Consider the following 72,089-nt stretch of genomic DNA (forward strand, 5'->3'; position numbering starts at 1 on the left):
TTTGTTTAGGTTGTGTGAGCATTAATTATTACAATGATACCGTGTGTTAATTATTACAACAATATTGGACTTTATTGTGTTTAAAGTATAAAATTTGAGCTAATTGTGAGATAGAGTTATTAGTTTAGGTGAGGGAGAAAAGCTTTATAGTTCTGTTTATTTATCTTTATTGTTTTGTTTAAGGCTAAGTGTTTCAAGCCTCAATTTTTATCAAAAAACCAAAAAAAAAAATTGAGTGGTGAAAGTGAAAAAATTTTCTAGAATAAAATAAAAAAAAATTATTTCCCAAAAAATGTTTTTATCTTTATTTACGAAAATTCATTTTTTTAGAAATTGGACCAAGTTCATTCAATGCATCAACAAACTTATTCCAATTCCTAATATAAATTTATTTACTTTTTTTAATACTTCTCATCACTATTCTTGCTATAATGTCTAGAATATTATTATCAATTCATTATGATGGTAAAATTGTGTTTGTTTAGCTCTACGCAACTGATTTTTATATACTTGCCAAATAAAGTAAGAGAAGTGATGATGTTAAAAAATTTTATAGTACACACAATTGGTCAACAACATACGAAGAGAGTGAGAAAAATTTATTACAGATATCCAATGGAGGTGGACGGCACTTTAATTTATAAAAGGTATTTTATTTTTTTGTCGTTTTTTTAATATTATTTTTTTTAGGTAAACATCACTTCTAATAATTTTTCATTTGACCAAGGTATCAAATACGTGATCACAAAGACATATGACTAATCAAGGGTTGGCACAATTATTTTCCAAACTCTATCTGTTGAATTTATTTGTGTTTCTGGTTGATATGTGTGCAGGGACTTCTTCGAAAGTGGGTGATGAAAATCCATCATTTGTGACAGTCAGAACAAACATTAAAAGGTTGACGGTTGATTTGAACATGCCACCCAAGGGGAGTCAAATCCTAAGGATTATAATGATGGTGTGTTAAAAGCGGATTATGAAAGCCGTGATGATTCTGCAGTCAGAAATCCAATAATGGATCATTATCAAGCTCACCCTATGTATGATGATGAAGATGTAGATGCTGAACTGGTGGACATACTTGAGGAGGAAGATGAAGAGCTAAACAACTTCACGTGTCACAGGTTGTATTAACACAACCTACTATTTCCAAACCGTATGATCATCCTACTTACTATTTCACATTGAACCTTAATGCAATGAATGTAGATTGGTCTTTTGATCAGGGAGGGCCCGTGGATGATCCAACGCATGAGTTTGAGATTGCACAGCAGTTTGGAAACAAAGAAAAAGTCGTGATAATAGTAAAGATGTATAGCATCAAGAGGACTGTGGAGTATAAGATATTAGAGACTAACCAGTTGAAGTATGTTGTACAATGCGTGTACTCAATTTAGGTCGGAATGTCAATGGAACATATTTAACTTTCCTGTTAACACTTATCACATACCTGATAATAGACAGTGGTAGAGCTTTTTAAGAAAAATTTTGAGGAGACAAAAAATTTAACATAAAAATTACATAAAAATATTTATATTAAAATAAAATTTATAAATATAATTATTCTTTAAATTTGATACTAATATGATAATACATAAATAATTTTACAAATAAAAATATAAAATAGTTTATAATGGTGCTCTTTGAGTTTTGAGTGACTTGAAATCTTTAATAATTGAATTAAAACTAAACTTTTCAGCAATTTATTTCTCAATGTAAATAATCAAACTATCCGTGAAAAAGTTGTCCTTCATTTTATTTCTTAATCTTTTTTTCGTTATTTTCATTGCTGAAAATGATCGCTCTTAGTAGCTGTAGAAACTAGAAGAGTTAATATCAAACGAATTAATCTATCAATCAAGAAATACACTTTTGATTTTTTTTTGTTTCTTCTAAACATCTACACAATTTATGAATAGTTGATAGATTCTTCATTTCTGATGTTGACAAGCATCAAGAATAAAATGTTAAAGCTGAAAAGGCAAATTAATCTTAGCAATCTTAGCAATGTCAAAACTTTTGTAAGCATCCTTAGGCATGAGAGTAGAGTTTAGACTTAGTAAATCCATTGCTTGATCATTGAATCTGCTATTTAACTCTTGTAATTTCGGAAGCATTTTGATCGGGTCCATCCTATATTTGCTGGTGAGCCCAGGAACGTTAGACTAGCTTTATGCTCTGACTGGTTTGCACCAAATTCTAATTTCGGTAATGCATACTCTTATTGGCCTGTAGTCATGATACCTTATAACCTGAGTCCCGAAATGTGCATGAAGGACTCATACATGTTCTTAACTTACATCATACCTGGTCCTAGTCATCCAAAGGCCAAAATAGTTGTCTTCTTGCAACCCTTAGTGGACGAGTTACAGGAGTTTTGGATCCATGGCATACAAATATATAAATTTTGATGAAGAAAAACTTTAAACTACAGATAGCGTTGATGTGGACCATTAACGACTTTTCTATATATGACATGTTTTTAGGTTGGTCCACCCAGGACAAAATGGCATGTCCCAATTGTTTGGAGGATACAAGGGCATTTTGGTTGATGAATGGCGATAAGAATTCGTAGTTTGATTTCCATCGAGGATTTCTCAACATGGATCATCCTTTTCGACACAACAAGGACTCGTTCAAAAAGAATAAAATTGAACAAGAAGAGGCACCTGTGAGGTTGGGTGATAGGCAAGTTTGGCAGAGTGTCAGAAGAATCCCACGGATCGTTGATAATGGGGTAGGTATAAGACCTCCGGAATATGGTTGGGAGCATAATTAGACTAAATAGAGTATATTTTGGGAGTTGCCTTATTGGAAAGACAACTTAGTTCGACATTGTCTTGATGTGATGCACATTAACAAAAACGTGTTTGGTAACATCATGCACATAGTAATAGACGATGAGTGAACAAAGGACAATGCTAAGACTAGGTTAGACTTGATGGACATTTGCAGGTGGCCTGATATGAACTTAAAGAGACTTGATAATGGGCATTGAGCTAAACCAAAGGCGGTGTTCGCTTTAACAAAGGAGCAGAAACAAAATGTTTGTAAGTAGATTAGAGGATTAAGGTTTTCTGATGATTATGCCTCTAATTTGGGCAGGTGTGCAAACGTATCACAAGGCAGGCTTGTTGGGTTAAAGAGTCATGATTGTTATATCTTCATGGAGTCCTTTCTTTTTGTCGCGTTCAGAGAACTTCCAACTAACATCTGGAAACCTCTCACAGAAATAACTGAATTCTTCAGGGAGTTATGTGCTATGAAACTTAGCATTAATAACCTCGTAGTCATGGACAAGAACATTTTCATCATACTTTGTAAGCTAGAGAGGATATTTCCTCCATCATTTTTTGACTTTATGGAACATTTAGCAGTCCACCTACCGTACAAAGTAATACTATGTGGGCTGATCCAATTTTGGTAGATATACCCATTTGTGAAGATGATTGGTTCATTCAAGCGCACCGTGAAAAACAAAGCTCGAATTGAGAGGGTAGCATCTCCGAAGCATTCCTAGCTAAGGAAACTTTTGCATTTTGCTCATTCTATTTTCAGTCTCATGTTGAGTCACGTAGAACAACGGTTATAAGGAACGATGAGAGAGGAGAATCTTTGTCAAGTGGAACAACATATTCAATCTTTTTGTCGGAAAGAGCTGCAATGGGTACGGGCAGTGACTACTGGTTAGAGTAGAAGGAAATCGACGCTGCACATTTACCTCATTAAACAATTTTTCATGTTGGTTCAGAGAATACGTCAGTGTACAGCTAACTGATAGAACAGATTCAGAACTAGTTGCACTTAATTGAGGCCCGATGAATAAGGCCACTAGTTATCCGATATACAATGTTAATGGATATCGATTCCATACTTTACAGTGGTCGATTGGAAAGAAAATAGATAACACCAGAGTTTGGGTTTGTGGGGATTCATGCGGGGTCATTATGATTGGTTTGGTGTGTTGTACAACATAATTGAATTACAATATTTCTGTCACACTACGTACAAGGTGTGCATGTTTAAATGTGAATGGTATGATCCAAGTTTACGACAAGGAAGACGAACGTACAAGGACTACAATATCACTGAAGTTAATGTAACTAGGAAATATAGGCACTATGATCATTTTATACTTCCTCAAAATGCACCACAGATATACGATTTGCCTTATTCTGGTTCATGCAAGTCTAGTTAGGTGGTTATGGTTAAGACTAAGCCAAGAGACCGCATCGAGTCTAATGATAGGATAAAGGGTCAGGAACCTTACCAGATTGAGGACCTAACTCCTTCGAAAATGGTGGTTGATACCGATGAGCCAATCGCTCTTAGGTCTGCTATTATGGATGATGACATTATTAACCTTAGACTAGATGCCGACACACTTCCACCAGAAGATGACAATCTTCAAGAAGAAGATAGGGTCGATGGCGACGAAGAAGAGGAAGACGAGTTCGATGATAATCAGGAAACTACCTCGGAAGAGGAGGATGGTGAACCAGAGGAAGAAGATGATGAATCTGATTAGGGTTAATGTAAACATAGTTCTGTAATATGTATTTCTTTAAGAAACTTTGCGTATTTGTAATATTTTTTGTGAATGTAAACACAGTTATGTAAATGTAATATAGTTAGCATTGTTTCTGATATTTCAGTTACCATCATTTCGTATTTGTAATTTATATTTTTCGTACTTCATATTAGGTTTAAATCACTATTTCAATTGTTAATTATCAGGGTATATTAGAGATGGACAAAAAAAGATAATTAATAAAAATAAAAATGCTACCGTCGATAACAACCTAGTCAAAATTAAAAAAAATTAAAAATATTTTCGTCGACATTACCGTCGGCTTAATCCACTGGTAATATGGCGGGGGAGACGGATAATATGCCGCCAATATTATCGTCAGAAAATTTTTGATGGTAACACCGAATATATTCCATTTTCATGCTAATTATATTCCTCACTAAATTTGACGGTAATTACCGTCAGATAAAAAAATTCTGTCGATAAATATTGACCGACGAAGTTTATACCGTCTAATTTCGCTTGATGATAAGTTAATTACTATCGAATTTTTTTCATTTTTCTGATAATAAATCCGACAGTATTTAATGTTCTTTTATAGTGTTGGAACTGTGTTTGCTATGGTGGGTTATTTCTCTATGAAAATCACTATTATTGGTGTGCCATTCGGAGGCTTTTCAACAATTCTTTGTACGAGAATGATTATGCTTCTATGAACATTTTAGGTTATATCATCAATTGAAAAAGGTGATGAAAAAATAGAAATTAGGGGTGAATTAGAATTATAATTATGGTTAGAAATTAGAGTCAGGAAAAATAAATAAAAATTTTGGATAATTTTTTAATAAAGGCAAAGAAAATTTAGTCTTTAAATAAAATTATTAATATTAAATTTATTTTTTATGAGTATAACGTTAAACTTTTTTTTTGCTTTATATTCAGAATATTTATAGGTAAAAATAATAATTTACTTGCTCTAAAACTAAATATGCATACACTAACACGGACATGTGATATGATATGACATAGAATATGCAAACACATGAATTTTAAAATTTTATAAGATACAAAAATATATCACATATATAAAATTATAATGATATTTTGATATTTAAAGTATTTAAAGTATTTTTATGTTTTAATAAATAATAGTAGATACTTTAAGAATATATATTAAGAATAAAGTTCGACACATTTATACGTGTGTTGATCGGAAAAATATTTTTGATAACAGTGAGTTGAATCAAAATGAGTTGAGTATGGTTTCTCGAGAAGGTGCGCTTGTAAGTCCGAAGTTGGAGGTAATCGGTGCTGATGTGGATTTATATTGTTTTGTTGATCGAGTAAGTCAAATCGAGTAGGAGACTCGATTCGAAGAATTGAGTAAGGCTTTCGAAAGAGCTGATCGATCTAGTTGTAGAAGTGGGAAGTTAATGCCTTTTATTGCACGAGGAGATCATGGAGAATATCTACAATTATGCGGCAGGAACGGTTACCAAGAGAGACTGCGCTTCAAAATTTGAAATGCCATATTTAATTATAATTAATTATAAATTAATGAGCAGTTATGTAAGATTAGCCTATAAATACTAGAAAATCTTAGTGAATAAGGGTTGGAACTTTTACTCAGAAAAAACACTTTAGCACTCTCACATCCCAGCGAATCCCTGAGTTTGCGATTGAGTTACATTTTCTGTAGGGTTCCTTCCATCTTCTTTCTTTCATTTTATTTTTCCTGTAAACTTAACATTTCAATTAATTTTACTTACCAAGTGTTCTTTACTTTCTTTAATCAATTTATCCTTCTGCCTTTTAAGTCTTTTATGTTAAAGTCCTTGGATCAAATCGAAGGCATTTTATTGTTTTCTTTTAATTTCACTGCAAACCTTTCTATTTGTTATCTATTTGTTTTTCGAAACTTCAATTTTTAAGTCTTAATTATTAATTTACAGATTTACTATATTTTTATTTTCAAATTTGGTCTAATCGAAGACGCTTTTGATGCGCTTCTAGAAAATTGGTACTCGCACAGAGGAGTAGGTTTCGCTCCCAAATCATTAGATATCGAACCACCATCGATTTGCTAAAAATCGACAAAACAACGTGATGATATTTAAGTATGTCTAAAAAATTTTTTTAATTAAGATACAATTAGATACAATAAACATGTGTCAGATAAATATAAAAAAATATCACGGAAAAAGTTTAGGGGCAGCAACTTTGTTAAATTCTGGCCAGTATGTAACGAGCAAAGAAAAGTGAGTCATTGGATGAAATCTCACACCAATCTCATACCATTAAAACTATCATTGATGCTTATTTGATAGCTACAAATCACAAAAGTTGCTGGTCCCCTAGCATTCCTCAAATATCACATCCAAAAGAGGAAGTCTAGGAGCCAACACTTTTATTAAAATTTGGTCAGCACTTAATCAGCAAAAGAAAAGTGAGTAATCCTACACTATTGGATGAAATCTCACACTATTAAAAATATCAATGATGACTAATTAATAACTATAAATCGTAGAACTTACTAGCCCCCTAACACTCTTCTATCCAAAATATATCTAATACCAGAGGCAGAACTACTCATATATAAAAGGGGATCGTAGCCCCTCTAAATTTTAACTTTTTTTTATAAATTATATGTAAATTTTGGTTTTTTTTTTTAATTTTAATTTTAATATTTTTATATTAAAAAATTAAACTTCGATTTCTCTCTAAATTTATCCTAGTTTCGTTTCTGTCTAATACACAAATTCATTATCTCAAACGAAATGTCCATACTTTATAGTGAAAAATTAATTGCGGTCAATTATAAACATTATTTAGAAAGTGTGAATAAATTATACCTGAACTCATAATGAAACAATTCTCTAACTTGATACTGACAAATAAAGTCAACTATAATCTAATTTTTATCTAGCTCGATCAACGCCGGTCCAACTTAAATCTGATAGCGTTATCAAAACGATTACTATATTGTATCGTTATACTAGTAAATCGTTATAAATAATGACAATAATAATGGCCATCATGTTTTATTATGTAAATTTCCTGATTTTCCAAGTAACGCAAGTGCATGTTAATAATTAGGATTAGTAGTTAGTAAATTGTACTGTTGTACGATACATTTACCTAATTAATGGTGGATCTTTCATGCGAATGTCTAATACATCACATTCACGACCCATTCATAATAATTTCCATAAAGTTTTCGTTGCGTGAAATAATATAACTCAATATTCAATATTTAGAGATAATTAATGAGATAGAGAGAGCCAGGCAGCCAGCGTAGTAAACCCGTGATCAGGCGGCAAACAAAGTTGTCACGTGGCACAACAAAACCCGGGATATATGTACTATTTTTTTTTTTTTTTTGAAAATTCAGGTAATTTTTTTTTTGGTGACAAATTCAGGTACATTTAATTTTACGTAAAGTTGGTAGTTAAGAGTCGTTAAAATAATTTAAATAATTTGACTAAATTTCTATTTAACGGTTCTCAATTATTAATTTCACGTGAAATTGACTACAAATGAATTTTTTTTTATTTTTTTTTCCAATTCTCTTCAAAATATTTAAACTTTTGGAGAGTATAAGAGACAATGCTCATTCTGAACAATCTAAATAATATATTAAAAAAATATTAAATTAATTCTAAAAATCATATTTTTTAATTTAAATAAATAAAATTAGGCAATATAATTTCTTTTCAACAGACGGTGATATCACTAGGGATGGTAAAATGGGTCGAGCCTGTCGGGTCGATCCGCTAAATCTGCTAAAAAATGCGGGTCAGGCTAGGATTTGGAGCCTGCCAAATTAAAAAAATTCGCCAAACCCACACCGCCAAATTGGCGGGTTTTGGCGGGGCAGGGCGGGACGGTCCGCCGGGACAAAAATTTTTATTTTTCTTTTTTTTTATTAAATAAAAGAGTGATTACTATTATAAAACTAATAATTATAAAATTTTTAAACACTTTTTTTTCATTTTTTGTTTTTATTCTTCTTTTAGTTATTAATTTTATTTATTTTATTTTACAATTTCGTATATATGCTCAAATTATGTGACTTATTTTTTAAAATAAAGATGATTCTATTAACAAATATTATTTTAAACAATTTTATTGAAGTTAAAAATAAAAAAAAAACATAGTAAAAAAATTATATTATAATTTGACTATTCTTTATTTGTATTTGATTTTTTAATTATTATTTTTTGGTTAATTTTAATGAATTTTATTTTTCAAAAAAAAAAAAAAAGAGTCAAACGGGCTAGCCCACCAACCCACCAATCCGCCATAAAGCGGGGCGGGCTAGCATTTTGAACCCATTTTAGTTAGCGAGACGGGCCGGTTTGCCCCATTTATGGGACGGGCCTAGGCGGGACGGGGCGGGTTGTGGCGGACCGGCCCACTTTGCCACCCCTAGATATCACGTCCTTATTTTATTTTAGTCCTCTTTTCCTTCCGCCACTCACACTTCAGTCCGAAATCCCTTCCCTTCTACCGTTCAAATTCTACGCACCTTTCACTCTGTCGCTCATCCTGACGCGCCTCTCACTCACTCAGGCTCGGACCTACATAAAAAATGAGGAGACACTTGTTTCCATTAAAATTTTAATTTTTTTAAAAAATTATATCTATATATAATATGTCTCCATTTTAAATTTTAAATGATCTCACTACAAATAAATTAAATTTAATTATTTAAAATTTTAAACTCAATTTTTTATCTCTCCAGCAATTTAACTATTAATTAATCTATTTAAATTTAGTCTTTTTCGATTCTCAAGTCACAATCGTCAATCTTTTATTCTCTTAAATTTTCTTAGTTTTTTTTTAAATTACTATCAATATTGAAGTGAAAAGCAAATAAAATAATAAGACACCAAAATTTTTATTATTTATTGATTTTAGATTTTTAAACTTCTTTTTTTATTTTCTATCTAGTGGTCATCTTCTATTTATCAAAAGGTAAATTATAATTTTCTATATTTTTTTATATAGTTCTCCATGATTTTATGATAGCGTTTGGATGAAGAGAGACAGAGACTGAGATTGAGAGATAGAGACTAAAATAAATCTCAGTATTATATTTGGTGTAAAGTGGAAGACAGAGACTGAAATAAGAATGAAACTCTAATTTAATTTGCACAAAGGTAAAATTGAAATTAAATAATTGAAATTTGGGTATTTTAAGTATAAAATGTTATTAAAGTTTCAGTTTCCGTCCTAAAAAATTTCAGTCCTTTGTGTCCTCCCCTTTTTGGAGGTATTAAAAACTAAAATTTTGGGGACATAGACTAAAATTCTAGTACCAGTCTTCGGGTCAACAAATATGATACTGAGTTCCAGTCTCTCAGTCTCTGTCCCAATATCTCAAAACAAACGCTATCTATGTATCTTCTAATTTTATTATTTCTCTTTTTGATATTTTTAATTATAAATTTTAATTCAATTAATTATAGTTTAGGTATTAATCTAATTTTTTATTCTCTTTATGATTTTATATATTTTATTTTATTATCAATTTATTAATTTTTATTATTTATTTTTTATCTTTTGTTCCATTATATGTAATTATATTGCATATAAATTTTTAAAGTGAATTGATCAATTTATTAATTTAAAATATATTATTTATTTTAGAAATAATAATAAAAAATATTTTAATTATAATAAATAATTACACAGATGCATAAAATTTTTAATTTGACATTATATCAATATTATTTAAAAAATATATAAAAAATTTAATTATTTTAAAAAGAAAGAAAGAAAAAAATTGTAAATTAAGTTTTTATTATTTTATATAAACATACTTTTCATATACAGCTTTAATTTTTGTTAGTATTTATATACAATTTTAGTTTCAAATTATAAATATTAGTGTATTATTAGGTGCTAATGTGTCAAGTGATTCAGTCTTTTACTATTAAATGTGTATAAAAATAAATGAAAGTAAAATTAATTAGAATAACAAGTTATTTATAATTTAATTAAAATATTTTAAGTTCAAGTTTTAGAAATAAATTTTTTTATAAAGTATATATAATGAATAGTATTTTAAGAATGAAAATATTTACTAACTCATTTTAATTTTATTTCTTTATTATATTTTTAGTATAATTAATAATATTAAATAAAATTTATTTTAGTATATATATATTTGCCCCCTCCTAAAATTTTTTGGGTCCGTCACGGTACCCACCTCCACACCCGCAGTGCACCTTCACCGATTGTTAAAGCTGTCTCGCGTTCAATACTCATCACGTTGATGTTGCAGGAATCAAGGCACGTGATCGCACTACATCCCTGTTATTGTGTTGCCGCTGTCTCTGTACAACCTTGTACCACTGCTATTTTCTCGTGCCACTCTTCCCTAGAGGCGTTGCTGTGGTGCCACGTCACCTTCTCATAGAGTTGCTGCTGTGTCTTGCCGGTTTATGTAAACTCCGTAAAATTAGCAAATAATTAATCAATAAATTAATTTTTATAAAAGAAATTAGAAATGTAAAATTTATAGTAAAATAAGATAGAGCTAATTAAAATAAGAATTTTGACACTAATTTCAAAAAATTTAGCCCAAAATTAGGTCCAACGGGCCGACTCGGACGAACCAAACCCAAAATGAGCCCAGGCCCAATTCAACCATTAGCCTTTAAGGAACACAGCTCCCCTTTCTTCCTTCAACCTCATTCATGCTGGAAACATTCAAGGAAGGGGGAAGAACTAGTGACAACCCCAAACCCTTACTTCTATGTTCAAACTCAAATAACTTTTGATTTAGAGCTCCAATTACCGCACCGTTTGTAGCCACGCGTCCGCAGTGACGAGCTCTACAAAGCCCAGAACATTGTAAAGTAAGGAAGCCATATTTTCTTCCTCAATTTCCTCATTTTCATTTTCGAAATTCATGAGCCATGATATTAAAAATTATTCAATTCCAGTGTTTAGGCTCGAATTAGCTCGAGGAAAACATTCAATCTTGCTTTCTTGGTGCTTGTGTAAGGTGAGAATTCTAGAACCTTTGCTAATTCCTTAATTAAGTATGTTAGATATTGAATTTTGGGAATGTATGTGTTACATATGGTGAATTAGGTTTGTGTATAAGTAAATTGGAGCTTGATTGTGTACATTGGTGGCTTGGTGGAGTTTGGGTACCATTACTTTGGGGATTTTGGATTCTTGGAGCTGTGTTTGGTGCCTCTTTGGTGGTGTTTCGGATTATACATAAAAATTGGCCAAGGTATGGTTTAGGTTTCTCGTATTTAATATATAATGTTCTATGAAAACTTAAGCTAGATGACCATAGGATATGAATGAATGCACGTGTATGTTAAATTATTTAGTGCCCTGAGAATAATTGTGAACTAAGTTGGGAGTTGATTGTTGTTTGATATTGGGGATGAGGTATAGAATGTTGGATGATGCTTTAATGATGATGGGTAAGGTGTTAAAATTGAATATGTATATATGATGAATGCTTGTTTGTTCTGGTAATCGTATGTTGATTGATGAGTTGGTGATAAATGAGGAATTTAGGTTGAGATTGTGTACTGAGGAATTTGGTGCCGTGTTGGTGTGTTTTGGTATATTGCTTGTTGTGTGTAGGTGCAGAAGTTTGATTTTGAGGTTGGTTGTAACGAAATTGAGGTTTGAAGGTCTTTTTATGAAAAATGGATTTATGGCCGAACTTCGGTGAGCTATAACTCGACTTTCGGATCCTCAAATGGTTTTAAACTTATTTTATTTAAAAATTGGGTCCGTAAAGTTTATTCTGTTTGAAAAACGGAAGAAAAATGATTTAAAACGAAAAAGTTATGCTCGCCAGAAGTTTAGTACTCAAATGTGAAATTCTGCAGGTTCTTAGCAAAATTTTTGATAAACCGTACGCTTACGCATATGCGAACCACCCTTACGCGACCATGCGGTTCTGCTTGACACGCATGCATACGCGTAAAGGGGGATGCGTACACGAAATGGGTCAAGATATACGCCCACGCGTACGCGTAACCCAAGTTACTTGCGTGCACGCAACTCATCGTACGCGACCAGACGATTCTGCATGGTTTGCACGCGTACCTGAGATGAGGTATGCGTATGGGTCTTGGTCCAAATGTGTACCCACACATACGCGTGGCCCACGCGTACGCGTGACTCCTATTTCAGTAAAAATGTATTTTTGGGTTTTAAAGCTCAAATTTCAACCTCAACCTCTATTTTCATCCTTTTAACCTTATATCATAGTAATGGGTCTAGTGATGAATTGAAGCTAGGAAATGGAGGTAACTTAGAGATGAAGAAAGTTTGAGAAGTGATGATTTAGGTATGAGGAAGTAGGGTGCAACAGTATATGTATATATACTTCTTGAATCATGAAACTCGCTAAAGAAAAGAATGAATGTTGCATCTGAATACTCTTTCTCGAAAGTGCGACTCCAGGAGTTGGTGGAAGGTGAGGATTCTCTTCTTTGTTCCTCCTGGTATTGTAAAATTGCCCCCAGCAAGATGGTAGGAGGTTAGGATCCTCTTCTTTGTTCCTCCTGGGCATATGAGAACGTACCTCCTGGGTAGACACAAGGGTTGTGGTTTCGCCCCCACTTACTCCGGGTTATGGTGAGTTATGTATAAAAGTGAAATTATATGATGAGTAAGTAATGAATGATTATGAAATGTTATTGAATGAATATGGAATGATTATCTGAGATACGCGTTTTCCTGGATAAAGTACCGTGGCTTGCCACCACGTGTTCTAGGTTGAGACTCGATACTCTATTGACCCTACGTCGTAAGGGTGATCGGGCACGTATAAATTCCCAGGAATGATAATCCCCATTGAGTAAAATGAATGTATGAATTATGAATAAAAAGAGAAAAAGTTATGCATTGACTCATGGTGATGCGCGACGAAGGACAATCCAGGGTTTAGCAGCCGAACCTGTCGGGTTGTCTTGATAACCAACATATGAGACTCATGAGCCATAGGACAGGCATACATCATATGCATATTGTTTGAATTGCTCGCTTGTATATTAATTGGGATTGCCTAAGTGATTATTTGTTATATTTGCTATCTGCATTACTTGTATTCTACATGTGTTTGCCATTTTCTGCTTGTTTGTCTCTGTAATTTCACTAGAGATGGAGGAACGGAGGAAAGATGGAGATATTTAAGATTCTAGTTCAGTTTTATTTAGATTTAAGGAATTATTTTAGTTTAGAAAGGCTTAGAGAACCACCCTAATTCATGGATTCTGTTTTAGTTCTTTAAGGTTTATAATCTGAGTGTCGGCGTTCTAGGATTACCTCTGGCATTCCCAGTACCTTATATCTTATGTGCGTGGTACCTTTACCATGCCGAGAACCTCCGGTTCTCATTCCATAATGTGTTGTTGTTTTCAGATGTAGGTCGAGAGGCACCTCACTAAGCGTCTGAAGCTTCTGCAGTGAAGTGGTTTCTTTTAAGGTTTCACTTGATCTTTTGATATATATATATATATATATATATATATATATATATATATATATTCTCCTCTTATATACTTGTTTATCTTGCCCCTCCTAGAGGATTATGGAGAACTAGGATTTTGTCTATGTATTTTGGATTTTGGGATATGTATATTCTGTATGTAAATATTCTCCGGCCAACCTTAGCTTCGCAGGCTGAGTTAGGAGCTTGTTATTTTGTATTCTTGACCCTCTATTCCTACTTTCTATTTATTTATGCCTTTGAACCTTAGTTTATTCACACGCATATAATCACGTTTCCTAAGCGTTGTGATTTTTATTTTACGAATTTTGTTTTATCCGTTTTTCAAGGCTCCTCGTATACTGTATCCTTTTCAATATTATTGTATATATATTTTCATTTTTAGAGGTCGTAGTGCCTCGCCACCTCTGTTTTACATCCTAGGTATAAAGCTCTATGTGGTAGGCTGTTACATTATGGTACCAGAGCAGTTCGTTCCTATAGAGCCTGAGGGACTGACTGACTATACTTCTAGGCATACTCTGGGTGTCTATACATGCTAATTAGGATATCTAACTGATATATGTGGCAAGAATGTTCATGAGCATGCATTTGGGACTTTGAATCACTTGATATCACTTGTTTGTTGTGAATAGGAACCAAATGATGTCTCGTAGGCGCGGACGTGGGCATAATCGAGCTCGGAGATGGAGAGGTAATGAGGTAACCATACCGGTAGATAGTTTGACCGACTTCGTGACTGCAATGACAAGTGCTGCTGCTGCCATTGGTGCTGTTGCAGCTCTGACCAGTCGAGCAATGGATAGGATGGAACTATAAGCTAGGATTGGCAACGATGGTGGTAATGAAATTGAAGGCAGAAATAATGTCCCGAGTACAGTGGTACCAGTGGAAATAGTGAATTATCCGGAGCAAGTTAACACGGGACCAGCAACATTAGAGAGCTCAAGGAGGACCAAGGTGATAAGGAGTGACTGCCGGAAACCTTTCATAAAGGAAAAGGGAAAGAAGACGAAAATGACACCTAGGAGCCAAAGTTTCAAGATGTGTCGTTCTGTCACATCACGTTCTCAGCGCCGGAACAATGACCGAAGGAACGATAACCATTAAAGGCAGGATTCAGAAGAGCAGATTAGTACCCAACCGGAAGACTTAAGGTGTCCAAGATGCAAGAAGTATCATCCAAACAGAGCGTGCAGGGCCGGACTAGGCGTATGTCACAAGTGCGGGAGACCAGGACATATGTCTTGGAATTGTCCATACAGAGAGGGTCAGGATGTAGCTGAATCTGATTCTTATACCTGAGGTAATTGTAAACTAGCAGTTGAATTTCTAACTTTCTTGTATCATTAATATGTAATATCCATTCGTGATGCATGTGACAAGCATTGATAATCGTGAAATTCAAGTCGATGATTAGTCGAAGACTATTAGTTGTTGAGACAGAGTGATATTTTGTTAACTTAGAGGAATGGCTAGGTTCTTGAAGGATAAGAATCAGAGTGACGCATCGAAAGCAGGCTGGATTATATCTAAGGAATCAGAAGTGCTGAGAGCTATGCAGAGTTATTGTTCAAAATCCAGTGACAGTGAGCCGCAAGGGTAAGGAATGGGACGGACTCAACTTTTAGTTGTTAATTGTTTAAGAGACAAGTAAAGATGGAGTCAAATCCTTATACGAGAGATTTTTCGAGACGATTCTTGAAGGTGTACTAGAACTTCCACCTCAGAGAGAATGTGAGTTTGCGATAGAGTTAGTATCGGAAGCCGGATCAGTATTGATTGCACCACAAGCGAAGGCACCATTCTAATCGGTAAAACTTAGGATTAAATTGAAGGGAGTACTAGAAGAGGGAATTGTCTGACCAACTATTTCTCAGTGGGAAGCACTAGTTATGCTGGAGAAGAAGAAAGAGAATGGCATAGGAAGACTTTATGCGAGAAGGAGTGTGCCAACGGATCTTCGTAATTCAACCTGATCTTTCTTTCTTTTGAAACCTGAATTGAAACTCTATCTAGAGTTCTTCTTAAATAACTTGATCATCTTTCCAGTTTTACTCCTTACGCGCATGAATCTTGATACTTCCAGGATGAGCTTGAGCTTGTCTTGGTATAATCACATAAATCTTAGATCTTGGGAGCTCGCCATGAGTATAGTTTCTCTTATTCGCAAATCGTGTTCTTCAAAATCAGCTGAGACTTCTTCGACTCTATACACTCTATTTTTTCTACCAAAGGTTCTTGATTTGAACTCTTTTCTTGAGATGCACCTAGATTCCTCTTCTTGTGCATTCCAATATTTCGATACAACTCTGTTTGGCTATATACAAGGTTTTTTTTTCTGATTTCTCACGAATATCGTTCGTATTGTTCATTCGTCTTTCGAGCTTAATGTCTTTTTGAAAATCAACTCGAGCCTATATTAGTATCACGTATGAATCCTAGTTGTAACCATCGAGACGTTGATTCCTTTGAGCAAGACTTTTGGACGCAGAAGGTGAAACACGTAAGTGTGTACCATCAAAAGGAGTTTTGGAGCTTTAAATTTTTGCCAACCATAATGCCTATGAGTATGTTAACTGCTAGAATGTACCGTCTGTATGGATGCTTGAATGCGAAGCAAGCTTTCAAATCTCGAGAGAAGGATTAACCTCAGTGCCAGTAGTCATGATAACCAAACTTAATTAACTACTCGGAATTATTGCGATGCATTATCAAAGGGTTTAGGATGTGCACGAATACAACATCGTGAAGTGGTGATGGACGCCCTGAGTAAGAAGCTTTTGAGGAATGCTTGGATATAAATTTTGGAGGTAGGAATGCTAGATAAGTTGAAACTCTAAGTTGGATATTAAGTGTGTAGCTGAAGGAGTCAAGCTAAATCTATTGCAGTCTTAAAACATGGCAAAGACGAGATACAGGAAGCGTGAGGAGACGATAGAGAGTTATCGAGGATGTCGAAGTCTGGTAAACAAATGGAAAATCAAGAAGAGATCGAGGGAAATAAAGAATGAGACTGGGAGGAATGAAGAAACGGATTCGAAAGTACAAGAAGAGATTAGTATGCCTAATGCAGAAAGTGGGAACGTAAGCCATTGTCCGAAGCCATCAAGAACGGATTTTGATTCAACCGAGGACTGCTAAAATGTATCACAATTTTGATAAGATAGGGTTGAGAGGCCCGAAGCAATGGATAATGTGGTGACGCATGCGACTGAATATCTGACACGTTCGAAGATAAGGAGCTACCAAGAATCATCAGAGATGTGGTAACCATGGAAGGGTTCACAATGAAAGTACAAAAAGATTGCTATTGATTATGAAAGGGGTTATCGAAAACTAGGATAGGAAGTAATGCTGTTAGGTGATTGTGGGTCAGTTAACCCAAACCCATTCCACCCATCAGAGCAAACTATTTATCAGGAATATTGACAAGACTATACATTGAAAAGAAGGTAAAGTTTCACAGTACGCTAAAGGCCTATGTGTCAATCTAAAATTAGAGCATCAAACATCTTAGCGTTAGTTCCCGAATTCGATAGCCGATACCCATCACATATCTCACGTCTCACAGTCTCAGGAGTACACTTCTTATGCTAATCATATGACAGAATCTGAACCAATGCAACTGAGAGAGGACCTAACGCTTCAAGTAACTTCAGTTAGAATTGATAAAATGATACCAGTACTAAGCGGCTACACAGAGGAGGAGTTTCGTTAGCAAAGGATGCTGAGAGTAGAGCTGGAATTAAGGAACACACTTGGGAACTCGAACCAGATATGCAGAAGGACTATCCACACCTCTTTTCAGGTAACTGAATCTGAATTTTGAGGGCAAAATTCTTAATTAGGTGCGTAGGATGTAAACCGCATAAAATTAGCAAATAATTAATCAATAAATTAATTTTTATCAAAAAAATTAGAAATATAAATTTTATAGTAAAATAAGATAGATCTAATTAAAATAAGAATTTTGACACTAATTTCAAAGAATTTGGCCCAAAATTGGGCCGAACCGGGCCCAAAATGGGCTCAAGGCCCAATTCAGCCCATTAGCCTTTAAGGAACATAGCTCCCCTTTCTTCCTTCAACCTCATTCACGCTGGAAACATTCAAGGAAGGGGGAAGAACTAGTGACAACCCCAAACCCTCACTTCCATGTTCAAACTCAAATAACTTTTGATCTAGAGCTCCGATTGTTGCACCGTTTGAGGCCATGCATCTGCAGTGACGAGCTCTACAAATTACAGAACATTGTAAGGTAAGGAAGTAATATTTTCTTCCTCAATTTCCTCATTTTTAGTTTTAAAATTCATGAGCCATGACGTTGAAAATTGTTCAATTCCAGTGTTTAGGCTCGAATTAGCTTGAGAAAAATGTTCAATCTTGCTTCCTTCGTGCTTGTGTAAAGTGAGAATTCTAGAACTTTAGTAATTCCTTAATTGAGTATGTTAGCTATTGAATTTTGGGTATGTATGTGTGACATACGGTGAATTAGGTGTGGGTATAAGTAAAATGGAGCTTGATTGTGTACATTGGTGGCTTGGTGGAGTTTGGATGCCATTATTTTGGAGATTTTGAATCCTTGGAGCTGTGTTTGGTGCCTCTTTGGTGGTGTTTCAGATTATACGTGGAAATTGGCTAACGTATGGTTTAGGGTTCTCGTATTTAATATATAATGTTCTGTGAAAACTTAGGTTAGATGATCATAGGATAGGAATGAATGCACATGTATGTTAAATTGTTTAGTGCCCTGAGAATAATTGTGAACTAAGTTGGGAGTTAATTCTTGTTTGATATTGAGGATGAGGTATAGAATGTTGGATGATGCTTTAATAATGATGGGTAAGGTGTTAAAATTGAATATGTATATATGATGAATGCTGGTTTGTGTTGGTAATAGTATGTCAATTGATGAGTTGGTGATAAATGAGGAATTTATGTTGAGATTGTGTACTGAGGAATTTGGTGCTGTGTTGGTATGTTTCGGTATATTGTTGGTTATGTGTAGGTGTAGAAGTTTGATTTTGAGGTTAGTTGTAATGAAATTGAAGTTTGAAGGTTTTTTATGAGAAAAAAATTTTTGGCCAAACTTCGGCAAGCCATAACTCGGCTTCTGGATCTCCAAATGGTTTCAAACATATTTTATAAAAAAATTGGGTCCGTGAAGTTTATGTCGTTCGAAGAACGGAAGAAAAATAATTTAAAACAAAAAAAAGTTAAGCCCGTCGGAAGTTTAGTACTCAAATGTGAAATTATGCAAGTTTCAGAGTTAGCAAAACTTTTGATAAAACGTATGCCCACGCGTACGCGTGTCCTGGGATTTTTGCGTATGCAAACCATCCTTATGCGACCATGCGGTTCTGTTTGACACGCATGCGTACGCGTAAAGGGGGATGCGTACATGAAATGGGCCAAGATGTACGTCCACGCGTACGCGTGGCTCACGTGTACGCGTGACTCGGGTTGCTTGCATACGCGAAACTTCTCGTTCGCGACCAGACGATTCTTCCTGGTTCGCACGCGTACGTGAGATGAGGTATGCGTACGCGTCTTGGTCTAAATGTGTACCCACGCATACGCGTGGCCCATGCGTACGCGTGACCCCTGTTTCAGTAAAAATGTGTTTTTGTGTTTTAAAGCTCAAATTTCAACCTCTAAACCTCTATTTTCATCCTTTTAACCTTATATCATAGTAATGGGTCTAGTGATGAGTTGAAGCTGGGAAATAGAGGTAACTTAGAGATGAAAAAAGTTTGAGAAGTGATGATTTAGGTATGAGGAAGTAGGGTGCAACAGTATATGTATATATATACTTCTTGAATTATGAAACTGGCTAAAGAAAAGAATGAATGTTGCATCTGAATACTCTTTCTCGAAAGTGCTACTCCAGGAGTTGGTGGAAGGTGAGGACCCCCTTCTTTGTTCCTCCTGGTATTGTAAAATTGCCCCCAGCGAGATGGTAGGAGGTTAGGATCCCTTTCTTTGTTCCTCCTGGGCATATGAGAACGTACCTCCTGGGTAGATAGAAGGGTTGTCATTTCGCCCCACTTGCTCTAAGTTGGTTAGTATAGTGGTTCCCCGGGTAGACACAAGGGTTGTAGTTTTGTCCCCACTTGCTCCGGGTTATGGTGAGTTATGTATAAAAGTGCAATTATATGATGAGTAAGTAATGAATGATTATGAAATGTTAATGAATGAATATGGAATGATTATCTGAGATACGAATTTTCCTGGGTAAAGTACTGTGGCTTGCCACCACGTGTTCCAAGGTGATCGGGCACGTATAAATTCCCAGGAATGGTAACCCCCATTAAGTAAAATGAATGTATGAATTATGAATAAATAGATAAAAAGTTATGCATAGACTCATGGGGATGCGCGACGGGAGACAGTCCAGGGGTTGTCAGCCAGACTTGTCAGGTTGGCTTGATAACGACAGATGAGACTCATCAGCCATAGGACAGGCATGTATCATATGCATATTATTTGAATTGCTTGCTTGTGCATTAATTGGGATTGCCTAAGTGATTATAACATGCTATTTGTTATATTTTCTATTTGCATTACTTGTATTCTACCTGTGTTTGCCATTATCTGCTTGTTTGTCTCTGTAATTTCACTAGAGATGGAGGAATAGAGGAAAGACGGAGATATTTAGGATTCTAGTTTAGTTTTAGTTAGATTTAAGGAATTATTTTAGTTTAGAAAGGCTTAGAGAACCACCCCGATTCATGGATTCTGTTTTAGTTCTTTAAGGTTTATAATCTGAGTGTCGGCGTTCTAGGATTGCCTCTGGCATTCCCAAGACCTTATATCTTATGTGCGTGGCACCTTTACCATGATGAGAACCTCCGGATCTCATTTCATACTGTGTTGTTGTTTTCAGATGCAGGTCGAGAGGCACCTCACTAGGCGTCTGGAGCTTCTACAGCGAAGTGGTTTCTTTTGGGGTTTCATTTAATCTTTTGATATATGTATATATAGATTCTTCTCTTATATACTTGTTTATCTTACTCCTCCTAGAGGATTATGGAGAACTAGGATTTTGTCTACGTATTTTGGATTTTGAGATATGTATATTCTGTATGTAAATATTCTCCGGCCAGCCTTAGCTTCGCAGGCTGAGTTAGGAGCTTGTTATTTAGTATTCTTGACCCTCTATTCCTACTTTCTATTTATTTATGCCTTTGAATCTTAGTTTCTTTACACGCAAGTAATCACGTTTTCTGAGCGTTGCGCTTTTTATATTATGAATTTTGTTTAATTTGTTTTTCAAGACTCCTCGTATACCGTATCCTTTTTAATATATATATATATATATATATATATATATATATATATATATATATATATATATATATTCATTTTTAGAGGTCGTAGCGCCTCGCCACCTCTGTTATACATCCTAGGTGTAAAGCTCTGTGTGGTAGGGTGTTGCAGTTTGTCGTTCCAAGGCGTTGTAATTCCCGGTAAAAGCCGCTGGAGAGTGAACCATCGTGGAGCCACCATTACATTCATCCTATTGTCTAGTTCGTCGTTGCCGGTTGCTGCCACATGAGTGTTACCATCGCACGCGCTCTCCATGCGCCACTGCTGCTGTCTCGCATTCAACGGGCGGCGCTACTGTGATCTCGTTGTCGTACTCCTTCTGCCGTCAAGGTTCTTCTTTTCCTCCTCTTCCTTTGGATGTGACTTTTGTTTTGCGAAAGTTTCTTTTAAGTTTGATGGATATATCTTTTTATTAGATGAATGTTTCTTCTTCTTCTTTCACTTTTTCGAATATTATTTTTGTTTTGCGAATGTTTCTTTTAAGTTCGATGGATGTTTCTTTTTATTAGATGGATGTTTCTTTGTTTCGTGGATGTTTCTTTTTATTAGGTGATTTTTTTTTGTGGTAAAAATTTTGAAAGGTTAAATTATAAATGTAAAAAGTAAAAATAGAATTGAGATGAATAATTAGAGGTAAATTTTATTTTCATATTTAGTAGACCTGAAATGCAATCCAGCTATTATTCACGTTATTTATACTCCATTATTTATCTAACAAAATTATTAAATTTTTATATAAATATCATTTAACCTTTTAAATTATACGAAAAAAAAGGTACAAATTTTATTCTAAGTATCAAATTGATTATACATTATTTGATTTAAATTTATATGAGAACATTTGAGTATCAGTAATGATATATAATTAAATGGAAAAATTATTTTAAAGGATCGTTAGGAAGATTTAATTATTAAAAAGGATCTTTAATACCAAAATTAATAAGAAGGACCAAATCTTTTTATAATAAGGAGATAAATCTTTTTATAAAAAGTCCTCTTGTCATGAAGGGTGCCCTTGAAGCTTAGCCCATACTGCTGAATAAGCAAATCCACCTTCCACTCCTCCATGATTTCATAGTCCCCTTTGGTGTAGCGTGGATAGTGAAGAGGCACTTGAAATTCTGAACCCACCTTCCACTCCTCCATGATTTCATAGTCACCTTTGGTGTAGCGTGGATAGTGAAGAGGCAATTGAAATTCTGAACAAGTAGTAAGATACTCTTGTTGGGTCAATCCTTCTTCAGCAGTTTTGTCAATAGGGTAGTACTCCAAAATATGGCAAGCTAGGTGAACAAGCCATCTAAGAGCTATTTAGACAATGTAATTTTAGAGACAGTAGTGCTCCAAATTTTGTTTTAGGTAAATCTTGCAAAATATATATATATATATATATGTGCACTGTGCACAACAATAGTGTAGACATGAAAAATTTCGAAAAAAATTAATAAAAAAATATTAAAATATTTGAATATTCATTCATACTTTTACTAATAATTGAATGGTAGACATTTATTATTTGATTATTTTTTATTTATTTTTTGTTTTTGCGATCTTTAGCTAACGAGAAAAAAAGACAAAAGATCATGAAAATAAAAAAATAAATAAATAATAAAATTACTAAAATTTTAGAAAAAAAATTGTTAATATAAAAATTATAAAAAATAAATAAATAAATAGTTAAGAATTAATATTTTAATAATTAAATCTTCCTAACGATCTTTTAGAGTAATTTTTTTAAATTAATTAACTAATTAATCTCAAGTGAATATTCATACATATCTATATAACGTTGAGAATCAAACAACATATATTAAAGATTATAAAAAATAATTAAGGATATATTTATCTCCTTATAAAAAGATTTGATTCTTCTTCTTAAATATTATAAAAAGATTTGGTCCTTCTTACTAATTTTAGTATTAAAGGTCCTTTTTAATAATTAAATCTTCTTAACGGTCCTTTAGAATAATTTTTCCTAATTAAATTATTTTAATAATTAATTTAATAGCTTATTATCATAATAAAAATCAGTTAAAAAATGACACATAAAAAATAGTTAAATTTTATTAAAAAATAACTTATTTTATTTATAATTTTTTTTGGCAATTTAATAAATTTATTTAAAACTAAAATTTTTATATAAAAAAAGAAACAAAACCCCTTTTCATTTTCTTTTGAATTATTAGTCATTTGACGTACAAATAAATAATTAAAAAAAATTGTAAATAATCGTCGAACTTAAAAAATGAAAATATATTATTTTTTAAGCAAATTTAAAAAACCTATATCAAACTTTGATATCTAAAACATTTTCAGAATATCATCTCATATTTTATACATTTTATCATATAAAGATAATCTTTGAGGTTAATGTTTTATTATTGTTTTGAGAATTTTTTTTTTCAAAAACAAATTCTTTATGTGGTTAAAGTATTCTTTTTTTTTTTTTTCCTTTTTCCGAACACAACCTTGTCGCTTTCATTCATTAAATTGTGAGATTTTTTATTTAAATAAATTTAAAAAAAATTTTATTTGTTGAAATAAATAATTTTAAAAATTATTATAGAAATACGTAAAATTATTTATTTCGTTTACAGGGATAAGTTTATATGTCTCTCTTTTATACTGTAAACGAGATAAGATAGTATGCAAAATACGTGTATATCTCGTTTACCGTGCAAATTTATCTCGTCTACACTGTAAACGAGATAAGACTAGGTAACACACTATATATAGATGTCATTTACAGCGAAGTTTTGGGTCCTATTTCGAACATTTTCACTACTTTCTCTTCTCTTCTACCCCTTTCTGACCATATTATCGAGTAAGACGAAGATGGCGTGCGCAGATGCACATGATCCAGACATCAATAAGTTAAACGCGACTTGGCACTACATCGGGGCAGCCGATTTTGCGGTTAGTTTTCTTATCTTGACGTTTATGTTATCCCATATACATATAGACACAGTTAGGATACTTGCCAAGAACTAGAATACAATTTGTATCGTTAGCAACGTGTTACTGATAGGGGATAATTCTAGGAATGTGGTTCTCATTTTTTTGTAGTTAAGGTTTTAACTACATAATTATTAATTTAGATGTTAAATACTTTGATAGATTTTTCCAACCGTTGAAGTTAGTTTATTGGTTACACGTTTCTTAAGTTTTAATTTAGTTATTAACTATTCAACTAAAATTTATTTTTTAAGTGAACTATGTAATTTTGTATTTACCTAAATTAAATTATTAAGTTAAAATTTAATAATTAGATTATTAATTACTTTAGTGAATGTCTTTGTGGCACCGGACATCAGTTCCACTACCATGACCACCAGCACCCATGATGTATTTGTGTATTTTATGTAGATTATGATGTTATTAACTGTATCTTACGTAGTATTATATTTTCTTAAGGTTTCATGATATTTCGATATTTCGTATGAATATTTTATGTACTTTATGTTGACCTTATCTTACCTAGTATTTTGTATAAGTATTTTGTATAAGTGTTGTGTCGATAATTCATTACAGAAAGTGCGATGTAAACACAGAATACAAGGGTTTGAAGTGATAGTTTTGTCGAACTACACCCTACAGGATAGGGATGCTGACGGATGAGTTGGACTGTATCAACAGAAGGTTGACCTTGCAAATGAGGCTGCTGTCTAACTGTCGATGGTCTTAGGACATGGTGGATGCTAAACATGTATGCGCTCCACCAACTCTCCAGGCCTCCCTAACAAAATAAAACATTCATGGTTGAAAACTACACTAGATATAGCAATCATGAATGAGTAAATACGCCACAATTAAACTTGACCTCACTAGTATCCGAAGTTCTGTCGGAAGACTACATAGAGACTCCAAAGACATCCAGTTGCAGCTTGGCAGTAATGAACATGGTACTTCAATTGATTCCATTCGACCATTCGATACTCAGCACTTCTGCGGATGCTGTAGTTCTTCACACCCTGCATTATTGCATCTCTATTTTTGACTCTGTGGTTGACATAAAACTCCACTCTATCGTCTAGGTTGTAATCGTCTTTCCCGGTGCTTGGAAAAGGAGTTTTCTCATGCATCGCGTCCAGATCTAATGCATGATAGTGACTTGGTACATCTGATAGCGTCGGAATCGGGTGGGGAGAGGCAACACATAGTGCACCGCTACCTTGGCTGGCGTCTCTGGTACAAACTCCTGCTTATCATCATCTTCAAACGAATCACTATCGTTGCTATCCACAACGTACTCTTCAACGGAGTCTTCATCACCGACGTCCATGTATTCCACTGGGCTAGCAACATGAATCGGTGGTAGTGCGAGAGGTGGGTCATCCTACACAAAGGTCGAGTGGGCGGATCCACTGCCACCAACGTCACTAACCTCGGCGGAAAGTTCCATCACTTGTTCCACCATGATTCTGCTATGGATGTCAAACATGAATCGCACATGCTCGTCGCCCTGGAGGCGATACAGGTGAAACCAAAAAACTCCATGACCCAATGGTGCTAGCAACCTATACCCCATCCTTCTGATCGCTTTTCTCCCTAAACCACCAAGGTTGCTCAATATCAGACTCTTCAACTCGGACAACAAACTTACGTGTCAAGTGCGGAACAGTAACGGAGTATCACACTCAAATATCACCCCATTGTCACTGTTTCTCATATGACAATTGGGGTACACAGACAACCACATATCTGCTACTATTAGACATTTTTGCCTATTTTTGGGAAGAAAAATGGAGGAGAAGAAGCTATGAAATGTAAGTCGAGAATGCCAAGAGTTGCACACCTTTTTATAGCTGTTAGAAGTTTATCTTACTGTATTTCGTTTATACTGTAAACGAGATATACACGTATCACGCGCATTGTCTTATCTCGTTTACAGTGTAAACGAGATAAGTAATCTTACGTAATTTCGTAATAATTTTTAAAATTATTTATTTCAACAAATAAAATAATTTTTAATTTATTTAAATAAAAAATCTTTAAATTGTGTCTTTGAATGAAAAATATAAATAGAATAAATATAGAACTTTATTTGGTTGTAAAAGTAACAAGGAAATGCAAAATATTTTTTTAATTTTATATTTTCTACAAGTTTAGAGTTTAGAGATTAAAATGTGTACTTTATCTCTGTATTTCGATTATTACGTTTATATATACAATTGGATGTATAAAAAAAAATAAAAAATTAATAATATATTATCCTTTTATATATTATTCTTTGTAGAAAGAGTTTTGCTTGTACAGGCGAATAAATGATATTAGAATTACTAGTACGTACACTTAAATTAATAAAAATTTTAAGATTTATGAAAAAAGAAAAAAAAGATTTATTTTAAACCTATCTTAACTTATTTTTAAAATTTTATAAATGACAATGATTTATATATGTGCTTTTAAGAATTAATTTAATTCTGTATAAAATGATAACATGTGGTATGATATTTTATATTATTGATATGATATATCAATCAATTATTTTATAACATGTGTCATTAATTTATTATCTTATCATATCATATGATATCTAAAATTAAAACATAGAATTCTTTTAAAATTAAATTAATTTATTTTATAATATTTTAGAGATTATTTTTAGAATAAACTATTAAATTGATTAAAAAAATTTTCAAATAAAATACTTCCGTCCTTAATGAGGATAAAAGCACAAAAGATCACAAAACTTAGCCTTCAAGTTACTGACTACTTGTATAGAAGCCAAGTTAGTTATTCTGTTAAGATTGTAACAACTTTGTAATAGTTTTTTCCTCCTTTTCTTGTATCCTCTCTTTACTATATATAGTTGTGTCTAATGTAGTGCAATAATAATAAGAACTATTCAGTCTTTGCTTTTATTACTCTTTCTCTGTTTTCATGCTTTACATTCATTGCACTGATTCTCTCATGGTATTATAGAGCCATTCGATCTATGGTGTAATCATCTCTATTCAATCCAATACTTCTTCTTCTTTATCCATTCTTGATAAACTAACAAATGATAATCATTAAAGATGACAACAACCACTACAAAAAAAAGACATAAAATAGTATTAATATTACGGCGATTTTGTAAAACTGTTGTAATATCTGGATATTATGACATTTTTTATTATTGTCATAATTGAATTGCATTTAATGGTGGTTTTTGTTAATTCTGATAGTTTTAAAATGCCATTATCACTGCTATATAAAAAAAAGTTAACCCTAATCAAATTCTCATTTTCCATTGAAACACAAAGGTTGAATCGTTGCCACAGTGATTTTTTCTGTGACGATCTCCTTTGACCAATCTCCTCCGACAATGACATCCTTTAACCGATCTCCTCCGGCGATGACCTCCTCCAACGACGATCTCATTCAGCGACATCTTCCTCAGCGCTGATCTTCTCTGGTGACCTCTCCTCCAATGACAATCTCCTCCTGCGACGGTCTCCTCCGGCAACATCTCCTATTGCGATGATCTCCTCTGGTGGCATTCTCCTATGCCGGCAATCTCGCCCATCTAGTTACTGTGCTCTGAGATTCTCCTCCCACAAGCTCGCGAGGTAGGTTTTTTTCCTCTTTTTCTTTGTTCTCTTGAAAATATTTTACTCTAATTCCTTCGATCTCTTGAATTATTGATCCAAAATTTCAGAATACATGACAAATTTTGCGAAATGGCAACTACAACTACTAAAACTATAGGAGCTAAGGTTTCTGAAGAAGGGATCGTTGAAACATTTCATAATAATGATGATGAAATCATGATTTAATGATAAAGTAAAATTAAATTGAAAAGTAGTAACTCTAGGAATTCTTTTGTGGCTTGAACTTTGGATTAATGTTTCTTTTTGTAATTGATTTTGATTGACATCTGATAGGAACATATAGGCTTAACAAACTGAGCAGTTTTTCATATGTATGAAACCTTTGAATAAATGTGCAGATCAAGTGAAGAGTTGAAATCACAAGACATAGAGGAATCATCCTTAGGATATTCTAAATGCGTTTAACTAACTGCGGTTTCATTTCTACCTTTCAAGGTATGATTTTGCTAATTATCATTCTCTTCTAGCTTTTATCTGAATAAAACTACGCTTTGGATTACCGTTTAGAAGTTACCAATCAATTGCTTTACTTTTTGCCGATACCGTACTCTTTTAGATGATGAACGCTAGTTACATGTTAGTTACAGCACGCACATGAATTTAGTAGCGTTGATTTGGTTTGCAATTTTTCATGAACCTCGGTGGATTAATTGGCAGGCGAGTGGTGCTATCAAGAATTGTATGGACTCGATTCATGTGAAGTTAGTTGTGTTCATATATTAGTCTTCTTTAACAGGGCAACCTGAATTGGGATGGCTATTGTTCTTGTGGACGTGGAAAATTAAAAAATTGTGATGTGTTAATTTCTTTCATTCATATGTTCATGATCAAGCAAAATATATTTTCATGACAACACAACAAGGTAGGAATTGAGCACATCGAATATCAATACACGTTTTAGGAACAAAAGCAAGTGAAACGAATAAAGTTTCTCAATCTCAATTCTTTCACAGGAAAATAAAGGTTTAAATTCCATCTATTGAATTGAGCAAGTCAAATTGAAATATAGCTATTTACTTGCTGTTGATATACAGAGTTTATGTGCCTTCAGTTCTTCTATTGGAGCACTATTATGATTCTCCATTAGTGTTATCTTTGTTCACCTTATAGGCCCTATGGTTAGCTCTTGCAACCTTTTATTTTTTAAAAATCAAATGCACAGTTTTTTCTTGTCTTTTGTGCACTTCGTCACTTATATTGTATTATGATCTTTCTTCATAGGGAGTGTTTGGTTTGATGACTATCCCATTTGGACTTCTAATCTTGCTTGGTTTTCTACTTGACAAACCCCATACGCATGACTTTTCCTACAGACAGGTAAAACATATTTCTATGTCTAAACTTCATTGCAAAAGTAACTTTGAGTCTTTAGTTTTCAATCATTGATTGACAAGTTTAATTTTAATCAATAGGCTTGCTTCAGGAGCTCGGGTTATAATTGAATCTAAACCATCTTGCCACACAGCATCTAGCTCTTAAAACCTTTTATTTTAGAGGTTAGGCCACTAGTAAATACAATATATATAGGTATAGGTATATAGGTACACATGAAATTTGTAAATCTAAAAAATGAAGACATGTTGTGACATATAATAGTGTAAGAACTCAGAGTCTGGTATCATATAGTATTGTTACATTGTATAAGATTTTTTCACAAATTTAAGAATAGGTGGATTTTGTTGAGGTTTTGTCATAAATTTGTGATTGTGAACCAGTTCATTTGTCTGATAAATTTTCAGTTAGTTAGCAAGGAACTCGAAGAATTCTTGAGGCTTGAAAAAAAAAAGGTATGCAAATTATTATAGAATTCTTCCGTCGACACTTCTCTCTGGTGGGACTTATTCACTCTCTTCTTCACTCAGCTCGAAAACTTATCCCCCTCCTCAGATCTTCCACCAAATTTGGTACAACTTCATATATATATATATATATATATATATATATATATATATATCTCCCTCTCTCTCCAGTTTGCATGTATAAATTTGTGCTTTTACCTCAATTATTCATTCTGCCTTTTTTTGGTATAATTTAGGTAAAGAAATTGAAGGAAAACCATTCGTGGTTCGTTGATTTGCTCTTGCGCTTCAAGCCACCAAGTCAGAAGCCAAAGGAAGCTTTGAACTCGAAGAAGCTGAAAATTGGATTTCACAAGCTCACAGTTAAACCTGAGCTCAAAGATAAAGCTCTTCAGATTAACTCCTACTTGGTGAGTTGCTTTCTTGCTTGCTTATGTTATCATCATTGCGTTATAGTTTTGGTTTCGATTATTAGTTATGATATGGAGTATCTGAATTGCTTATAGGCAAGTTCAATTATTTTTTGGAATTGTAACTTTGAAACATCATGGCAAGTAATGCTGTTCTGACTTCTAAGATTTCGGTGCTGCTGGATGGACAAGTTTTTGGTGTTTCCTAATGCACCTCTGTTTTTTGTTTTAGCTACTAGATGAGGTTCAATCATACATACTTATAGAAAGGTCCATTAAAAATAACAGTGTGGCTCCTAGTTTGATGTTTTCAGAGTTTCTTCACATGGTTAGTGTCATTTAGTCCCCTACCTACCATCCTTTATAACATAGATGTAGTTAGATGCTGACTTTGACAGTGGCCAATTGTTGCGCAATTAACTTTATTAAATTGTGTGAAGTCATAAGCGGAAGGATTCTCTAAAATTACTTTTTTGTTTGGCTATTGTGTAATAATTGATTTTTTTTTATCATGGTTGTTGTTGTTTTATAAACTGAAGATACCAGGTTCGGTTTCCCACAGTAGCCATTTTGGAATTATTTTTAAAGACTAGCATATATGACATGATTTAACTGATTGAATCAAACCAGTTCGCTCGTACTCAACCTTGTCGGATTTAATATCTATAGTAATATATAAGTATCAATATGGAAAATAATAGAGTGTTGAGAAGAATTGGTGATGACAAAACCCAATTCCTAAATGTATTGATAGAATTAGGGGTGTTCATGGGCCGGGTGAAACCGGGTTTGATGTGACCCAGACCCGACCCGAAAATATATACCGGACCTATTTGTTAGACTCGAACCCGGCCCTAAACCCGATGAAACCTACACACTTTCGGGCCACGATTATACCGGGTAAAAATCGGATGAAAACCGGGCCGTTAGCATTACCTTTTTATAAGTTAGCATGTGAAAATATCCAAATGTCTAAGACTCCAACCATTATTTGACATGGTAAAATTCACTTAGAAAAATATAATAAGAACCAACCCTTCCCTAAAATTAAAGCATAACCACAATCAGTACTAATATTATCTAATAACACTAAATATTTAAATCAATACAAATAACACAATATTATGCATTAGTCTAAAGTCTTATGCATTTTAAATATAAAGCATTAACTATAGTCTTATAATGACTAATAACACAAAATATTAAGATTTACAGTACTTAAATTTCACATAAGAATAGCCATCATCCATCACTAATAACACAAAATATTAATTGTGTATGATGACCGGGCCACCGGACCGAGTTCGGATGACCCGAGCTATGGCCCGGACCTGACTCGAAATAATGATCGGGTCTATCTTTGAGACCCTTACCCGAACCTAGACCCGATGAAATCACACCAAATTAGCCCCTAAAAAGTTCAGGACTAGGCCGAGTCTTCGGACCGGGCCATGAACACCCCTAGATAGAATAATAGAATATGTAACCATAGGAAGATTATAAATAGGAGCAGATAAAGAATCTAAATTTGTCAATTAGTTCAACTACCAGAGTGAATAATTACTACTATTTGTACTTTTCATTTCAAGCAGATGGCAAAATTTTGGTGGAAGATATTTTGAAATTGAGCAGCCAGAAAGAAGATTCACAGGAAGAAACAAGATCATGATATTATGTTATTCTTACTTTCAAGGTATTAGCCAAGCAAGTTACCTCGTTTTATAGATGAGATGTATGTGACACACTGCTAGAAATTGGAGCCAATCTAAATGAAGACATTTAGAATTAAAAAATTATGCTATAGTTGATACTTTATTTGTATTGGAGTTATTACTTTTAATTTTCAATACTAAAAAAATTATATATTATGTTTACTACTTTATTTATGAATTACGTAATATTTTATTTATGGATTATGATTTTTTGCTATTGTGAAATTTTAAACAAAAATTATTTGTTTAACACGGTAAAAACGACGGTTAAAACTACTTTTCTAAACGATAAAAATGTCACTTTTATCCAGTAAAAATGGTGGCTTGTAACTGCCATTTTAAACAACATGAAATGTCATTTTAATAGGTAAAAAAAACGGTTTCAAACACCATTTTAACCAATAAAAATGCCACTATCCGGGTAAAAACGGCGGTTCAAAATATCGTTTTAACCAACTAAAAATGCCGTTTTAACTTGGTAAAAACGGCGGTTTTAAATGCCATTTTAACCAACCAAAAACGCCACTCTGCTAAGGTAAAAATGCTAGTTCATAAATATCATTTTAACCAACCAAAAAATGTCATTTTGTTTGGAAATAATGGCGGTTTGAACCGCTATTTTAACCTATCCAAAAACTGCCATTTTAACCCAGGGAATTGTTGCAATTTTTTTAAAACCGCCGTAATAACTAGAATGGCGCCCAGAATTACGTCACTTTCTAAAATCGTCATTCCTGGTAATAATGACGGTTCAAACCACCGTAAATACCCAAAAATACCGCCGTTTTAACTAGAATTTATTGTAGTAAACTCGCGTTATATGTAATTAATGCAAATGATTTGGGAGATCATATCATTAAAGATAAGATCCCTCCTCAATTTGAATCTGAAGAATCCAAAGCTGCAGGCAGAAAATCATCAACTTACAAGGTATGGAAACTCAAAAATCATGCTTTAATGGCTTGACTTCTTACAGCAATTGATGAATCATTCAAGAATCGTATGCTTGATTGTAAATTTGTTTATCAAGTTTGGGAGATCATTCAAGATTATTTTTCTCAAATCTGTTAAAAACAAGGGTCTTTGAGCTGCTAATTATCTTCAACAAATTCTTAAGATTGTTTATTCTTTTGCTAGAATTGGATATACCTTGTCTCTTAATGATCACAATTCAGCTATTACCGATGGCCATTTTGAGGATTATGCAATGTTCATATCTTCAGTAATGACAAAATCTGAAAACGTCTCTCTTATTGAGGCTGAATCTTTGCTTTAATTTTATCCCATGAGAATATGTTTGATCATTTCTAAAAAAATGAGCTTAGTCCTTTGGTTCAAGCAAATTATGCACAGAGAACACAATTTGGAAGGGAAAATTTTCGTGGAAACTCAAATTCTAGAAGAGGCAAAGGTGCAAGATTATTTAGAAGTGAACGTTCTTCTTCTCAAGATAATCGCCCTCTCTGCCAAGTCTGTTCTAAACGTGGACACATTGTTCTAAATTTCTTTCATCAATTTGATTAAGTATACTAATCAACCACATTCAATTCGATAGTATCTCAGGCTTCTATACTACCTCCTCCTCCATCATACCATACACTACATGCCTATCTCACTACACCATCTTTAGTTTCTGATCCTGCATAGTTTCTTGACACCAGTGGCCGGTGCTAGTCACTATGTCACATCTGATTCCAACAATTTTTTGACATTCAATGAGTATGCTAGACCTGATCAGATTGTGTTAGGTAATGGACAAGGTATTGACATAACTCGTATTGGCAAATTTTTTCTTGTTTCTTTAGATACAAAAAAGAATATCTCTTAGATTAACTCTTGCATTCACCAAAAATCACACAAAATTTGGTAAGCGTGCAGTGATTTGCACAAGACAATAATTGCTATTTCCAATTTCATGCTGTCAAGTGGTGTTATTTGTTAGAATACTTATCAGGTTCTACTTCAAGGAGCACCTAAGAGTAAAATTTATGCTTTCAAGAATGTTACAATTTCTAATTCTGATTTGCTTGTTGATTCTAATATAGTTAGATGCTTTAATGCTTCTTGTACTAATAATTACCATCTATGGAACAAATGGTTAGGACATCCAAATTCTAAAATTGTTATGATGGTTATGCAAAATTGTAATATTCCAACTCCACCTTTATAATCAATAAAAGAACCTTTGTGTGAATCTTATTGTTTAGTAAAGATGCATTATTTTTCCTTTCAATTAGATGTTTTTAGTTTCATGCACCATTAGATATGATCTATATTGACATTTGAGGTTCTTCACCAATTTCTTCTTTTCATAGATTTCACTATTATATTTCCTTCGTAAATGCCTTTACATATTTCACTTCAATTTTTTTGTTAACAACCAAATCATAAGCTCTTCAAGCTTTTATACAATTTAAGAACCAAATAGAAAACCATACTGGAAGAAAAATTAAAACTGTGCAGTCATGGCAGAGAATTTTTGTCAAAAACCTCCACTCAGTTCTTGGCAACACATGGAATATCTCATCACTTCTCTTGTTCCTACCCATTAACAAAATGGGAGGCCAGACTACAAACATCGCCATATCACAGAAATTGGTATGACAATATTTGCAAATGTATCAATTCCTCTTTTACACCGGGATGATGTCTTCCTTTTTGTAGTCTATCTAATCAATAGATTACCTTTTATACACATTGGCCATCATTCTCTATATGAGTTATTCCATAATCATTCTCCACACTACAATTTTTTGAAGATATTTGAATGTGCATGCTATCCATGCATGAAACCATACCATTTTCATAAATTTGATTATAAGTCAACACCTTCTATTGGTCTTGATAATGCATCCAATCACATGGGGTACAAGTGTCTTACCTCATCTGATTAGAGAGTAATATTTAGGCATATTATTTTTGATGAATAAAGATTTTTATATAATAAACTCTTTCATTCAAAATCTGCTTCACCTTCACCCTCTGATAAATTGTCCTTTCCTTATACTTCTTTTATCATTTTCTTTCATCTTTTACCCTCTACTTCTTTTTCTAATTATGTTTTTTCTGCTATCTCTCCCAACATTAATCAAAATCAAACTCCACAATCCTCCTCCCATTCTAAATTCCAATTCTTCTATACCACCAACTTCATCTCAGCAACAAGATTCACTATCTTCTACTCTCACTACCTCCTCTCCACTACTTCCTCATCTTCTATATCCCTAAGTTTTGATTTGTTTCAATTTTGCCATCAAATTTTCAATTTGCATCAATTTTATCCTTATTGTTAATTTTTTATAATTAATATTTTTCTTTCCAATTATACCCCTCAATCCCCATCGTCATCATCTCTCTCTCTCTCTCTCTCTCCATCCTCACCATCATCTCCACCAGCATCATCATCGAGCAACCACTATCAACCTCCTTCTCCATCATCATTGGCCATACCCCTTTTTTTTTTCTCCTTCTTTCTCCTCCGACTCTCCATCACCACCATCTCCATCGGGCTCCATTCTTGACGATGACCAATCTTTTTCTTCTTCTTTACACAATTCCAGCACCACTGAAGCCATCTCTCTCCTCCTTTGAAGCACTACCAAATATTCGTATCCAAGAACAATATTTATATCACAATCAACTCCAAAATTTTTTAAGATAATCCAAAGACCTAGCCAATAAACACAAAAAATACATCTCAAACTACATCAAAATCAACCCAAGATTTCATCCACTCCCATTTCGAGACTTTGAACTATCTCTTCACAAACAAAACATAATAGTATCAATAACAACAATAACAATTATATATCTGCAATAGACATATTTCAGATTCACATCCTATATTGAGTTTTCAGGAAACTAAAAAATAAAAAAATTGCATACCCCTAACTTCTGAGAAACCTCCGCTGCTGCGTGGTGTCACAAATACCCAACAATGACACCAAGCTCACTCTCTTAATCCGCAAAGGCTGTCCCTTTCTCGTTAGCTGCCACCGCCTTCTTCTCGCCCTCTTCGGCTCCCTACAATTGTTGCCGCCGCCGCTGCCGATAGTGGTTGCTCGATTTTGACGGTGGTAGAGATAATGGTGAGGACGGAGAGAGAGAGATGATGATGATGGTGGTCGAGATGATGGTGAGGACAGAGATGATGATGCTGGTGGAGAGAGAGTGGTGCCGTAAATACCCAACTCCCATTAGTTGTCGCCGCCTTCTTCTCGCCCTCTTCGGCTCCCTGCAGTTGCCGCCACCGTTGCCGATAGTGGTTACTCGATGATTATGGAGAGAGAGAGAGAGAGAGAGAGAGAGAGAGAGATATGATGATGATGATGATGATGATGATGATGATAGATTGATGGGGATATGAGGGGGTATAACTAGAAAGAAAAATATTAATTATCAAAAAATTAACAATAAGGATAGCAAATCAAAAATTTGATGGACAAAATTGAAACATATAAAAACTTAGGAATATTTTTGAAACTTTTAGCAAACATTAAGGACAAAAAGTATAATTTACCCTTTAATTAAAGACTTTATTATATTAACCCTTTAATATAATAACAATAACAAATTATTTGACACATAATTGATTGGATTGTAGTCATACTACTTATTCTCAACAATATCTAGGCATATTATTTTTTATGAATCTAGATTTTCATACAATGAACTCTTTCATTCAAAATCTGCTTCACCTCCACCTTCTTATAAATTGTCTTTTCCTCATACTTCTTTTATCATTTTCTTTCATCTCTCTTCCCTCTACTCCCTTTTCTAATTCTATTTTACCTGCTTTCTCTCCCAACATCAATCAAAATCAAACTCCACAACCCTCCTCTCATTCTAAATTCCAATTTTTCTATACCACTAATTTCATCTCAGCAAAAAGATTTACCACCTTTTATTCTCACTACCTCCTCTCCACACCCAATTACACAAAGATAATATTTCTATTATTCTATATTTGGAATTTAAATTCAATTTGGAGACATACCACCATCACTCTCTACAACTAATCTACATCCTGTGCAGACTAATACAAAGTTAAAAATTTAAAAATAAAAAATCTTACATACCGTAACATCTTTAATTTTGGATTTAGTAATCCCTACATCCTTTTATCAAGCATTATCATGTCCGCATTGATTTCAAGCCATGGTTAAAGAGTTAAATGCTCTCTAAAAGACAAAGACCTGGACTCTAACTACTCTTGTTCCGAATCAAAAAATCATTGGTTGTAGGTGGATTTATGCTATTAAGAGGCATCCAAATGGTAATATTTTAAAATATAAAAACCTCGCTTTGTTGCAGAGGGTAATCATCAGATTGAAAGAGTTGATTATAACCAAGTTTTTGGACTTATAATTAAGCATGCAACTATTAGAATCATTTTAACTCTTACATTGTATTTTGGTTGATATATAAGGCACTTCGATTTCAATAATGTATTTTTAAATGGGTAATTAAGTGAAGGTGAAGTCTATGGTGTAGATGCCAAAAGACATCTATACATATAGAAATAGCGTGTTTTGGTTTTATGAGTGATATTTGGTGTCTGCAACTTATGCTGTCTTTCATACTGTGCAGTAAAAATACTGCAATCTTTAGAATTTGTCTATTTAAATGTAACATTAATTATGTTATTAAAATTTTAATGAAATTCAAATTTTAGCATTGTTCTGAAAATCGGACCGGACTGGCCGGTTTGACCAGATTAACCAGAAATCGGTCATCTGGCCAGTTCGGTTGACCCCCAAAATTTTTCTGCAAAAAACCGGTTAAACCGGTGGTTAACCGGTAGACCGGATGAACCGAGCAGGTTTTTTGAAGTTCCGGTTTTTTAAAATAGCCCAAAATGGCGTCGTTTTGTGACGCCAAAAAAAAAAAAAAAAAACAAAACCCACGACCCACTAACCTAACCCACCCCCAAATCATTCAGCACTCAGTTGTCACGACACGCCTCCCTCAACCCTACTTTCCTTTTCCTCCAACGAGCAGAGGGACTCCACCATCCACACCACAATCGACGCTGGCAGTAAGCCAGTGACCACCAGCGGTTGCCACCCTCGTGGTTTGAAGCGTCTAGCATCATCGTCGTTTGGTCTTTAGAAGAACACACATGACACACCCCACAACACCGCTGTTAGCAGTGTCGTCGTCTTAAACTCTGAACACTGAAGCTTTTGGTGTCCCCGTCGTCGGCTTGTCGTCAACATCGTGGTCGACTAGTCGGGCATCTGTTCTGCTGCCGTAAATCGCAGTGAGTTCTTGGGTTTTTCAATTAGTTGTTTTTATTTGGTTTTAATTAGCTGTATGAATTGCTGGTTGCTGTAGTGAGGAATTTAGTTCAGATTTAAGTTCAGTTAATTTTTTTATTTTGTTAATTATATGAATTGATGGCTTGATGCAGAGTTCTTATTCTTCTTTTCAATTTTTTTATTTTGTTAATTATATGAACTAATTGTTATGTAATTCTGAATTTTACTGAATATAAATTTGATATAAGTTCAATTTTGGAACTCTGGATTTTGAATTTTGCTGAGTATAATTTTTTATTTTGAATGCTGGATGAATTGATATAATCTTCTGGGTTCTGAATTGTTATCATTTTGAATTTCGCTATAATTGTTGGATGTAATTTGTAATTTGGATTTTTAGATTTTGGATTTGGATTCGCTTCTGAAGCCATGACAAATCCCTCGCCCAATTTAATCAATCATGGCATTCACGGACATGTTCCTGCATTGAAGTATTTTTTCTTTTGTTAATCTCTCTGTATGTTGTGTTCTCTTTGGTTAGATAAAGTCACTCTTGGTATGGAAATGTAGTTTAGAGGGTTTTATTTTTATTGGTATCATTTGTTTCTAAATAATGGAGAGACACTGTCTTAATTATTATGAATGTATTATCTCTATTAGTGTGTTTTTACTGAGCATCTTAATGTATCCAGTGTTAGTATTTTTAAGAAAACTGTTAATGTCTAATTTTGAGGTATAACACCTTTTAGTCTCATGTTGAGGTATAACTTCAAAATTATTTTTATATTAAAATTTTTAGATTTAAAAATTATTAAATTTAAATATTAAAAATTATATATTAAATTTTTAATAATTTTATTTACATTTAATTAAATCGGTTGAATTCCGGTTGAACACCGATCGAATCACTGAATCAGTGAACCAATTACCTCATCGGTTTATTGACCGGTCCGGTTCTCGCAACCTTGAATTTTAGTATACATTGGGCCAAATAGAATCTTTTTTAAACGATGGAATATTTTATTCGACTCAATGCTGAAATTCCGAATCCTATTGCTATACAAATATATATTTATTAATTTGGTGAGTAATTAAAATATATGATTTATATAGTTTGAACTTTTTAAGTTTTACAAAATATATATAGTTTGTAAATATCCTTTTATTTTACTTTTACAAGGTAAAAATTAATTTTATTGAAGGTTAAAATATATTTGGTAATTTAATCAATATTTATATATTAACTAATATTTACATTATTATTATTATACAATTTTATTAGTATTCAATTATAAAGAATTAAGAGTATATTACTTTAGGATAAAGCTCAAATTTAAAATGCGATAAAATATTTAATTGTTAAACATATATTTTGTAATAGATTTATTGATACAGAACAGAACTCAAAATAAACAAAAGACAAGAATTGAAATTGAATAAAAAGATATATTAAAATTGAAATAGAAAACAAAGGATAAATATAAAACCCAATCTAATAACTAAATAAACAAAATCAAAATACATTAAATTAAATTGAACATTCAAAAAATATAAACTAATAACTTTTAAATAATACTTGAACTTTTTATGTTATAAATATTTAAAGCGTATCTGATTTTAATATAATTTTTTGTAAATATGATTAGAAAAATAAAATTTTTTACCTTTAAAATTTAGTAACTTTATGACCATTTTATATTTCTTGAAAGGAAAGGAGTCATGACATTATAAAGTCTATTTTTATAATCAGAAAAATAATTGTTAGATAAGTAAATTTGATAAAGAAACCAAATAATATGTTACATCATTTTATTTTGCACTTTATACTATTACTGTGCATAGTTAGAAAAAAGAAAAACAGAGAAAGCTATGCTTATTTATTAGCCCAACTGAAAATTGTTCAATTTTTTATTCGGTCTATTATTATGTGACAAAAAAAATGAATATCATTAAAATTTAACAATATAATTAACATTATATTTAAATAGACAAAAGCTAAAAATTACAGTATTTTTATTGCACATCATAAAAGAGAACACTAATAGTAGATATCAAATCTCATTAATCCCAAAAAAAAAACGCCAAATATTACTTAGAAAAGTAAAACACATTACTTCTATATGTGTAGATGTCTTTTGGCATCTACACCATAGACTTCAACTTAACACTTTGTTTGGATTGAGGATGAAAAATGAGAGGAAAGAAAATAGAAAGAAAGAAAATGAAAGAAAAAGTTTATTTTTTTTATGTTGTTTGGATGAAGAGAAAATGAATGGAAAGAAAATAGAAGAAAATTTTTCTTTTGTTTGGATAGAAGAAAAAATAAGAAGAGAGAAAATCATAACCAAGTGAAATTACCTTAATACATTTTCTTATATTATATATAAATTATCTTATACCAATGTACTTAAATTATTTTTCTAATAAAAAAAAGTAATTGCAATTACATTTCAAAATTTTAACCTGTTATCTTTATTAACAATAATGTTTTTTTGAATTTATCCTTTTATGTTGTTTTTTAATGTCATAAATAAAAATATATATCATTCTTTTTAAATATATACAAATATAACAAAACGCAAAAACAAGTAACAATGACCAGGAAGATAGGTGTTCTCTTCTTTTGGAAAGATTAAAATTAGAGATTTTAATTTCTGTAATTGAAAGGATAAATTTATCTTTTTACTCATAATTTCCTTTCTATTTCAGTTTTCTGCCCAACTTTAACGTAAAAACTTTTAAGTGGATCCTATACATACTTTTCTATTTTCTCTTCATTTTTCCTTTTGATCCAAAAGAAGGAAAACTAAATTTTTTATCCGTTTTCTTTCCTATTTTCTTTTCTTCCAACTTTATCTCATCCAAATAAACTGTAAGTGAATTAATTTTGATGTAACAACCGGCTAAATTTAGTGAAGAAAATCTAGATCAAATTTGCAAATTAAATAAGAATTTGTATGGATTAAAATAAGGATCATATGCTTGGTTCTTAAAATTAGTATCTGTTTCATCTTCTTTTGGTTTTCAGAATCAGACCTCTCTTTGTTTTTTAAGAACAATGGTAAGTTTCAACTTTAAATTTTAGTGTACGCAGATATTAGAAATTATTTTTAATATAGAAATAGAGATAGTATTTTAGTTAAATATTGACATTTGAAGTGTATTATATTATTGTAGAAATTATTCAACACGTACTTCACATATTAGTCAAGATGTTGCCACATATTCAACATGTCCCTCGCGTATTGGTCAGGATATTGCCACGTGTCCAACATACCCTCACGTGTTGACTTCTTACCTACAAAATTCACCTACCTTAATTACATTAAATAATCTCATTTCTAACAAAAACACCAATATTTTTTTTATATAAAAAAAAAATCAACCGCTACCTAGATGACATATTGATCAAAGGTAAAGACCTTCTTGCTATTCAAAATATGATTACTGTTCCGTCTTTACTTTCATCTCTTTGTTTTCAGACAATTGATTCTCAGTCCTTAATAAATTTTTATTTTTTTAAAATTTTTGAGAATTATTTCTATCAAATAGATTTATTTATCTCTTATTTTAAAAAGGGATTAATTTATCTTAAAATATATTTTTTGAGATTTAATTGTCTTATAATAAAATTTGTTTTTAATTTTTTTTATCCAACACTTAGTTGAAAATTTGATTAAAAGCGACTCAAAAATCATTTGATTTAATCGAAAAAAATTCTTGAATATTTTTAAAAAATAAAAATATCTACTTTAAAATTTGTTAGTGACTCATGAGAATGTTTACTATTGTTATTAACCGATATTATCAATTAATAACCATCGTCAATCGTTTGTTGATTATCTTTCGACTTATCTATTTATTTATTTTTGGATTTTTTTTAAAAGAATAGAAGTGAGTGAGGCATGCCCTCTTCAAAATGTTGTTGAAGGACTACCAATGAAAAGGCATGAATCTCCGCTGTCCCTGCCATGCCTGACTCTTCTGAAAAACACTGACGACAACAAAACGTGAACAACAACAATATCAACATATTATCAACTACTCCCCCTGCCACGTTCATTCTGCGTTCCCTCTTTCACATAGCTAAAAAAGAAAGGAAGAAAAAAAAAAAAATTAAAATAGTAACAAACTCTTCCCGTCTTCCGGTCTTCCCCGTTCCACTTTCTCCCTAAACACCATTCACGTCCTCCTTTTCTTCTCTGGCTCGGCCACGGAGAGAACCAGACCGGTTCGGTTCGACTCGTCAGAAGGGGGATCCGGCTTTCTCCGCAGTTGACAATACGTAACGGCCTAACGGAAAACGGAAAAACTAAACAAACTATTTGCTTTTCTTTTCTCCTCGGGTGATGAGATGAGAGGGAGCTACTTTTTCAACCGTTGGATTGAGCAGAGGGTCCGCCTGCTCGCGATCTCAGCCGTTAAATCGTTCAAGATCAAGCTCCTCCTCTTCTTCTGCGTCGGGCTTACGCTAATCGCGTTTTCCACAAGTGCTTCCAGCTTCTTCCTTTGGAATAATCAAGCACCTGCTCCCTATTATGGCCCTGATTTCAGGTTCTAACTACAATACGCTTTTTTCCTTTTGATTACTTAATCCTATTTGTTAAATATGTTAATTGCTTAATATATGCTTGTTTTTTATTTTTATTTTTTTTTCAATTCAGGCCAACTTAATTGGAGAAATAAATTAAAATAAGAATAAAAATTGCTATGTTTATTGGTGAGAAATCTGTTTTTTATGAAAGTTTTTAAGTTTAATAATGAACGTGTAGAGTGTTAAAGTAACAATTATAGGCTTTCCTTAGAGGTTCTTAGCTTCCATAAAAATGTAAACAGATTCTACATTAAACGACCACTGAGGAACTTGTATTTTAGTACTTTGTTTGTTTCACAAGAGAGAGATCCATGTTAGATTCAAGTTCAAGCTGCTGGACGAAAAGCTATAGAAAATGACAAAAAGTTTTTTGTTTTTTTTTTTAAATTATGTTGAACATTTCTTATTTCTTATTAAACAACATCTAGCTTAACAGCTGCACTAATTCCATAAAAACGATTTCTTTTCAAGATAGTGAGTGGAAATGAACAGCTTTTATCTATGAGGTAGTACTTGATTGGATACCAGAAATCAAAATCATCTTAGGATTGGTGTTTTCATGTTGAACTTATTTTCTTAACTGGTGTTCTGAGATTATGCTGCTTGTAAACGTCAGCAAAGTGAATTTTAAGGCTTTTGTGTTGTGTTTTTGTTCAAAGGAAAGGGTACTCAATAGTGATGAACACATGGAAGAGATATGATCTTCTAAAGCAGTCCATCAAGCATTACTCATCGTGTCCTCGCCTTGATTCAGTGCATATTGTGTGGAGCGAACCAGATCCACCTTCGGATTCTCTTCTGAAATATCTATACCACGTGGTGAAGTCCGTGCCTAAAGATGGGCACCAAGTCAAATTGAAGTTTGACATCAACAAGGAGGATAGCTTGAACAACAGGTTCAAGGAAATTAAAGATCTAGAGTCCGATGCTGTCTTCTCAATTGATGATGATGTCATATTCCCTTGCTCTTCTGTGGAGTTTGCATTTGATGTTTGGCAAAGTGCACCTGATACAATGGTGGGGTTTGTACCTCGTGTCCATTGGGTTGATTACTCGGTATGGTTTATCTAACTTCACCCAATTCAAAATGTTTTTGATGATTTTGTTTCACTATATTTCTTTCTGTGCTTATACTTTTGTTGACCAACGACCAAGCCCATCCTCTTTTTATTGGAATTTTCATGCATTATTTCTTGTTCGTTGTTTTGCTCTTCATCGTTTGGAGTCTAATATGCAGTTTTTCAAACACACAGGAAGCAGTCTTTTGAAACATAAAGTGAAGCTCCATTCCAAATTTTTGCATGCCTATTAATTGCCATCAAGAGAGGCATAGTTTTTAAATCTTTAGTTAAGATATTCGAGCCTCACAAACTGAGGACTTTTTATATTGTTACTAGCGGCAATCTAATTCTAAGGGATGGGAAAGCTAATTAGCTGGACTTTAGTCAGAGAAGAAGGGATTTCATCACTCTATCTTATGTCCATCCTTGTAAAACCTGGTAGTTTTGTTTGTTGCACCTATAAACTTGACGTGAGCTTAAGATTAGTTGAAGGTTAATTCATAATTCTGCAGTTCCTTACACATTTACTTTATTAATATTTCTATGTAAAATATTAAAAACATCTTAAGCTAATCTTCTAGTTATTGAATGTGCTTGCAGAAAGGTGGCGGCTCCAAATTTAAATATGGTGGATGGTGGTCCGTGTGGTGGACGGGTACATACAGCATGGTGCTCTCCAAGGCAGCATTTTTTCACAAAAAGTACTTCATTCTCTACACAAATCAAATGCCAACGTCACTTAAAGAATATATAACTAAGAACAGGTTGTTCTTTTCAGCTAATCAATCATTCACTGCTTTCTTGTTTATGAAGTTTAAACATTCCATATTGTCGATTCCAACTTCTTTTAATGTTTTCTTAATACCCAGGAACTGTGAAGATATTGCAATGTCTTTCCTTGTTGCAAACGCAACTGGTGCACCCCCCATATGGGTTAAAGGTAATTGTTGAATACCTGAATGCATTTTATGCTTTTAATTAAAAAATACCAAATAATAATTACGTAGGAATTGGATAATTTATTTTATTTTTCCTTTTGCTTATTTTGTTCACATGGAAAGTTCCTTTCCCACACTAGCTCAATGTATATAATTCCCTTGTTCCAAGTGATTTGTCATTTAGCTAAAATTAGCCCATTTGCTTTAGGGAGTAATACTCATTGATTGCTAAAGCTACTTGTAATTCCTACCTTTGTCATGTTTATTTGGAGGTTGTTTCCATGTGTCTTGCATAACATGATAAAATGGTTTTTGATCTTGTCTGAATAAGAACAGATCTATACCCTTAAGCACTGCTAAACGGATGAAGCTGTGATGACTAGTAAAGGTTTTAAGTATAACTCACCTTGACTAACTGCACCTTCTTATCCTTGTCTCTTACTTCAAAGCTCTATCATATATTTCAACAATTTACAGTATTGATTCCTTTTTTGTCCTTTCTATCAAAGAATTCTGCAATGCACGGTTAGCCGTGGTAGTGCAACTTGCTTTGAAAGCAATGAAATTGCTTGTGTTTTGTTATCAATTGACATTTTTTATTCTCACTCAAGTCCTTCTGCTCAAGTACATTTCTGGGTTAATATGTACAATCTTCCGTTTCTTTTTATTTGTTACTGTCACTTACGATGTACCAAAAGGTGACAGTGACAAATACGAAAGAAGCGGAAAGAGTACCTGGTCGCCATGCTCCATCTAAGCCTTGTTTTAATGTTGTCCCTGATTCCAATGATCGTAACGCGTAGTGAACATTACTAATGCCCCTCTTGAACCATATTGTTTATACCACCTTAGTACACAAGTTTGTTAACTTAATCATTCTTTGTTACAGGAAAGATATTTGAGATTGGATCAACTGGAATCAGCAGTTTGGGAGGTCACAGTGAAAAAAGAAGTGAATGCGTCAACAGGTTTGCTTCTGTGTTTGGAAGGATGCCATTGGTGTCTACCTCAGTGAAGGCTGTTGATAGTCGCAATATTTGGTTTTGGTGAAGCTAGATTTTCATGTTATAGTTTTTATAGAAATTTCAATGTTAGCTAGTTGGGTTACTTGATTTCACTGTAGTTACAGAGCTGTATAATATTGTGAATCTTGCACACAATTCATGCACTTAGTAAGGATAGTTAGCAGATTCCTTAGATTGATTTCTTGTATTATTGTCTGTAATACAAGCACAACAGCATGGTGCTTTTCGTTCCGAAAGCAAAATATTATGAATTTGATTGTAAAATATAGAGGGGTATTACACCCTTAGCAAAAGATACTTCTCTTTTATATTTTTTGGTCGGGTTACTGTTCATCCTTGGAGCAAGGAGAAGTGAGCAATTTCATGTCATAGGTCTCATACACAAGTAAGAGGGAAGTAATTCTAGTCATATTTTCTAACTCGTAACAATATATCTTGTTTCATGGCTGGTTATGCTACTGTGAGGAAGAAAATTTTTTCCTCACTTGCTGAAATGTCATGGTTGTAGTGGAAGAGGACGCGTGTTGTGTTGGTTTCAATATAACCAGACAGCTGCTGTTGCATTTGCAAAGGTGCCAGAAACCATCGTTGTGGCTAATTAGGGTGACTTAGTGTGTATTTGAATTATCGTTTGTAAACAGAAATTTGTATAAAATTGATTTTGTAAATTTGATTTTGATGAAAAATAAGTTTGTATTAATATGATTTATGTTTGGCAATCTTTATATTAAAATAGATTATAGTAAAATAAATATTATTTGAATTATAATACTTAAAATCACTTTCAAATAAAAAATTATTAAAAAAAATATCAATTTAAATAAATGTTGTTTGAATTATAATCCTCAAAAGTCAAAACTAGTCTCTGCTTATTATTTTTTTGTTTTTTACGATATGTATCGTTTGATAGATCACGGATTAGTCTGTCACACAATAATGTAGTAATATGTATGCGTTCGTAAATAAAAAAAAAAAAAAAACTAATATATATGCTTTAATCTACATAAAAGCATGTTAAAAAAAATCCACATAAAAGGAGTTTAAAATAATATAAAAAGTAAAACGGTGCCTTCAACGTGTCGCACCCTATGCATAGGGTTTGGGTTTTTTATTCAAATACTTTTATTTAAAGGATTTTATCAAACGATTATCAATGATATACTACAAAATTTATTTTATTTTGGGTCTCACTAAATTAATTTAATAATTATTTTAAAATTTAATCTTTTAGACTTCTTTTTTTAACTTACAAAAATATTCTTAGTTTAAATTTAAAGACTTTAACAAACTTCTTATATATAGAAGTGTACATTGCCGCTTTATGATTCAAAGAAAAAAAAATTCGAAAGACTAAAATTTAAAAAATAACTATTATATCTATATACAAAAATATTTCACGTTCATGTAATTTTCCTAAGTCAACCAAATTTTTTTATGTTTATGTGTCTCTTACCTATTAATGTAAAGCTTTTTCTTCAATGTATAGCTTCTTTTTCTCAATGTAAACCTGCTCTTCATTCTTCTATTCCAACGCAGAGCTTCTCTTCCTCAATGTAAAGCTTCTTTTCGTTTGTCTGTTCTCTGATTTCTCTAATTTTTTTTTTCGTTTTCTTCTTCTTCTTTTTTCAACGTAAAAAATTGTATTTTTTTTGTTTTCTTCTTCGATCTGCATTGTATTTTATATTCGTCGTTTTCAAATTTCAGATTCAGATTTTAATAGCATATAAATACAATGAATGATTCAAATTCAAATTAATTGAATGAGAGCGATTTTGATTATTCTTCTGAATCGAATCAAGCGGATGAAGTTTGGATTATTCAATTTTGAATTGAATGGAATGGAATGCAATCGCTAAATCTAGCTGTTTATGAACACAATTTTCTGTTCATTTGGAATTGTACATTGGTTTCGTTTTCAAATGATTTTTGATTCATTCTAGACGCAAGTGTTTTGAATTTCAATTTATATAATGGACAATGTTCGGTTCATTTGGTATTATACAATAGTTTTGCTTTGATAATATTTTCGATTTATTTTTTAATTATTTTGAATTGAGTGCAATGGAATGCAATTGAATAAAGTGATAATGAATAGATTGCAGGAGTTTATGAATTTATAGAATGCACATGTTTCGGTCCATTGGTTATTACAGAATGCACATGTTATGACAATATTTTCGGTTCATTTTACAGTCCAGGTGTGTTGTTGATGAACAATTTGTCCCAAAGATTGGGATGACTTTCAAGACACTGAAAGAAGTTGGAAAATTCTACAAAGATTATTCCAAATTTGTTAGTTTTTCTACAAAAATAAGAAACACCACTCGAAAGAGAGATGAGATTAAGAATCAACTAATTACATGTAGTTGAGAAGGGAAGTCGAAATCCAAGATATCTCCAACTCTGAAGACAAACCCCTCAACTGGAATAAACTTTTCAGCCAGGATATATGTACATACATTGAAGGACGTCGGTCTTTGGATAATTTCTAAAGTTGTTCTGAATCATTCACACCCTTGCTCTCCAGATCGTACAGAGATGCTTAAACAACACAAGGACCTAAGCATGTTTGTATGTCGTACCACTGAAAACAATGAGAAAGCAAGAATCGGACCGAGTAAAACATATCAGTCATTCGTAACTGCAGCGGATAATCATCGCGAACTAAGTTTTATCGAAAAAGATGTGAGAAATTACATTACAAGAGAAATATAGAATGTTTCTAAACAAGATGATTCAAAGAATTTGGCAAATACTTATTAAGAATGAAAGAAAAGAATCAAAATTTCTTTTTCGAGCTTAACCTTGAAAGTAATCACTCTATCAAAAATGCATTTTGGGCCGATGCAAGAAACAGGGCTGCATACGAGTATTTTGGAGATGTTGTTTATAACGACCTGCATTTTCGAAAAATCTAAATATAAATAAATTATAATTTATTTTATTAATTGAAGCTCCTTATTTTTAGAAACTAATTTACTAAAAATAATTAAATTGATTTTATGATTATTAAGGTTTAAATTAATTATAATTTATATATAATTTTTTATTATAATGAGATATTTCGAGAAAGAATAAAATTATTATTATTATTATTATTATTATTATTATTATTATTATTATTATTATTATTATTATTATTATTATTATTATTACCCTCTTTGATTAAAATAAAATTTAGTTAATATTATTATTAAGTTCAAAATCTGCCCGTACGAGTAAATATCGGTACTTTTTGGTGAACTTAGTTTTGCTAATGTTTCATCGTATATCTTTTATTATTATGTTACTAATGTCATTTATATTAGTAACTCATACATATTTATCCCTATATATATATATATATATATATATATATATATATATATATATATTATTACTTGTGTTTTAATATATCCAACTTTCATACTTATTCGTTTAAGATATCTATAACTTAAATCACTAACTCAGCAGCCCTAATATGCGACACATGCCCCCAGGGACGGATCCAAGTGCGGTGGTGTGGGGGCAAGCGCCCCCACTATAATTTAAATTTTTTTTGAGTATTATATGATAATAATATTTATTTACCCCATTAAATTATTAAATTTGACCCCATAATAATTTTTTATTCAACTTTTGGTACTTAATCGTCAATTTAAAAATTTTATATTAAATATTCATTAGAATGATCAATTCTCATATTTAAACGAAATTAGTGTTTTTTTTAAATCAACTCAAAAGAATCTTATTTATCTTCTTTTCAAATTAGCTTTAATTTTTGCGTAGCAACTATATTAATTGAAAGAACTTTTTTAACTATAAATATCAATAAGAGTCGGCTTCTAATTGTGTTGGGAAGTGAATTTTTAAATAATTGTTTAGTAATATATGGAAAGAGAGAAATTTTGATAGTAGTGTTAAGAGAAAAATTATTTAATTTTTTAAAAATATAAAACCTAAAAGAATAGAATTTTAAATTATATATTATTATTTAAATTACTATTTTAGTGTTTTAATTTGTATATTAGATATTTTGAAGGCTAATCATATTTTACAATAATAAATATAATCATAACAGTAATCATGCTATATGTACATAAAAAATAATTATCTGTATAAAATATATATTAAAATATAAAATACACATTGAAAATAAGTTAAACAATATATGTATTTATATATAGATATATAGTGGTTAATAAATAATTTAATATTTAATTTTTTATATACACATATTATTTTTATTATAAAAATTATTATCATGTAATATAAATTTTGTCCCCACTACCAAAATTTTTTGGATCCGTCACTGCATGCCCCCTCCTTAGCACACATAATCCTCATTTAGCACCATTAATCATCATTCTCCCATGCATGACCGAACATCCTTGGAAAGAAAAGAGAGGGAAAGGGACCGTGAGTGAGAGAGAGAATCCATGGCACCTCCGAGCTTCCGAGCTTGATTTTTTGAGATCCGTAACTCCAATAAAAAATCTAATCCGATTATAGTGTTTGTATCTTCCTCCTCTTCACGTTGACGTCACTTTTGTTTGAGAGAAGTCACCGGAGGGAGCCGCTGAACCTTCCATAACTGCAGCTGTGAGGAGCATCGCCATCGAGTTGCTGCGAGAAGAGTCAGACGAGAGAGAGAGAGAGGACGTCATGGAGAAGAGGAAAAGGTGTGGTGGTTTCCTTCACTACTGTTGCAACCACCGGAGCCTTCAGGAGTCGTTGTCGTTGTTGTTTGAGGCTGATTAGAAGAGTGGAGGTGACGGTGGCGCTGCTGCATGTGACAACAAGCGGCTGCACTGCCGCCAAAGCTCCCTGCTACCGTTCTGCTCGTCGAAAATCATCATCGAAGTTGCAGTTGCTCCGTTCCTTGGTTCTTCTCTAAGTACTGGTTGAGTTTCAGTCCTTGCATGTCGCGTCTGGAGTTGCCGCTATTGTTGCGAAAGCGTTATGGAGTTGTGGTTGCGACCGTTGCTGTTGTGGGCCAGGAGAAAAAGGGTCTTAATGCGTTTTGCCGCTGACAGTTTTGACAATCGAGATAGGGGTGATTTCTTAAACTCAATTTACTATCAAGAATTGTTACAAGTCGATATTAATGTAAAAAATATATTTTTATGATTTTCGTAAGTTTCATGGATTGAATTGAATTATTTTGGATGACTCTAACCGTTTGTTTGATTTAATTATTGATTGGTTGTGGTGGCTAAAAATTATGATTTTTTATTGTTTATGTCGAAGTTGGTATAAATTGTACTGGAACCGGTTTGATTTTGAATTGATTTGATTTTATAAATGATTTGTTGTTGGAGTTGGTTGGTTTTGGAAAAAAATTTAATATTAGAATTGGTTTTGTTAATTTATTGAAAATGATTTTGAGAACTGAAAATGATTTGAGATAAGAAAATAATTTGATTTTGAAATAATTTAATACTGAAAATGGTTGAGAAGAGTTTGATAAATGATTTGGTTGGGACTAAAAAAGGGTGGCAAAGTCCAAATTTTAGGAGAGGTACTGCCGAATTTTTTTATAAAACTTTGAAAGTTATATATTTTGGGATTTTTAAACAGAATTAAAGAATGGATTGTTGAAGTTGATTTGAGACTTTTGTTTTGGTGAAAAGGAGTTTTACGAAAGAGAAATGGATTTGAAATATTTTTAAAGAGAGATTTTGATATTTGAAAAACCTGGGCAGTATGCAAGGGTTGTGGTTCATCTCACTTACTCCGGGTTAGTATTTGAGATGCTTGGATAGTATGCAAGGGTTGTGACTTAGTTCCACTTACTCTAGATTAAGATTTTAAAAGATTATGGTTTTGAATGTGATTTTTGACCTGATAAGGATCGTGGTGGTATACCGCTTGTCCAGTGTCGCAATGTCTGTGGGGATCATGGTGGTGTACCCCTCACAGATGGTGGGGATCATGGTTATTTACCGTCCATAGGTGTGTGTTTTCTAATTAAAAATCTTGCAAGGATCCTGGTGGTGTAACGCAATGGTGGGACTCGTAGTGGCGTACCGCTCACCAGGTAGGAATCGTGATGATGTACCGCCTACTGATTTTTAAGAGGACGGTATCCGGGTTAGCTACCGAATGCGTCGAGTTCTGGCAAAGTAACCAACACATGAGCTCACGACCAGTAGGATAGACATGTATCATGTTGTATTTGTTTTCTCTATTTAGGTGTGTTTAAATATTTTAGTTTGCCTATCTGATGAATTCTGTTTAACTGGTAACTGTGATACTTGTTGTAACTGTTCTTTAAATGTGTTTGCCTGAATTTGTTTGTGCTTGTGATTGTTTTCTATTTTGAGTATTTGGTGGTGGATTGATGATAGTGATGATTTGTTTTGAATTGGGCTGGAGGCCGAGTTGATTTGATTTGGGCCAAAGGCCATGATTGGTTGAATCAGCAGTAAGTGTTGGTTAAAAATGTAAACTCCGAATAATTAGCAAATAATTAGCAAATAAATTAATTATTAATCAAGAAAATTATAAAATATAATTTTATAGTTTATTGCAATAGAGCTAATTAAAATAAGAATTTTGACATTAATTTTAAAAAATTTGGCCCAAAATTAGGTCACACGGGCCGAACCGGACCTAAAACGGCAAAACGGGCCTAAAAGCCCATCCAACCCACTTAATTGAATGATATGAGGCTCATTTCTTTCTCATGCATGCTAAAACGCTGAAGCTCAGCCAAAAGAGGGGAAGAACACCTTCCAAAACACAAACCCTCACTTAGATACTCAAATCCAAATAACTTTTGATCCAGAGCTCCGATCGCCGCATCGTTTGCGGCCACGCGACCAGTGCGACAAGCTCTACGAAACCTAGTAATTAATTTGGTAAGGAATCCAATTTTCAGTTTCAATTCTCTCCTCTCCAAATTTTGAAATTCAATGTGTAATTATGTTGAATTTTGCTTGAATTTGGTGTTTAGATTCGAATTAACTTGCGGATATTATCGGATTTAGCTCACTTGATCTGTGGGCAAGCTAAGCACCCTCAAACTCTTTGTAGAATGTTGAACTAGTGAATTCTATATTGATTATCGTAGTAATTATGATGTTAGATTGAAAATTGGTTGTGGATTAGAGTCAACTTGAGGAATTGGAAGCTTGAGATCAAGTTTTGGAGGCTAGGTTCGTTGGGGAGGGGCTCAGGTTGAGAAGCTTGTGGTGCGGTATACAGTGAGGTGTTTTGGATTTATCAGAGAATCGGCCAAGGTATTGTTTCGGTTTTTTGTAACTAAAATATAATGTATCGTGAAAACTTAGGTTAGTTGACCATAAGATAGGAATTGAGTTGTTGATGTTGTTGCTGCAACACCCCATTACCCTAAGCCTTACCTCTAGCCGTAAAGCAAAGGATAACAAAGTGCCACGACAGTTCTAAAGCATATAATATATAATATATGTCCAAGAATTTATATAACTAGAAGCCCGATAAAGGAATAAAAGCTCAAAGTTGTATAAAGCGAAATTACAAAACGCGAAGCGTTCACACACGATAACTAAACGTGTAGGCACGGACAGAACAAAACATTATATATATATATATATATATATATATATATATATATATATATATATATATATATATATATATATATAATCTTGTAGATAGCTCCAGGATACACAAGGTAATAATTAAAGTAAACAAGATATATATAAGTATGATATAGAAAAGAGGACTAGTCACAGCCTGCGGAGTTTAGGCCGGCTAGTCAAACTGAAATACAAAAGAGTTGTGAAGTTTAAAATAGCAACAACCTATCTCTCAAAGTTTTTCAGAAATAAAGCCTCTAAGGTAACAACGTTAAATATACAAAGGGTGAGAGAATACTACAACAAAAATAAAGTGAAATAAAACATAAGGAAGAATCATCCTCCACTCTGTCACCATATCGCAAACTCACCGTGGTAGGTTGCAACCTGCATCTAAAAAATAACAACAAAATATGGTATGAGAACCAGAGGTTCTTAGTATGGTAACAATGCCCAATATATAAGATGTAAGGTTCCGGGATGCCAAAGTCAATCCTAGAACTTCACATCGAAAACAGATATTCAAGCTTAACAAAAATAAATAACTTAAACCATAATCCATAAACAGGGTCATCTATACTTAGGGGATTTCTAACTAATAGTAATCACACCGCTGTATCCCACAGCCTTCACCAACCTAACCTCCGCGCGATCCCATTACCACCACCTACCGAGCCTCCACAACGCCAGTAAAACACGTTTAATGCAAACAAGTAAAGCACAAATAGTATTCATGTATAACAGGTAAATCAATTAGCATATAGACATATTATTCAAATAGGCCTAACTCAAGTAATCAAAGCAAACAAGCAAATAGAAGATGCATGTGATGAATGTCTATCCTATTTTGGCTCGTGATATCACTTGTCGGTCTATAAATTCCAACCCGACACATCCTTTCAAATGTAGCCTTCCTGCCATGCCCAGAGATATAGGCTTTGCACACTCATGCAGCAGAGAAATTTGCCACGCTGGGGATATAGGCCCCGCACACTCATGCAGCAGGGAGTCTGCTACGCCAGAGATATAGGCCCTGCACATTCATGCAGCAGAGAAGGAAACAACAACTGTCTCACCATAAATCATTCCAATGATATAGTGCCTGGCACACTCTTGCAGCAGAAAAACTGTCACGCCAGGGATATAGGCCCTACACACTCTTGCAGTAGAAAAACTACCACGCTAGGGATATAGGCCCTGCACACTCTCATATAATCCAATAATTTTATCATTTCTTTCCAAGTTCTCAACTCATCATAACCAATCACCGGTTTTCAACTTCTCAAATTCATCAGAAACATTCCCATTTCTCAAAAATCTCTTCAACCATATACTTCACAACTCAACATTCACCAAAATCTCAAAGCCATCGCCAATATAGTACTCCACCTACTCACTCAGAATTTCAGAAACATAAGTCTCCGTCTTCTAAATTTATACAAAAAATTACCAATTTAATTCACTAACCCATCTCTATTAATCTTAAGTCCTAATTACTAACCACAAGTCTTAAGGAGAAGTTAAGGGAGTTTGGAAAGCTAGAGAACCATTAAAAACAAAAAAAAAATTATTTTTCAGCAAAACAGGGGTCACGCGTACGCGTGGGTGCGTTTTTTTTTCTTTGCTCGCGTACGCGTGCACCTTGCTCGCGTACGCGTGCACCTTGCTCGCGTACGCGAGATACCAAACCCGAAAGGGTTGGTCGCGCCGCGTGCAGGTGTCGCGTATGCATGCTGCATCAGACCCAGAAAAATTAGATGCTACAGAATTTCAGTTTTAAACACCAAACTTTAAACGCTCATAACTTCCTCTACAAGAATCTATTTTCTCCAAACTTTGTATCATTTTAAAGCTTTTGAGATCATATTTAATTTAAGATAAAACCAATCAATTTTGAAAATTGAGGCTCAAGTTATAATCCACCAAAGTTTACCAAAAATCAAGTTTTACACAAAACATCAAAGTTCTCTAATTTCCAAATTCCATAACCAAAACAAACCAAAATATACCCAAACATCATAAAATACTACCACACACCACACCTTACCATTCTATTATAATTCAATCAACTCAACACCCATTTCACTTACTCTTTCCACCATAATTCAACAAAATCCACAATATTCAATACTCATTATCATCATCATCATTCATAATCAAACATAAATAATCACCATTTTAGTTCATCAAAATCATCACAACATCAATAATCATCAAACATAATCAACATCTATAATCCCCAAAGGCATCATCACCCACAATAATCAATAACCACCAACAATTAACATCAATCCATAATCATATCAGATTCTACCACAATTCTACTTCAATATATACAATTTTTTCAATCTCCATCAACATGCATATACCACAATATTAATTCAAACAACCATACATCCAATCAATCCTATCTTATGGTCAACCAAGCTAAGTTTTCAGAAACATTACATATTACATAAAAAAAACTGAAACTATACTTTGGCCGATTTCCATGCAACTCAAAGCACCAAGCTCAAACTCAAAGCTCTAAAACCATCAAGCTCACTCCAACAAACACCAAACCTCAATCTAACGTCATATAACATATCATATCAAACCTAGGGTTTATAAAAATAACTAGTCACAAGGGTTTAGTGAAACCTTACCTTACCCAATAAGATTAGGGGAAAAATCCAATAATATTCCAATGCTAGATCACCCCTAAACAAACAAAACCACAAAATCTATTCAAAAATCAAAAGTAAAATCACAGATTCCATTAGCGCAGAAACTAGAGCGTGAGTTTTGGTTTCTTGTCAATAAAACTTAGTTAGAAATGACGGGCTCAATGAGAGCGACGCGTGGCCGTAAACGGCTCATCAATCGGAGCTTTGGATCAAAAGTTACGGAACTTTGAAGGAAGAGGTGAATAGTAAAACCCCTCTTCTCCTCTCTTCCCTTACCAGCGCCCCTTTTCTTATTTTGGGGTGGAATAAGCAGATTTGGCTCATTAATGGCTTTATATATGTTGGGTCTTGGGTCCGGTTTGGAGCCGGTCCAACCTATTACCGTTTTAGGTCTGTTAGACCCACGTTGGGCCAAAACCTTTAAGATTAGTGCCCGGTTTTCAATTCTAAATTATTTTTGTCTTTTAAAAGCAATGAAATTCATTTTTTTTGAAATCTCATTTTCAAAATATGCGGTACCGGACAGACTAGAGCCGGTATTGCCGAATTAAGTGCCGGTACGCATTTTTACAAAAATTTTCTATAAAAGATACATTTTCGTACTAAAAAAATTCATTGAATTCAAATTTTACCTTTTTATTTTCAAAATAACATTTTCATATTTTTGAACTAATTCTAGGTAGTTAAAATTTATTATTTTATTAAAACGGTTATACGTGAAAATTCTAGTTCTTACAGTTGTTGGTTGAGATTGAGTAGTATGTATATGGTTAGTGATTTAGTGGTTGTTATTGAGGCCCTTATGAATGATGTGTGTAACTTTATATATGATATTGGTTGATACGCATAATGATTAGTGAATTTGAAGTTATTGTTGATACTATATTGGTGGTGAAGTTGATATTAAATTTGATAAAGATAATTGATGATGTATACTGAATATTGTTTGAACTTGAATTATTAAATTGAGATTGATGTAAGTGAAGAATTGATAGGTTGTGGGATGAATAAGGAGGTTTGAAATATGATTTGGGAGGGTTTGATACTGTTATGGTAAGGTTTGGTTTGGTTTTGAAAGGTTTGAAATTGGTATGTTTTTTAAAGTGGAGGTTTGTAAATTTAATGAAATCTTTGATTCTTGATCAACTTTGACAGAGCATAACTTGACCTCTGGACCTCTGAATTTTATCAAACTTGTCTTTAAAGAAAATTTGGTCTAAGAGATTTACACCGTGTGAAGAACAGATGAAAAATATTTTAGAACAAAAATTTATGTGCGTCAGAAGTTCGGTGTGTAAAACTGAAATTCTGCAACATTTGAACATTTTGGCCACCCTGCATAACTCGCGTACGCGAGCCTCGCATGTGATGCGGCCATTCTCTTTGGGTTTGGTGTCTCGCATACGCGAGCAGATGTATGCGTACGCGAGAGATCGAATTTTGGAAGGGCACGTACGCGGAGGATGGCATGCGACGCGAGCATTCCTTACGGGTTGCACTCCCCGCGTATGTGGGCAAGGGGGTCGCATACGCGAACCCCTGTTTTTCCAAAACATTACTTTTTGTTTCTAAATGTATTCTTTCATCTTTCAAAGCCTTTTCAACTCTTGTTTAAATCCTGGTAGGTGAAATTTGGGTAGTAGAGTATAAATAGGGCTGTGAGGAAGGTAACTTGTTGGTGAAGAAAGAGGTAAAGTTAATAATGAATCATGGTTGTTAATGATTATATTAATTCACTGATGATAATGGCGAAAGTGTTGTTTATGTTATGAGCTAGATGGCTATATTGATAATGAATCATGACTGATAATGATTATATGATTATTGATTGATTTTGTGGTATGTTGCACTTCCAAATATCTGAGATACTAGTTTCCCTAGCTGGAAGCAGTGGCTTGCCACCTCATACTGTAACACCCTACCATACAAAGTCTTATACTTAAGTCATAATTTAGAGATGGCAAGGTATTACGACCTCTAAAATAAAAATTTAATACATATAGTAGTATGAATGATTGATTATAACTAGGAGCCTTTGTAGAAAAAGGGGTAAACAAAAACCGTAACTCGAAAGCGCAACACTCCAATCGATAACGTAACGAACAGGGATAAGCTACCGCGAGATTATATATATACAAAGGAGTGTCAAAAAAAGGAATATCAAGACTCAAAATCCGGTTGCGAAGATACCGGTCCGAGCATAGCAATATATATACATATAATAAAATAAGGAAACCCCAAAGGAAACCCAAAGGGACACAAATACAGAAACCTATTCTCCAAAATCTCCTATGAGAGGAGTCATCACAGTTTGTATTATTTAGTGAAGATAAAAGTATCTAAACAAGATATATAAACTAAGACGGAGTCCCAAGAACAAAGGATCTTCGCTAATCCAGAAGTCTCCAGCATGCCTCAGCGAGAAACCTCACGTCCTGCATCTAAAAACCACAAAATCCGCATGGGTGAGAACCAGAGGTCCCCAGCATGGTAACAGCTTCCACATATATAATACATAATAATAGAGGAAAGCCGAAGGCAATCCTAGAACTTCCTCCAGATAATATCAAAGCTTATAAACAAACTAAACCGTAAGTGGCAACTGACTAAAGATCCTTCAGTCTAACTAATACTTCCCTTTCCAATTCCTTCAGACCTCCCAACCACCAGCAGGAGTATAAAATATAGCAAACACAGTTATATCAGACAAGAGATTTACAAATAGGAACAGATAAGACATTTAGACAATTAGCAAGTAATATGCAGTCAAATAGGCAATCTCAAACAATTCATATAGTATGCATATGATGAATGCCTGTCCCTAGTGGCTGATGATATCATCTGTCAGTTATAGAGCCAACCCGACAAGTCCTGGTAGCTAACCATTGGACTGTCCCTCCGTCGCGCATCCCCAACTCGAGTTATACTCATCATAAACTTGATCATAATCATGATCCATATCCATCACCTTCACTGGTGAATATTTACGGGGGCGAGCTCATCCGGGCCTTTCACAGTGCCCGGCCACACTTACGACATAGGGTCACAAGAGCTTCGAGTCTCAACCTGGAGCACGTGGTGGCTAGCCACTGCTTCCTCCCAGGGAAACCCTCATCTCCGATGGTGGAAGTGCAAACATTCACAATTCATTCAACAGCATATATGCATTTATACTTAGCCATAATCATGGCTCCGCCGTAACACGGCAATAATCTAGCCATCTGGCTCACGGTTAAATCCATAACCAGCCAATTCATTAACAATTACGGCTTTTCGGCCCATGGCACAACAAGAACTTCCACCGCCATCCTCCGCATCTCACATAATCATCTTTGATCCTCATTGATCATTCATTTTTCCCTTGTTTCACTCGCAAGTTATCACATTTACTAGCCCCTTGCCTCATTGCTAGGCATATTATAATGATTTAAGACATAAGTGGTGAGATCGGAGGCTTAGAAGTATGAAATTTGGCTTTTAAAACTCAAAAATCAACTTTGGGATGAAAATAGGGCCACGCGTACGCGCACTCCACGCGCACGCGTGGATGGCCACAAAATCTCATCGACGCGCAAGCGTCATACGCGTGAACGCGCGGGTTGAAAAATAGCCAAACGACGCACGAGCGTCAACCACGCGTACGCGTGGGTGCTCTTGCGCCCCAGGCACAAAGCTGGCACAACTCTGGCACAACTCTGGCACAACTCTCGGGAAAATAGCTGGGCATTTGGTGCAGCGCATCGACGTGCCCGCACACACCACGCGCATGCGTGGATGGTGCTTTCTTGAAGAACGGTGCGTATGCGCCAAGTGCGCCTACGCGCGGAGGGTCATTCTGCTAAAAAATTTTTCTAAGTTAAAAGCTGCAGAATTTACAGATTCAACCCCCCAATCTTCCGACGGACATAACTTTCTCATTTTAAATCCTTTTTTACCCGTTCTTTAAACGGCATGGACATCCCGGATCCAATTTCATTTCTAAATAGATTTGGCACAAATTAGAGATCCGTAGTCCAAGTTATGTCCCGTCAAAGTATGCCCAAAAACCATATTTTCATACAAAACCATAAAGTGCCATTTTCAAAACAAGCCACTTTCAACTCTTTTCAAAATAAATCAAAACATGCCAATTTCATCCCTTTTCTTTGAAATCAATCAAAATGTACCAAAATCAACATCAAGCCATCCTCAACTCACACATTGACATTTTACCAAACTTCCCAAAATCACCATCCAACCCTTTTAACACTTCTCAATCATGTCATACATCCTCCCTCATCCCAATTTCCAATAATACCATTTCCAATCAACCATCATTATGCATAATAAACATCATACTCACCATCAACATGGTACCACCCACCAATTCAACCTTAATCATTCATCAAGCATATATCACAACATGCATTTTCTCATATATCACACAATCAAGGCATCAATATTCATAATCACATATATGATCACATCATATATCTCAACCATTTAACAACATCAACCATTCAATGCCTATCTTAGGGCCTCTAGCCTAAGTATTTCCTACCACATTACATATTAGATACGAGAAACCGAGACTATACCTTAGCCGATTTCCCAAGCTCAACCGGAGCACTTCCAAACCCCTTGTCCACAAGCTCTCAAGGTCTCAACACCTCCAAGAACAGATTTTATCACACAAAACCCTCTCCCAAGCTTTCCAAAATCACCAATCAAGCTCCAATATTCACATATACACAACCTAAGCCACAATCATCATACCCATACACAACATCTCAATACCCAACATCATAGAACAACAAATTACACTAGGGTTGAGAATCTTACCACACCTAAGGTCCAAGGAGACAAGATTAACCTTCTCCTTCAAGAGAGTTGGGTCCTATAACATCAAAGAGCCCAAAATCTCAACATTTCATCCATGAAACTCGAAAACAAGGACTGGAATTTCGAAGAGGAAAACGTGGCTTAACTCAAGATTGATTGTATGGGTTTTGTAGAGCTCTCCACGGTGAACGTGTGGCCACAAACAGTGCGGCAATCAGAGCTCTAGATCAAAAGTTATGGTGGTTTGAAGATCAACCAAGGGAGAGAACTTGAGAGAGTGTTCTTCCCTTCCTCTCCACCATTTCAGCGTGTGTTTGTGTGTTGTGAGGAGAGAGAGTGTTGAAAACTAGGGTTTTGGTTTAGTTTAGTTGGGCCAAGGGCCCACTTTGGGTCCGGTTGGACCGGTTTGGCTCGTTCGGTCCAATTTTGGTCCGTTTTCTATAAAATTGGTACCGAAATTCTCGTCTCAATCTCCTCTATCATATTAAGCCATAAAAATAACATTGTTGGCTTTCTAGAATAAATTCTCATTTATGGGTTAATTAGCCGTTAATTAACCAGGTCTTACATCCTACCCACCTAATTGGGAATTTTGCCCACAAAATTCGAATTCGATTACCTGAGAATAAGTGCGGATAATCCGTTCGCATCTCTGATTCAAGTTCCCAAGTGTGTTCCTTAACACTGCCTCGACTCCATGCCACTTTGACCAATGAAACCTCTTTTCCACGCAACCGTTTGATACTAGTATCGTTAGTTCTAACTGGAGCCGCTGGAAGCGTCAAATCTTCTCTTAACTGAACCGACTCAGGTTCTAATACATGGCTAGCATCAGGAGTGTACTTCCGAAGCTGTGACACGTGAAACACATCGTGTAGGTTCGAAAGATGAGGTGGTAGAGCCATCCGATACGCTACCGGTCCAATCCTCTCCAGGATCTGAAATGGACCAATGTATCGAGGATTCAACTTCTTCGCTTTAATCGCCCTTCCTACTCCTATGGTTGGAGTAACCTTCAGGAAAACATGATCTCCTTCTTCAAATTCCAAGGGCTTCCGCCTCTGATCAGCGTAATTTTTCTGGTGACTCTGCGTCGTAAGCATCCTATCTCGGATTTTCTTGACTTGTTCAGTGGTCTCAGCTATCATCTCCGGCCCCAACAAGCCTTTCTCTCTAGCTTCATACCAACATAGCGGGGATTGACATTTTCTCCCATACAATGCCTCATACGGAGCCATTCCGATGCTCGCATGGTAACTATTATTGTATGCAAACTCCACTAACGGCATATATCGATCCCAACTCGCCGGTTGATCCAAAACACAAGCTCTCAACATATCCTCTAGTGTTTGGATCGTCCTCTCGGATTGACCATCTGTTTGAGGATGGTACGCTGTACTCAAGCTTAATCGGGTTCCAAAAGCTTTCTGAAATGCACCCCAGAACCTCGAAGTGAAACGAGGATCTCTATCAGAGATTATAGTAGCAGGTACAACATGGAGTCTCACAATCTCCTTTATGTATAACCGAGCTAGCTCCTCAAGGGTGTAAGTCATCCAAATGGGCAAAAAGTGAGCTGACTTCGTCAGTCGGTCTACAATCACCCAGATAGCATCAAAACCAGTCCTAGTCCTTAGCAATCCCAACACAAAGTCCATTGCAATACTTTCCCACTTCCATTGCGGAACCTCTAAAGGTTGCAACATCCCATAAGGTCTTTGATGTTCAATCTTTACCTTTTCAAGTTAAGCACTTTGAAACATATTCCGCCACATCATTCTTCATACCTGGCCACCAAAACATCGCCTTTAAATCATGGTACATCTTAGTACTTCCCAGGTGAATGGAGAATCTGCTTTTGTGTGCCTCCTTTAAGATATCTTCCCTCAAAGTGCCAACATCCGGCACAATGATCCTACCCTTGAATCTCCATAACCCATCTTTTTCTTCCGACACTCTCCATTGTTTTCCTTGCTCGATAGCCGGTAACACCTTCCATAACGCTTCATCATTTTCATGAGCCTTTAGGAGCTCGGACTTAAAATCACTCGAGATTTCTAATCGGCTCAAACACAAAGTTCCAGATACTTCTCAAGCACCAATTTTTAGACTCTCGAATCCCTTGAGCAACTTCTCCTCTTGAAGCATCATCCAAGCCGCATATAACGACTTCCGACTTAACGCATCCGCCACTACATTTGCCTTTCCCGGATGGTAATTCAACTCAAAGTCGTAGTCTTTCAATAATTCCATCCACCTCCTTTGCCTCATATTAAGCTCTTTCTGATCAAAGAGATATTTCAAGCTCTTGTGATCGGAGAAGACTTGGAACTTAACCCCATAGAGATAATGCCTCCACACCTTCAAGGCAAACACGACCGCAGCGAGTTCTAAATCGTACGTAGGGTAACTAACTTCATAAGGTCTCAACTGTCGTGAGGTATACGCCACCACATTATGATGCTGCATCAGCACGCATCCTAGACCCTTTAGTGAGGCATCACAGTACACCTCAAATGGTTCGTTCGGCTCAGGTAACACCAACACAGGTGCAGTGGTCAACTTTTTCTTCAATGCCTGAAAGCTTTCCTCACACTCAGGAGTCCGAACAAACGGAGTATCTTTACGGGTTAACTTTGTCAACGGCAAAGCTAATTGCGAAAAGCCCTTGATGAACCTTCGATAATAGCCAGCTAAACCCAGAAAACTCCTTATCTCAGTTACTGTGGTTGGTTGCCTCCAATCCATCACAGCTTCCACCTTAGTTGGATCTATGGCTATTCCCTTCTTACTCACCACGTGACCCAAAAACTTTACCTCATCCTTCCAAAACTCACACTTAGACAGTTTCGCATAGAGTTTCTTCTCCTTTAGAATTTGCAACACGGTCCTCAAGTGTTCCGCATGCTCTTCTTCAGTCTTGGAGTAAATTAGTATGTCGTCAATGAAGACAACAACGAATTTATCCAGAAACGGACGGAACACTCTATTCATGTAATCCATGAATACTGCAGGAGCGTTCGTCAACCCAAAGGACATTACAGTGTACTCGTAATGACCATAACGAGTCCTGAAAGCGGTCTTAGGGATATCCTCACCCCTCACCCTTATCTGGTGATAACCGGATCGCAAATCGATCTTGGAGAAAATCCCAGCTCCTTGTAACTGATCCATGAGATCATCAATCCTTGGCAATGGGTACTTATTCTTTATGGTGACCTTGTTCAGCTGCCTGTAATCCACACAAAGTCGCATACTTCCATCTTTCTTCTTTGCCAGTAACACTGGAGCACCCCACGGGAAAACACTTGGTCGGATAAAGTTCTTACCCAACAATTCCTCTAACTGAGACTTTAGCTTGGCCATCTCTAATGGTGACATTCTATAAGGAGCACTTGAGATTGGTCCCACCCCAGGCACCAATTCAATAGCAAACTCGACCTCTCGATTAGGTGGAAATTCCTCAATATCATCGGGAAACACTTCCGGAAACTCACACACTACCGGAATCTGATCCAACCTTTGGTCATCACCCGAAACACCCGCGGTTAACAACAGGATACCCTGACATTCGATTCCGGAACAGTTCACCATCATCGAATTCAAGTAATAATTATTCACCACAACTGGCCCGTCTGTATCTTCCGGCATAAAGTACACCAACTTTGTAGAACAATCAAGCACGACATGGTTCTCAGATAACCAGTCCAATCCCAAGATAAGATCAAGACCGATCATCGGTAAGCAGATTAAATTATGGACAAAATCACGCTGCTTGAACCTAAACGAAACTTTCGGGCATCCTAGCCTAGTTACCATGGCTTCATGGGTAGCATTATATACTTTTAGGTCATAACCTAAGGTTACGATCTTCAATCCTAACTCATGGGCTTTCTCAAATGTAATGAATGAATGCGATGCTCCCGAATCAAATAAAGCATTTAAAGTTTGACCAACCATTTCACAGTTACCTCGAATGAGTGTCTCGGATCCCTCTGCACCCCTAGCTGAGGTGGTGAACACCCGACCGGTCTGTTGTGCTTTCCCAGCACCTTGCTTCTGCTGCTCCGGACAACTTGCGGCTCTATGCCCCACCTTTCCACAATTGTAGCACAAACCCCATCCGGCCTTGCATGGAACTCCCGAATGGTGACTCCCACACCTAGTACAAGCTTGATCATTCTGAGGCTACTTCCCAAACCTTTTCCCTTGGGAGTAGTTGTTGTTGGGCCACCTAAAGGAACTTTCCCTCTTGAAAGGCGGACCTCTAGGTGCAAAACTCTTCCCTCGGTTCTGTGGAAATGATCATTTGTGACTTCCTTTCTCAGTGGGTGCCCTCTTCACACACTCTTCAGCAACCCTACACTTGTTCACCAACTCGGAGAAAGTCCTAATCTCCATTGGCCCCACCGAACCGAAAATATCGCTCCAGAGTCCTCCTTCGTACTTAACACACTTCCATTCCTCATATTCCACCGGAGTCCCTTAACACATACGAGAGAATCTGAACAGCTCCTCAAACTTGTCAGTATACTCAGATACAGACATAGTACCCTGCTTCAGTTGCAACAATTCAAGCTCTTTGGTCGTCCTGGCAGAAGTCGGAAAGTACTTCTTATAGAACTCCTCTTGGAATACATCCCAGGTGATATAATCATCACCCTGCTGCAGGAGGCGTCGGATTCTTTGCCACCAATGCGACGCTTCCCCCAGTGAGCAAAAAGGTAGCAAACTCTACACACTGCCCTTCGGGTACCACCTGCGCTTGCAGTGCTCGTTCCATGGCCTGAAACCATGTATCGGCCTCAGTCGGGCTAGTGGTTCCCTTGAACTTAGGTGGATTAACCTTCAAAAAGTTTGCCAGTGTCATCGGGTCCTGAACTCCACCTCCGTCATTACCATGGTTGTTCATCTGTTGACCAAGAGCCTCAGCAGTGGCTTGCATAGTAGCAGCCATGTTCTCCAATACAGTCATAAAGTTCACCGGGTCATTAGGGTTAATCTCTGGCGCACGAGCATTCGTATGACCGCTCCTACGACCTCTACCACGTCCACAAGGCGCCATCTGGTTCCTATACACACCAAACAATCGATATTAAGTTGATCAGTCTCAATATCGGAAGTCTAGTGCTTCAAAGTCCCAAATGCATGCTCATGAACGTTTATGCCAATTATATCAAGCAGATATACTAATAGCACATAACACACATACAGAGAATGCACAGAAGCATAGTCAGTCCGTCCCTCAGGCTCTACAGGAACGAACTGCTCTGATACCATAATGTAACACCCTACCATACAAAGTCTTATGCTTAATTCATAATTCAGAGATGGCAAGGTATTACGACATCTAAAATAAAAATTTAGTACATATAGTAGTATGAATGATTGATTATAACTAGGAGCCTTCGTAGGAAAAAGGGGTAAACAAAAACCGTAACTTGAAAGCGCAACACTCCGATCGATAACGTAACGAACAGGGATAAGCTACCGCGAGATTATATATATACAAAGGAGTGTCAAAAACAGGAATATCAAGACTCAAAATCCGGTTGCGAAGATACCGGTCCGAGCATAGCAATATATATACATATAATAAAATAAGGAAACCCCAAAGGAAACCAAAAGGGACACAAATACAGAAACCTATTCTCCAAAATCTCCTATGAGAGGAGTCATCACAGTTTGTATTATTTAGTAGAGATAAAAGTATCTAAACAAGATATATAAACCAAGACGGAGTCCCGAGAACAAAGGATCTTCGCTAATCCAGAAGTCTCCAGCATGCCTCAGCGAGAAACCTCACATCCTACATCTGAAAACCACAAAATCCGCATGGGTGAGAACCAGAGGTCCCCAGCATGGTAACAGCTTCCACATATATAATACATAATAATAGAGGAAAGCCGAAGGCAATCCTAGAACTTCCTCTAGATAATATCAAAGCTTATAAACAAACTAAACCGTAAGTGGCAACTGACTAAAGATCCTTCAGTCTAACTAATACTTCCCTTTCCAATTCCTTCAGACCTCCCAACCACCAGCAAGAGTATAAAATATAGCAAACACAGTTATATCAGACAAGAGATTTACAAATAGGAACAGATAAGGCATTTAGACAATTAGCAAGTAATATGCAGTCAAATAGGCAATCTCAAACAATTCATATAGTATGCATATGATGAATGCCTGTCCCTAGTGGCTGATGATATCATCTGTCGGTTATAGAGCCAACCCGACAAGTCCTGGTAGCTAACCATTGGACTGTCTCTCTGTCGTGCATCCCCAACTCGAGTTATACTCATCATAAACTTGATCATAATCATGATCCATATCCATCACCTTCACTGGTGAATATTTATGGGGGCGAGCTCATCCGGGCCTTTCACAGTTCCCGGCCACACTTACGACATAGGGTCACAAGAGCTTCGAGTCTCAACCTGGAGCACGTGGTGGCTAGCCACTGCTTCCTCCCAGGGAAACCCTCATCTCCGATGGTGGAAGTGCAAACATTCACAATTCATTCAACAGCATATATGCATTTATACTTAGCCATAATCATGGCTCCGCCGTAACACGGCAATAATCTAGCCATCCGGCTCACGATTAAATCCATAACCAGCCAATTCATTAACAATTACGGCTCTTCGGCCCATGGCACAACAAGAACTTCCACCGCCATCCTCCGCATCTCACATAATCATCTTTGATCCTCATTGATCATTCATTTTTCCCTTGCTTCACTCGCAAGTTATCACATTTACTAGCCCCTTGCCTCATTGCTAGGCATATTATAATGATTTAAGACATAAGTGGTGAGATCAGAGGCTTAGAAGTATGAAATTTGGCTTTTAAAACTCAAAAATCAACTTTGGGATGAAAATAGGGCCATGCGTACGCGCACTCCACGCGCATGCGTGGATGGCCACAAAATCTCATCGACCCGCAAGCGTCATACGCGCGGACGCGCGGGTTGAAAAATAGCCAAACGACGCGCGAGCGTCAACCACGCATACGCGTGGGTGCTCTTGCGCCCCAGGCACAAAGCTGGCATAACTCTGGCACAACTCTCGGGAAAATAGCTGGGCATTTGGTGCATCGCATCGACGCGCCCGTGCACACCACGCGCACGCGTGGATGGTGCTTTCTTGAAGAATGGCGCCTACGCGCCAAGTGCGCCTACGCGCCAAGTGCGCCTACGCGCGGAGGGTCATTCTGCTAAAAAAATTTTCTAAGTTAAAAGCTGCAGAATTTACAGATTCAACCCCCAATCTTCCGACAGACATAACTTTCTCATTTTAAATCGTTTTTTACCCGTTCTTTGAATGGCATGGACATCCCGGATCCAATTTCATTTCTAAATAGATTTGGCACAAATCAGAGATCCGTAGTCCAAGTTATGTCCCGTAAAGTATGTCCAAAAACCATATTTTCATACAAAACCATAAAGTGCCATTTTCAAAACAAGCCACTTTCAACTCTTTTCAAAATAAATCAAAACATGCCATTTCATCCCTTTTCTTTGAAATCAATCAAAATGTACCAAAATCAACATCAAGCCATCCTCAACTCACACATTGACATTTTACCAAACTTCCCAAAATCACCATCCAACCCTTTTAACACTTCTCAATCATGTCATACATCCTCCCTCATCCCAATTTCCAATAATACCATTTCCAATCAACCATCATTATGCATAATAAACATCATACTCACCATCAACATGGTACCACCCACCAAATCAACCTTAATCATTCATCAAGCATATATCACAACATGCATTTTCTCATATATCACACAATCAAGGCATCAATATTCATAATCACATATATGATCACATCATATATCTCAACCATTTAACAACATCAACCACTCAATGCCTATCTTAGGGCCTCTAGCCTAAGTATTTCCTACCACATTACATATTAGATACGAGAAACCGAGACCATACCTTAGCCGATTTCCCAAGCTCAACCGGAGCACTTCCAAACCTCTTGTCCACAAGCTCTCAAGGTTTCAACACCTCCAAGAACAGATTTTATCACACAAAACCCTCTCCCAAGCTTTCCAAAATCACCAATCAAGCTCCAATATTCACATATACACAACCTAAGCCACAATCATCATACCCATACACAACATCTCAATACCCAACATCATAGAACAACAAATTACACTAGGGTTGAGAATCTTACCACACCTAAGGTCCAAGGAGACAAGATTAACCTTCTCCTTCAAGAGAGTTGGGTCCTATAACATCAAAGAGCCCAAAATCTCAACATTTCATCCATGAAACTCGAAAACAAGGACTGGAATTTCGAAGAGCAAAACGTGGCTTAACTCAAGATTGATTGTATGGGTTTTGTAGATCTCTCTGCGGTGAACGCGTGGCCGCAAACGGTGCGGCGATCGGAGCTCTAGATCAAAAGTTTTGGTGGTTTGAAGATCAACCAAGGGAGAGAACTTGAGAGAGTGTTCTTCCCTTCCTCTCCACCATTTCAGCGTGTGTTTGTGTGTTGTGAGGAGAGAGAGTGTTGAAAACTAGGGTTTTGGTTTAGTTTAGTTGGGCCAAGGGCCCACTTTGGGTCTGGTTGGACCGATTTGGCCCGTTCGGTCCAATCTTGGTTCGTTTTCTATAAAATTGGTACCGAAATTCTCGTCTCAATCTCCTCTATCATATTAAGCCATAAAAATAACATTGTTGGTTTTCTAGAATAAATTATCATTTATGGGTTAATTAGCCGTTAATTAACCGGGTCTTACACATACTCCAAGTTGAAACTCGATACTCTGTTGACCCTATGTCGTAAGTGTGGCCGGACACTTATACCTTTCCGGATGAGCTTGCCCCCATGGATATACACCGGTTTGTGTTATATTATGAATGATTATGATTTAAGATTTGGGGATGCACGATAGAGGGACAGTCTAATGGTTAGCTGCCAGGACTTATCGGGTTGACTTTATAACCGAAAGATGAGACTCATCATCCATAGGATAGGCATGCATCGTATGCATCTATGTGTTTGTTTGGTGTGCTTTGTTTGGAATGACTAACTGATTGCATAAACTACTTGCTACCTGTTTATCTGTTGTATCTGAATTCTAATTGTAATTTCCTTGCATGTAATATCTGTGTTTGCGATAAATGATTCCAGTGGCGGTTGGGAGATTCAGAGGAGTTGGAAAGGGGAGTTTAGATTAGAAGGAAGATCCTTAGTTAGTTGCCTAATTTACTTTTGGTTTAGCTATGTTTTATAATATTAAATCAATGTCGAAAATTCTAGGATTGCCTCTGACTTTTTCGGGACCTTATATGTTAGTTATACATGCACTGTTACCATGTTGAGAATCTCTAATTCTCACCCCATACATATTCTGTGGCTTTCAGATGCAGGACGTGAGGCACCTCGCTGAGGCTATCTGGAAGTTTCTGAAGCGAAGAACTCTTGCCCTTTTGGAATTATATTTTAGTTTTTGTTATATATATATATATATATATATATATGTTTTGGCCGGTTTTGCTTCGTGAGTTGGGTTAGAAGCTTTGTTATCTGTATCTTTGGAATTCTTTTCTTATGTATATACGTATATGTCACTTTGCACTATTCTCTTCTGGCTTACGTTTATCGCTTACGTGAGTGATGCGCCTTTTTGTTTAACGCTTTCATTTTAACTCTTTTTCAACAGGCTCCTAGACACAAATCCTTTTTAGCTATATTATGTATATAATTTTTTTTACTTTTAGAGGTCATAATATCTCGCCACCTCAGTTTTATGACTTAAGCATATGACTCTGTGCGGTAGGATGTTACAAAAATGGTTTCTTAGTAAGCGGTAAAATGTATGGAATGTTATTTTGCATGAAATTTTTATAAGAAAAATATGAATTTTAGATTTTAATAATGAAATGATGATCACTGCGATTGAAAATAGTTTTATTTAAAACATCTTTGTACGACAATTCTTAAAAACCCTTTACTGAGAACCAGCAAGGACGATGTTCTCACCCCCTACAGACTTCTCTTTTCAGGACGGACGAGGAAGCTGATGAAGTTTTTGATAAGTCCTTAGCGTTACTGCTTCTATTTGTACTTATATTAGTCATAGTTTTCCCTCGCCTTTGTCATTATAATTTTGTAAGAGAGATATGAGCTGTATGATTTGTATGTATACAATATGTATAAGTTACTTGTATAAGAAGTTTTATATATATATATGAAAGTCGTCGTAATATTCTCGCTGTCAGAGTGGTGTAGCCAGAAGCGTGACATTCTGATAGTGAGGGTGTTACATTATTTTATTTGATACTACTTACAACACAAACAGGTATTCGGTTCACTATAATCAATGTTCTGAAAACCGGACCGGACTGACCGGTTGAACTGGTCCAACCGGGAACCGGCAGTAAAAACGGTTCGGTCCACCTCTAATAACCGCCTCTTGGAAAACTGCTGTCAAACCGCCGAACTGGCTAGAAACCGGTCGGTTGGACCGGACCGGTAACCAGCTGGTTCTTGATAAACGACGCTGTTTTGATTTTTTTGAGGAAAAAAAAAACCCAACGTTGCGTTAATGCATTTACAGTTTACACCCTCAACCCTTCCCCCAACAACCCCCCTACCAATTCGTGAATCACTCTACTGAAGCAAAGTTAAATCCCCAAACCAAAACCCTAGGTCCTCCTGCAACATTTCTGCCGCACTGCTGCCGCCGTCCGTGCTGTTGGTGTCGTCTGTGGCCAGGCCCTCTCTTGTAGCTCAGCGTCCTCCTTCCCCCTGTCCTCTGTCCGTCCACCGTGGCTTCTCTGTTTTGTTGGCTTGGAGCAGCTCGGCGTGTCGTCGCTCACCGTCCGTGTCTCCGTCGAAGGTTAGTGTCACAGCTTTCACTTCTTCAGTTCTTGTTCGTGTCTCAGTCTTCTCTCCCCAGAGCCTCTGTTTGCTGATTTCACTTCTTCAGTTCTTCAGTTCTTCAGTTCTTGTTCGTGTCTCAGTATTCTCTCCCTAGAGCCTCTGTTTGCTTATTTTTAATGTGAAACTGTGAAATTGCTAATTTTTGCTGATTTTGTGCTGCTGCTCTTTCTTTACTTCCTGAAATTTTTGTTGAAATTTTCTTGTTGCTGCTAAAATTGAAAATCAAATCATTGTTGACATTTTTGTTTAGGGATTAGGGATTACTTGTTGTTGTTTTGTAATGTTTGTTGAAATTTCAGGTTTAGTGTGATTAGGGATTACTTGATGCTGTTGAAATTTCAAGTTCAGTGTGACTAGGGATTACTTGTTGCTGTGTTGTAATGTT

The 72,089-nt window shown here is 35.0% G+C and overlaps 2 protein-coding genes and 1 long non-coding RNA gene across 6 annotated transcripts; 2 read left to right on the forward strand and 1 right to left on the reverse strand.

Moving 5' to 3' along the window:
• The first annotated feature begins 27,196 nt into the window (after positions 1-27,196).
• Positions 27,197-32,041, forward strand: LOC112750780 (uncharacterized). Of its 4 annotated transcripts, XM_072216827.1 has the most exons (7): positions 27,197-27,916; positions 28,297-28,393; positions 29,180-29,275; positions 29,698-29,745; positions 29,821-29,862; positions 29,994-30,167; positions 31,760-32,041. In XM_072216827.1, exons 3-7 carry the CDS (start codon positions 29,195-29,197, stop codon positions 31,787-31,789), a joined length of 375 nt encoding a protein of 124 aa, XP_072072928.1. In that variant the 5' UTR covers positions 27,197-27,916; positions 28,297-28,393; positions 29,180-29,194; the 3' UTR covers positions 31,790-32,041. The 4 variants fall into 4 exon arrangements, with proteins under 4 accessions (XP_072072928.1, XP_072072930.1, XP_029149226.1 ...); XM_072216829.1 differs by lacking the exon at positions 29,821-29,862 and having other exon boundaries at positions 27,199-27,916; XM_029293393.2 differs by lacking the exons at positions 27,197-27,916; positions 28,297-28,393 and adding an exon at positions 28,941-29,076.
• Positions 32,042-34,170: 2,129 nt separating this feature from the next.
• Positions 34,171-36,293, reverse strand: LOC140178979 (uncharacterized). Its single transcript, XR_011872296.1, has 2 exons — positions 35,765-36,293; positions 34,171-35,474 (listed from the first exon to the last, which is right to left on the reverse strand). It is a non-coding gene; the product is annotated as an uncharacterized lncRNA (long non-coding RNA).
• A 5,734-nt stretch (positions 36,294-42,027) lies between these two features.
• On the forward strand, positions 42,028-46,050 carry LOC112750782 (glycosylinositol phosphorylceramide mannosyl transferase 1). Its single transcript, XM_025799634.3, has 5 exons — positions 42,028-42,693; positions 43,393-43,789; positions 44,395-44,558; positions 44,664-44,734; positions 45,622-46,050. The coding sequence occupies exons 1-5, from the start codon at positions 42,494-42,496 to the stop codon at positions 45,780-45,782; spliced, it is 993 nt and encodes a 330-aa protein (XP_025655419.1). The 5' UTR covers positions 42,028-42,493; the 3' UTR covers positions 45,783-46,050.
• The last annotated feature ends 26,039 nt before the right edge of the window (positions 46,051-72,089 follow it).

The sequence above is a fragment of the Arachis hypogaea genome, chromosome 15 (assembly GCF_003086295.3).
Source record: "Arachis hypogaea cultivar Tifrunner chromosome 15, arahy.Tifrunner.gnm2.J5K5, whole genome shotgun sequence".
Taxonomy (NCBI): Eukaryota; Viridiplantae; Streptophyta; class Magnoliopsida; order Fabales; family Fabaceae; genus Arachis; species Arachis hypogaea.

Excerpts from the sequence above, each read along its gene's own strand:
- LOC112750782 (XM_025799634.3), top strand. The coding sequence starts at position 42,494 with ATGAGAGGGAGCTACTTTTTCAACCGTTGGATTGAGCAGAGGGTCCGC. Across the intron at positions 43,790-44,394 it reads TCCATTGGGTTGATTACTCG|AAAGGTGGCGGCTCCAAATT; the intron begins GTATGGTTTATC and ends ATGTGCTTGCAG. Across the intron at positions 44,559-44,663 it reads GAATATATAACTAAGAACAG|GAACTGTGAAGATATTGCAA; the intron begins GTTGTTCTTTTC and ends CTTAATACCCAG.
- LOC112750780 (XM_029293393.2), top strand. Across the intron at positions 29,746-29,820 it reads TGAGGCTTGAAAAAAAAAAG|CTCGAAAACTTATCCCCCTC; the intron begins GTATGCAAATTA and ends TTCTTCACTCAG. Across the intron at positions 29,863-29,993 it reads CAGATCTTCCACCAAATTTG|GTAAAGAAATTGAAGGAAAA; the intron begins GTACAACTTCAT and ends GGTATAATTTAG.